The 72089-nt window shown below is 41.4% G+C and overlaps 1 protein-coding gene and 1 pseudogene across 1 annotated transcript; both read right to left on the reverse strand.

The window, feature by feature from the left end:
• Positions 1–33125: 33125 nt before the first annotated feature.
• LOC134934018 (olfactory receptor 5P55-like) lies at positions 33126–34055 on the reverse strand. Its single transcript, XM_063929540.1, has one exon. It carries the CDS (start codon positions 34053–34055, stop codon positions 33126–33128), a length of 930 nt encoding a protein of 309 aa, XP_063785610.1.
• Positions 34056–54343: 20288 nt separating this feature from the next.
• On the reverse strand, positions 54344–55298 carry LOC134934019 (olfactory receptor 5P55-like; annotated as a pseudogene).
• Positions 55299–72089: the final 16791 nt, after the last annotated feature.

A 72089-nucleotide genomic window follows, 5' to 3' on the forward strand; every position in this document is an offset into this window, starting at 1 on the left:
CGGTGCGAACGGGTCTGGAATGCGCATGCGCGACATTGCCCGGCGACAGGGGTCGACGGGTTCCATCCAGAAGAACAAAGAAAGCAGTCGTAGAGCCAACTGCAAGAAGATTGACAGGAGGAAGGAGGACCTGGGCATCACCTAAGCATTTCCAGATTTTTTCGGGGAGTGGATTTGAAAATGCAGGTGTGTCCAGGAGGGCGGATGTCTGACGTCAAAGCCAGCCCCAGCATTGCAGAGATCGTTGCACAGGGTAAGTATGTCCAGGGCTGATCTTGATTTATTTGACATTTTTCTAGCTTAGCAGGGCTGCACAAGCGATCGCAGCCCTGCTAAGCTAAAATACACTCCCCCGTAGGCGTGAACTAGTTGATCGCAGCAGCAGCAAAAAGTTGCTGGGTGCGATCAACTCAGAATGACCACCTCTGTTTATGCATTGGCAATCGCATATGCACACGCAGCCCATATACAAAATCAGGAAACATTGACTACTCGAGTAGGTCTTTGGCTGCGCAGTGTGGATGCAGCAGTAGTCACACAGGCACCATGTTTTTGTGCACTAAAACTTGCAGCGTTAGTGCACAACCCTTGTAGGTTATTAGCCAAAATGCCTACACCAATGATGCATTATTCTTTCTGTGTGCTCAAGGTTTTTTGTTTTTTTTGTCTGTGTGGTTTAACTTTTGATGTAATACTTAAATCTTCTGTATTATGTGCATTGTTTGAGTTCTAGTTGGCACCGTGGATGGCTGCCTCGGTGCTGCTCTGCCAAGCAGCCTTCGTTTTTAGTCTTACATGTATAATATGTCTAATATGTTGAGTCTATCGTACAGTTGCAATGTGCAGTATGAACTCATACGTGTAATGTTTGTAATGTATGCTACGTTTTTCCCCCTTCTTATGTTATGTATTACCCCTTCATGTTGCTGCTTGGCGATGCATTGTACCACAAAGAATTCCTAGTGTACGTGAGTACACCTGGCCAATAAAGCTGATTCTGATTCTGAGCTGACATCAGATACATGCCCTGGAAATAACCATAACACACCTGCATTTTCCCAAACACTCCTCACTAACACCATGTTAACCCCCAAATGGTTGCTTACTGTCAAACCTCATTGCATACGCGTTTGCAGAAGCACCTTCATGCATGCACATTGTGAATGCAATGCATGTGTAGTCTGTCGATAATCATTCATTGTGCGATAGTCCACAGTTGCAACTGATGCTGAATGACCCTCAGTGTTTCCATAAATATAAGCGCTATGATTCCACTTTGTAATTTGTCATTTGTGAAATGAAGATAAAAATGTGTTTTTCTATGCAACTTGTATGTGCAGTAGGTGCCATGCCACACTGCATTTATAAATATAAGTAAAGTGATTCCGCAGTGTGAGTTGTCATTTTTTTGAAAAGGGTTTTCTTTGTGCAACATGTGTGTTCAATAAGTCTCATTAGGTACTTTGCCACTGTGTTAATACTGTAAATATAAGCACTGAGTCAATAACGATTTGGAATTCCCTGCCAGAGAAGGTGGAAATGGCGGACTCTGTAAAGGTATTTAAAAATGGATTGGATAAATTTCTGATTGAAAATGATATTCAAGGTTATAACATTTAAAATATTGACGTTGATAATCCGGTTGGGACATGATTTATAGTTGTAAACTAGTCATAAAAGATTACTTCAACAGGTACATTATAATCAACTCACCTTAATACAGAATACAGGTTGAACACAATGGACATTTTGCCTCTATTCAACCTCATTTACTATGGTACTATGTTACTATATAATATGGATCATGATCAGTCAATTGAAGAGCAGAGGCATGAACCAGGTACTAGTGCTGTGGCTGCTGCCATCCATGATAGTATGAAAACATCTACTAAATGTAGTCCAGCGGACAGAAAGTTTAGGAAAGGACTTCTGATATCAAAATCTTTCACAATGTTAAAAAAGGGGTAGAGGTGTCACATTAAAAAAACTGACAAATCATTTAAAAAAATACCCACTAAGGCAAAGTACAAACTACAGCATTTGTTCACAAATCCCTGAGGCTTGTCTAGGGTTGTCCATGTAAGCTATGTGTGAGTCTGACATTTCTCACACTATACTCATAGAGAAGCCTCATTCACTTCCTTCCACCATCCTGCACCATCTGCAAATGTGGAAATGAGCAGTACAAGTAAAGATGGTGATAAAATAGAAACTGGAGATTTTTAGTGTGGAAATAGAACAGTACAAGAGGGATATTTGTGTATTATCTGACACTCCTGAGGATGATGAGGATGTTGATAACATTGTTTGTATAAGTATGCCACCAGTGGCAGCAGTTCTTGCCTGTAATACAAAAGGAACCCATTGTGATACCTGGGCATAGGATCCAAAAAAATCACCTCTTGGGTATGGGATTATTTTTACCAAAAAACTGACAATGTTTGTGAAGGTATCTGCTCCATTTGTGAGCACAAAGTTAACAGAGGTAGGCATTAACTATCTAGGCACCTCCTCCATGTTACATAATTTGTAGAAAGTTCATGAAATTGATTTTACAGAATTACAATAATTAGAAATAACACCCTCTTCATCAATCTCCTCATTAGTGATCGGATGTGGTCTTTAAAAAAAATGTGTTTGTGGTGGACCAAACAAACCAAGCACTTCAGCCACAAAAGTGGCAGTCCCTGTTGCTGAAGTGCTTGGTTTGTTAAACTGTGCATGTCCTTTTTAATATACAACATAATGTTGGGTGGGATTGCTGTAGAACAATTCCATCTTGAACTGCTGTTCTTTTAATTATGACCATCATTAATAACACTATTAGCTGTCCTTTGGTAGTTTGCTTTGTGGTGCCCAAACAAATAAAACACTTCAGCCACAAAAGTAGCAGTCCCTGTTTCTGAAGTACCTGGTTGGATTAACTGTGCACGTCCATTTAGATTTTTTTTAAAAGCACTTTTTTGCAGCAGCTGAAGAGAAAAAGTCCATAACAGAATACCAGAATGATTGCTTTATTAAAATTTACACATTTTAGGCCTAGAACGATAGCTGTAGCCTGTTTTGCAGCAACTGAGGAGAGAAAGGGCCATTATAATAATAAAATAATTCTCAATGCTATCCCCATTGATTACAATTTTCAGAATCAAATTTTTTTATTAACTTACAAATCAATCTTCCTTCCTTTACCTACCTTCAACTCTATACAGATCCTGCCTCCCTTCTCTATTCATACTCCACCTCTCTCGGGCCTCTGATCTAGTTCTTGATAAGTGAAAACATTATTGAATACACTTTTTTATGGGTTCATATAGTCTATTAAACTGCCATCCTGTCTGCTACTGCAGTGGCACTCTGCTTCCTAGATCTGTCATATTTGAAGTTGAACAGCCAAGTGTTTGTGCCATCCACTGCTGTCGCTTAGCCTAGGGCCTGATTCAGGTTTGTTAGCAAAACAAAAAAGCACACAGATGGGAAAAACCATGTTGCATTGCAGGTGGGGCAGATGTAACATGTGCAGAGAGATTTACATTTGGGTGGGTTATATTGTTTCTGTGCAGAGTAAATACTATCTGCTTTTGTATGTAGCCAACAAATGTTAGACCACTTTTTTTTGCACTGCACTTTAGATTTTAGTTCGAACATACCCCACCTAAATCTAACTCTCTCTGCACATGTTACATCAGCCCCATCTGCAGTGCAACATGGTTTTGCTCATTTCTGTGCTTTTTTGCTTTGCTAACAAACCTGAATCAGTCCCTTTGTCAGCCACCTAGCTTGGTGCAACCTTTTGGCATAAACGGGATGAAAACAATATTGTGAGCTTTGAAGTGGTCACAGTTGAGAGGAAATTACTGGAATTAAAGTTACTGGGGTTAATAATTCTGTAGAAACAAAAAGGCCCAAATTATGTGGTTTTAGTTGTTTTCAATAATGGATGAGAATATAAATACAGATCCAAAACCAGTAAGGGCAGTGTTTTCAAAACCAAACCCAACGACAAATTAGAATCAGAACCAAAACAAAAAAACAGGGATTGGCGCACATCCCTGCAAAGAACAAATAAATATACAAAAAAGGAAAGCTTTATCTAAAGTAAAAACTTTAATATTTTAATAATAAATCACACAACTAAATTACACATTTATAATGTCAAGACTCAATTGCAATGCAAAGCTCCCAATCTGAGCACATAAATGGTGTATTAGTATAAATATGTATAAGAGCCCCTAATATCCAACAAATCTGTGCCTGCCATCATAAATAACCCACAATCCAGGGAAATTAATTATTGTGCCTACTTTACTGTATCTTCAATTTACCTCAATTTTTTTAACTTGATTTATTGGATTTTCACAGTGAAATTAGAAGTACACATTAGTAAAAGTAGAAAAAAAAGTAAAAGGATAGATCAAAGGCGATAACACAATCATAAAATTTGATATACGTCACATGTTCTGTTGTCCCTTCGGGCAATCACTGTCTCAAATGTCTCCTAATATCCAGATGTCAAACATGAAAAAAAGAGATAATACAATCTATGGGTAATATTGCTTAAAACACTGATAAAAATAGCCTTTGAGTGTCCAGAAAAGGAGGCCTAAAGTGCCAAAAACCAAATTTGATAGTAGATAAGGATAGTATCTCGCCACCGCTCTGCAGGTATTTTTGGACGTACCAAAACTCACATCAAGATAAGTAGGGACAGGTATATAAAGGTATCTTTTAATACTGTATCCACCGTATTATAAGGCAGGAAAGGAGCTATTTCAAAAAACGTACCCCACTCACTTTTGGAGGGGGATTGTTCCCACGTATAAAGGTATCTTTCAAGTCAGGATAACATCCACGATAATCCAAAACGTTTTTCATGCACCTTGAAAAAGACCAGGGAGGTCGAAACGTCGTTGGTGAAACCAGAAAGTGGAAACTACATAGAAAAACATCTTATTGCTGTTTTTATGAACTTTTAATAAAAACGTTTTGGATTATCGTGGATGTTATCCTGACTTGAAAGATACCTTTATACGTGGGAACAATCCCCCTCCAAAAGTGAGTGGGGTACGTTTTTTGAAATAGCTCCTTTCCTGCCTTATAATACGGTGGATACAGTATTAAAAGATACCTTTATATACCTGTCCCTACTTATCTTGATGTGAGTTTTGGTACGTCCAAAAATACCTGCAGAGCGGTGGCGAGATACTATCCTTATCTACTATCAAATTTGGTTTTTGGCACTTTAGGCCTCCTTTTCTGGACACTCAAAGGTTATTTTTATCAGTGTTTTAAGCAATATTACCCATGGATTGTATTATCTCTTTTTTTCATGTTTGACATCTGGATATTATGAGACATTCGAGACAGTGATTGCCCGAAGGGACAACAGAACATGTGACGTATATCAAATTTTATGATTGTGTTATCGCCTTTGATCTATCCTTTTACTTTTTTTTCTATTGATTATTATTTTGATCTGTTATTTGGACAGATCTGTTGAGGATCTAGATTGGGCTGACAACTTTGCGCCAGGAATTTACACTGTTGTATTTTTATTGACATTAGTAAAAGTACATGGGAGCATTACAGGTACAGTATATAATAATACTAAAAGCTGCATCAAAGAACAGAGAGCTGACTGACATTAACAAGCTTGTGACACATACTGTATAAAGAATATTACATAAAATACTTTTTAGGTAACTTCCAAAGAAAACAACAAAAACAATAAACAAAAACATGACAAGTACATTTATTGCAAGGGAAAGTCAAAATAGGGGAGACAAGACAAAACAGATACAAAAAAAAAGCGTGCAATCAGGTGTAGGAAACCCTGGAATATATTTCAGATTGCTGCAAATAGAAGAATGGCTTTGACGTCAGCTGCAAAGTGACGAAGGAGAAATCAGTTTGTTGATTGAAAAAACTTCTGTATATGCAATTGGGTAGCAGTGTCTAAGGGATCAATATACTGTAGATATTCCATTTTTTGTAAAACCAGGCTACACCCTTCTCAACATCTGGCACTGTGGCTTGTCTTTCAAAGTAGAGAATGCAGAGACACATGCTCTTAACTCCAAAAATTGTGGGTGTATGCTTACTTATCCAATTGATAAGTATGAGTTTCTTAGCAACATTGAGGATGACACTTAGTAAGAAAGGAATGTTGTTGTTTTTTGTTTGACCCCAGGCTCCACTGTGAACAATGTAATAGGAGACAAGGTGTATAAAGCTTAGATAAATGCATGGAAAACAGTTGTTTGATGAAACTCACGAGTGTACTAATTTTGCCACAATCCCAGAACTTATGGTAGAAGGACACATCCCTAGTAACTAGCTGGGGGGCAGCACACCAGGCTGATGAATCAAGGTGATCCTTTTTTATTCATTACGACTTATTACTTTTATATTTTATTTAGCAAATGACGAGAGTGGGACAATGGTCAGCATATTGTGGTCCTGGAGATGGTAGGTGGGTGAAGTTGGGTCTGCTTTGGCGTTTACAAGGCAATCAGACCAGCCCTGAAATAAAGGGGTCAATGACATGATTGGGTGGGAGGGGCAGTGGCCAATAATGTGCCTAGGGGCGGCCTGGGAACTGAATCCTCCCGTGTATGTTATTAGACCATTTTAAAAATGAGTGCTGCCATATTGCATCTTGGTTGTTTGTGAAAAGGGTAGCATATAGGTATCTTATTCTATAAGTCTTGGTGCGGAGTGAAGACATAAGAGATAATAGGTGATCTACATCTTGGTCTGAAGTAATTGCAGTAGGTTGAGACTGAGCAAAGTGCCTGGCTTAAAGATACATGAATACTTTTTTGTGAGGCAGGTGGAATTTGTCTTTTAAGAAGGCAAAAGTGCGTATAGAACCACCTGGATAAAAAATATCTCGAATAATAGAGATAAAATCTTATAGATCATATTTAATAAAGATATTGGTCTGTAAGGGCTCGGCAGCTCAGGTCTCAACCTGGTTTATGCAGTACTTTGAGTAGGGCTGAGTAAAAGTAGGGAGATGAGGTTAAAGTAGGGAGATGAGGCTTCTCCCATAAGATGTTTATTACTGTATAAAGGACTTGTAAAGTTTCCCTAATTCTAGAGGCCAGAATTTGTAGTAGTTATTTGTCAGGCCATCTGGACAAGAAGATTTACTGTATTTATGCAAACTAATTGACTTTGGGGGTCATTCCGAGTTGATCGCTCTGTGCCATTTTTCGCAGCGCAGCGATCAGGTAAAAAAATTGCAAAACTGCGCAATGCGCACGCACGTCGTACGGGTACAAAGAGCATCGTTAATGTGCAATGGTTCTAGCGACAATTCCATTTGCACAGCCAATCGCAAGGTGATTGACAGGAAGAGGGTGGTTATGTGTGTAAACTCACCGTTTTCTGGGAGTGTTTGGGAAAACGCAGGCATGTCCAGGCGTTTGCAGGGCGGGTGTCTGACGTCAATTCCGGGACCTCCGTCACTGGATTTATAGCACAGGATAAGTAACTACAGGGCTGGTCTTGTTCTGCACAAAATGTTTTTGTACCGCTCGGCTGCACAGGTGTTCGCACACCTGCAAAGCAAAAATACACTCCCCCGTGGGCGGCAACTATGCATTTGCACGGCTGCTAAAAGTAGCTAGCAAGCGATCAACTCGGAATGAGGGCCATTATTACTTATTTAACTGAAATAGAGGCAAAAGGGAAAGAGGATCAGCAGATATTTGAGGCATATGGAGATTCTTCCAAAAGCCCGCCTTTTCAGATACATTTCCCTGTAAAGATGAGTAACTTCAGTGTAAAATGTATGAAGATCACTTGAGATTTGTTTCCCAGATCTATCAGTAGAACCAGCAGGGGATTTCAATAGTTTGATAGTAGTAGGGGAATTTCAACCCCTTAAAATTTGGATAGCATTTTGCTGGACTTGTTGCCATATCTGTGGAAATTGCAATAAAAAAGGTATATCTAGACTCATATTTCGACAAAAGATTATCACAATATTTCTTGGTGTACATAAACAGTTCTAGTGGATGGAGTAAAAGAGGGTTTATATTTTTGATAGACCTCAGTCAAAGCAGATTGTGTATTTAAGTGTGTGGTGCGAAAATCCTTACCTCTGTGAGAACAATAGGACATAATATCCCCTCTAATCACCGAATTTTAGGCCTTCCAGAAGAGGAGTAAAGATTCCTGTTTAGTCTCTAGATTATTGTGTTTATATGACATCCAAGCAGTATCAAGCATATTCCAAAATTTTAGAGTTGGAGTGATGCATTGGAAAACAGCACTTTCTATAAGGTCCTCTGTCTACAGTGGTAGCGATTTAAATCCAATATAAAGCGTTATCAGACATGCAAATACTGTAGGCTCAATAGCTGAGTCCAATACATGTGAAAACAAAGACAACAATACATAATCAATGCAGAAAGAGAAGGCAGCCACATCTGTATGGTAACATACAGCTGTAGCCTCATACAAATTTTGCATCTTTATTCACAAAGTACTGTAGATGGCAATGTACTAAGCACTGGACGCTGAAGTGTGGAAATCACTATTTAGCAATTTCTTCACTTCCTTGCTTGTGCGCACACCACTGTGCATATGAATGAGTACTTAAACAATCACAGGCTAAATCCAGGTGGGGGGCGGGGATGGGGAATCACCGCTGTGTTTTAGTGGCATCGTGATGGCATTGGGCAGCACGGTCCAGACAATGCAGGCATGTCCGGATCATTTCGTTTGTGAGGCGGGCTGCGGTGGCTGCATGACATCACACCCAGCCACTGCGATCAAAAACATGGTGGCCCGGTGACTACCTTCATAGGTAGGCTGCGGAGGCAGGGGGTAACCCTTAAGATGCTGTTTAGCGATGTGCTCACATTTCAGTGGGGGTGAGGACCCTGCATAAAGGGCTGCCTTCCCTTGTGACCTGCGCCCACTTGCAAGCTAGAGATCTCTTCACGTTACATCTGCACCACCTGCAGTGCAACATGGTTTTGCTCAGTTGTTTGCCTTTTTTGGTTTGCTACCACATCTGAATAACCCCCTAAGTGCTTAGACTTAGTATTTCTGTCACAAAAGAATTGTTATAAAGTAGCAGATTAAAACACTTTAGTGGTGCACCAAATGCGGCTATATGATATGATTTGAGAATAGGGGTTACATTTACTAATGGTTGATTTGCGGTTTTAGGTGATTTTGCTTTAGATGTGCATTAGAATTTTACTATAGGCAATATTGAATGTAAAATTGAACACAAAACCAAATCAAATGTAAAATCGAATCTAAAACTCAAAATTGAATATCGCCAAAACATTGATGTTTTTCCATAGACGAAAATATTATCCCCTAATTTACTAACATTCACCTTGAAAATTGATCACAAAATCGAACTACAAATCCCCAAAATAATAGATAGGTGATTTGAACTTCTAAAAATACATTCTATTACCTAAACCTTCATTATGATCCCTAAAACTAGATATGACGGACATTATTCAATTATATGTGTGTGCCAAAGACTAATAATGATGCCACTTGCAGCGTTTATCTTTATGAAGAGTGACTGATGGCCAGGCACCATTTTGTGGGCGTTGATGGGAGAGTGGTGGTAAAAACACAGGTGTGTTGCTGTTATTTTTGGGGTGTGTCACTGATTGCACCTATGAATCCATACTCAAGCAACATGCCTCTGGCATCTCTGTCCAGGATGCCATGCTACAGTGTGTGTCTGTTGATTAATCGAGCTGACAATTATGGAAGGATTTGCATGTGTACTGGGAGTGAGTATGCAGTTGCTGTGCCTTTGCAATGGCTCTGCTGGGTGTCTCTGTACTTTCCAGGGCTGGGTTTTTTAAATAATTAAGCACAGCCTCAATGTATTCAATTGCAGGTACAGTCGCCATAGCATCGTCAATGAATCAGTCCAGCTATTAATAATTCTACTCTTGGCGTAAGTCATGTTTGTATGGCAATACATTAGCAAGTGCAATTTTTTAGGCTACGGAAATGCTAGCAAGTGCTGCTGCCACCCAGAAATTAAAAGAGACAAAGGGACATACAGATGTGTCCTCATACATTGTTGCTCATAGCGCACTATTTAGGGTCCTGAGTCACGAGTTGGAAATAACATTATGGCGTGCATTGTGTCCCATGCCATGTAGTACACATTTTAATGGCTGGGTGGCGAATGCTCCACAGTAAGACTACAGTGCTTACTGCAATGCTGTATCAGTAGGCAGTGATCTGTAAGAGGCTAGCAAATCACGTTCTTCCCTTTATAAAAAAAGTACCCTTCTACAAAATACAAGTCCACGCTGCCGCCCTGTTCACACAATTCACTTTGTCGTTATATTGTGTACTAAATCCCGGATTATATTAGCATATTACATACATACATACATAGTACAAGGTATTAACTCAGCAGGGTGTCCAAACTTTTGCAGACGCCATTTTTTGTTTTCTGTTCTTTTGAAAGTGTAAATGATGGAAATAAAATCAAACTTTTTTTGACATGTTATAAGAATGTCTAATCTGTAATTTGATGCCTTTTGGAGATTTTTCCATCTTTCCTTGGCTTCTTTTTGCACATTAAAATGAATTTTTGCCTGGGGTGCCCAAAATTTCAATCCCCACTTTATATATGTCTATTATTATGGGGCATTACTATATATTTCTATTATAATGTGTACATTTCTATATATGTCTATTATTATGGGGGAATTACTATATATTTCTATTGTAATGTGGACACTACTATATATGTCTATTATTATGGGGGGTATAACTGTATATTTCTATTGTAATGTGGACACTACTATGTATGTCTGTCTGTTATTATGGGGGTTTAACTGCATATTTCAATAGTAATGTGGACACTACTATATATTTCTATTATACCAAGGGTACTACTATAATCCTCTTCAAACTCCTCACCCTCACATACAGGACCATCTCTAATTCCACTGCTCCCTACATTTCCAACCAGCTCTCCCTTCATACCTCCTCCCGCCCTCTTCGGTCGGCTGATGACCGTCGCCTCTCCTCTGCCTTGGTCACTGCTTCCCATGCACGAGTTCAGGATTTTGCCCGTGCTGCACCCCTTCAGTGGAACGCGCTCCCCGCTCCATTAGACTCTCCCCGACCTTGCAAAGCTTCAAACGGGCACCAAAAACCCACCTATTTATCAAAGCGTACCCCTTCAATGCATAACCTAGTCCTTAGGCTGCTTCTTCATCCCCCTGCCCCATGCCTTGAACATCTCTGCTTTGCTTGCATACTGCCATCTGGCTTCCTCCTGCTTGATTGCACCTCATGTCATCTGTTTGTCGCCCCTCCCCTCTAGATTGTTAGCTCTTCAGAGCAGGGCCCTCTTTCCTCTTGTTGTCTAAGCCCTCTTCTCGACACAGTTCACTCAGCGACCATCTTTACCCACTTTTTCTCCAACTGGTAAAGGTTCCTCTCTATCTATGGCGCCAGCCCCAAGTAGTACAATGATTACTCCCTTGCTACTTAAATCTAAGCAGTATTATGTTTTGAGAATTGTGGTGCTCTTTGTTACCTGCACTCCATTTTTGTTATTTATTTACTGTTGTGCTAAGTTTTGTCTCCCTGTACTGTCCTTTGTATTGCACTGCGAAACACTTGTGGCGCCCTATAAATAAAATGTAATAATAATAAAACCACTATATATTGTTATTAAATTGGGGGCATTACTATATATATATATATATATATATATATATTCATTATACTGGGGCATTACTATATATTTCTATTATACACATATTTTATTGAAAAGAAACAATGAGTACAATTAGCGTATGCCGACACTGGAATGCAATAAAAATTGAAATATACAGAAAAAATTATTGAAAAGTATTCCAAGGAGAGCAGAATGAGTGGAATCACAACAGAAAACAAAACAAAACATGAAATCAATCTGTGGGCAAGTAGCCATCGGTAAAGACATAGAACAATAATCAATCACAGGACAGCCCAGCCAGTGGGCAGCAACAGGGGTATTATTAAATGCTTCAGAAGCAGGTAGGATGAGGGAGGGGAGGGAGACAAAAAAAGAAGTCCGAGGGTCAGAAGCTAACAGAATGAATATAAGATGAGTAACAAAAGGTAAGATCCGAACGCTTGGAAGTGTGGTGAAGAAAAGAGAAAGGGGAAAGGAGAAATAAATGAGAAGATGGGATAAAGGGGAAGAAAGATAGAGGTGGGGGGAGAAGGAGGAACAGGGTAAAAGCAAGGATCCAGAGGTGAGAGTGAGTCGGTGTGTGGGGATGTAAAGTGTAGAGAATACTGGATGGGAATGGACATCTTGTGAAAAAGAGTTAAGGAAGGCCAGGGAGAGTTGTATTTTGAAGCCTATGTCATGTGGACCAAGTATCATAAAACTTGTCCACTTGGTTTGTGTCCAAAATGGAGTATCACTCCTGCCTACAGAACAACACATTCTGTAGGCAGGAGTGATACTCAATTTTGGATACAAACCAAATTCGGTTTAAGAGCTTAAGACGGGATGGAGGGGAAGGTTGTCTCAAAGCTTTTGCAATTTGAAATTTAGCTGCACAAGCTACTGTTTGTGAGGGGTCATTCCGAGTTGATCGCTCGCTAGCTACGTTTTGCAGCCAAGCAAACGCATAGTCGCTGCCCACTGGGGAGTGTATTTTAGCTTTGCAAGTGTGCGAACGCCTGTGGAGCCGGCCAGTACAAAAACAGTTTGTGCAGTTTCTGAGTAGGTCTGAACTTACTCAGCCGCTGCGATCAATTCAGCCTGTCCGGTCCCGGAATTGACATCAGACACCCGCCCTGCAAACAATTGGACACACCTGCATTTTTCAACCACTCCCAGAAAACAGTCAGTTGACACCCATATACACCCTCTTCCTGTAATCTTCTTGCGATCGGCTGTGCGAATGGATTCTTCGTTAAATAAATCACCCAGCAACGTTCCGCTTTGTACCTATATGGTGGCCTGCGCATTGCAGTGCATACGCATATGCAGTAGTGACCTGATCACTGCAAAAAATGGCAACATGCGATCAGGGCAGAATGACCCCCGTGGAGGATCATTTTGTTGTCTGATTTGGCTTACTGACAAGCTAAGGCACACAGGAGCAGCATTACTGGAGTGAGGAACAGTTGGAATCACAGATGCTATAAACGCTTCAACCAAATACCAAAAAGGAGCAATGTGAGGACAAGTCCACTAAACGTGATAGACAAAACCTATCACACCGCACTGAAGCCAGCAGAGGTTAGAAGCAAAGGGGTACATTTGGTGCAAATTTTTCGGGACTAGGTACCATCGTGTGCAGTCTTTGTAAGAGTTTCCTTTAATGGAAACACTAATGGAGCATGTAAAGAAATTTAAGTGGATAGCTTCCTATGTCTCCTCTTCCAGAGGGCAACCCGGGCATGAAATCCTGGGGACAAAATGGTGTGATATAGCACAGAAATAATGCCTTTATCCATAGAGTGATAGATAAAAAGACGCTTCATCACTTTGAACTACAGGGGTGCCAGATTCCTTGATGGATGTGACAACAAAGTTTCGGATGAAGATACTGGTAAAAATAAGAGTTTGGGAGGGAGTACCTCTCTTAAAGCTTCGCAAAAGATTGAAGTGCTGAGCTGCCAAGTACATGGCAAAATTAGGTAATCCCTGCTGCCATCCAATTAGAGACCAATAGCCTAATTCAGACCTGATCGCAGATGTGCTAAATTTTCTGTCTCGCATACGCCTGCGCATTGCGGCACCGGTGCATGCGCAGTTCAGACCTGATCGGTGCTGTTCGAAAACGCACAGCAGCAATCAGGTCTGAATTGGCCTCCATGTTAGATGAGCAAACAGGGGGAAAAGAGGGGTGGTGCCACAAATGATTTTGGGGTGAGGGGTAGGTAGATGGAGAGATTACATAGTTACATAGTTACATTGTTGTTGAGGTTGAAAATAGACAAATGTCCATTGAGTTCAACCTGTATTATAATTTTATATTAAGTAAATGTATACTTGGATATTTTTTTCAGCTAGGAACTTATCTAATCCATTTTTAAACTTATTGATTGAATCAACCATTACTACCTTCTCTGGCAGAGAATTCCAAATCCTTTACTGCTCTTACTGTGAAGAACCCTTTGCTCCATTGTGCATCACATTTTTTTTCTTCTAACCACAGGGGGTGTCCTCGTGTCCTATGTAGCATTTTGTTGATAAACAAATCATTTGATAAATCCTTGTATTGTCCCTTTTGTATTTATAAATATTAATAATGTCCCCTCTCAGTCGCCTCTTTTCCAGTGTAAACAAATTTAACCTTTTAAGTCTTTCTTCATAATTCAGTGCCTCTAACCCCTTAGCCAGTTTGGTGGCTCACCTCTGAACCCTTTTGACTTCCAAGATATCTTTTTTATAGTGAGGTGTCCAGAACTGTACACAATATTCCGGTGTGGCCGCACCAATGATTTATACAGTTGCAGGATTACACTCTTATCCCTTGTCTCCATTCCCAGTTTTATGCATGCTAACACCTTATTTGCTCTTGTTTCTGCATTTTGACATTGCGTACTGCTATTAAGTTTATTATCGATGAGCACCCCATATCTTTTTCAACTATTGTTATCCTTACATTTTCCCCATTTAGTTTATATCTTGCCTGATTGTTTTTAATCCTAAAGTACATAACTTTACATTTGTCTATATTGAACCTCATTCTCCATTTATCCGTCCAGACCTCAAGTCTAGATAAGTTATTCTGTAGAGACTCCACATCCTTGTCTGAATTAATTACTATACATAGTTTAGTATCGTCTGCGAAAATTGATACTGTGCTTTCTAGTCCCTCTCCTTGGTCATTAATGAATATGTTAAACAGCAATGGCCCGAGTCCTGAACTCTGCGGTATTCCACTAAGTACTGAAGTCCATTCAGGGAATATCCCATTTATCCCCACTTGCTGTTCCCTTTTGTACAGCCAATTACTCACCCAAGTACAAATAGTGTTTCCTACTATAAACTCTCTTCATTTGTAAATTAATCTCTTATGTGGGACTTTGTCAAAAGTCTTAGCGAAGTCCAAAAAGACCACATCCTCTACTTTATCCTGATCAATATTATGGCTCACTTTCTCGTAGAAGCTTATTAACTAAGTTTGACATGACCTGTCCTTCACAAAACCATGCTGATTCCCAGTAATGACCTTGGACGTATCCAAGTACTCTAGTATGCTATCCTTTAATATATCTTCTAGTATTTTCCCTGCTGTAGATGTCAAACATACCTGTATGTGTTTTAATACCCCTTTTAAATATAGAGACTACCTCTGCTATACGCCAGTCCTTCGGTATCATTCCTGATGTAATTGACTCGCTGAAAATCAAATATAGGGGTCACGATATCTCTGTCACATTCCATTAGAACCCTGGGGTGAAGTCCATCAGGCACAGGAGATTTATTTACCTTAATTTTACTTAGTCTCTTCCAGACTGCTTCCTCATTTAACCAAGTACCTAGCAACGGGTCGTTATTATAGCTTATGTTGTGTTCCAATCTCGTCAAACTGTCCTCTCTCGTGACTACTTATGAAAAGAATGTATTCAATAAATCTGCTTTTGCCCTATCATCATTAATCAAGACATCCAACTCGCCCTTTAAAGGCCAAAAAAATCTCCTTTTTTAACCTGTTACCATTTATATACTTAAATAACTTTTTGGGGTTTGTATTACTCTCCTTTGCTATTTGTTTTTCGTTTGATAGTTTAGCTGCTCTAATTACTTTTTTGCATTTTTTGTTACATTCCTTGCAGAACTGGAATGATTCCACCATCCCGTCAGACTTACATGCTTTGAAAGCATACCTCTTTTATCCATTTGTTCCTTGACCTTATGATTAAGCCACATCGGTTTGAGTTTTCTACTCCTGTTTTTGTTAACCATGGGAATATACAAATTAGTGTACTTATTGAGCGCAGTTATGAAAACATCCCACATTTCCGCCGTATTCTTGACATGAAATTCAATTTCCCAATTGATGTCCATCATTGCTTGTTTCAGCAATATGAAATTAGCTTTTCTAAAGTTAAAAGTCTTAGTTAGACCCTTATATTGTTGTTTTTGGAAGCTGATGTCGAATGTGATCATATTATGATCGCTATTTCCTAAGGTCTTCCCTACTTTAGTATTTGATATTATTTCATCATTATTAGTTAGTACTAGGTTGCTTATAGTCCTATTCCTGGTTGTTTCCTCAGTTATCTGGGACAAATAATGATCTTTTAGCATGTTTAAGAACCTGTTACCCCTAGCTGTATTTACTGTTTCGTTGTTCCAGTTTATATCCGGGTAATTAAAATCACCCACAATGATGTCCCCCATTCCTGCAGGTTTTTCAGTTTGCTGCAATAGTTCTAATTCATCAGACACACTAATATCTGGTGGTTTATAGCATGTCCCTATTAAAAGTTTTTTTGTATCTTTGCCCTCACTTGAAATCTCAACCCATAATGACTCTATGTTATCTCGAGTCCCCTCATAAATTACCTCCTTTAAATATGGTTTTAATAATTGTTTAACATAAAGACAAACACCCCCTCCTTTTTTATTAGTCCTATCTCTCCTGAAGAGGGTGTACCCCTCCATGTTTGTTGCCCAGTCGTGAGAATCATCCCACCATGTCTCTGTAATGCCTATTATATCATATTGGTCATTAAGTGCAATTGTTTCTAGTTCCCCCATTTTACTTGTTAGGCTTCTTGCATTTGCAATCATACACTTAAGATTAGCAATTTCCTCATCCACAAGTTTTGTTGTAGATAATGTTTCATTTGGAACTCGAGTGTTCCTTAAATTAGTGGCTAGTGAGTCTCAGACTAACAAAGTATGGGCAGTAGTGGGAACCGACAATGCACCTCCAGGTCTGATTCAATCTGTGAGCCACGGCAGGTGGAAGACAGAATCAATCCGAGCAAGGTTGCTTTCCATTTCAACCCATCATTTCATGTCTCTTTGAAAGTGCCAGGCCACCAATTGACTAAGTTTGGAGGTGTGATATTATTTGGACAATAGTGGAAGGCCTAGGCCTCCAAGAGTGTTGCATTTATGAAGGTTTTCTCTGTGGAGGTGGGGTTTCTTGTTGTTCCATATAAATATACACTATGAGGTTTAAAGAAACATGAAGACTCGAGAAGGGATCTCTATAAGAAGGGTTTGAAAGAGGTATAGAAGTTTGGGTAAAATGGTCATTTTAATAACATTAATGCCAATCCAGGATTTGAAGATTATTTTCCACCAAAGCAAGTCTTTTTCAATCACTCAGAACAGGGGAGGCTAATTAGCTTTATATAGGGAGTCATAAGATTTGGTCAGAAAAATCCCAAGATATTTAATGGAGTCCTGTCACCACTTGAAAGGAATATTGAGCTTGAGAAGGTTCAGGGTCGAAGCTGGAATGTGCAAGGGAAGGGCCTCTGATTTTTCATGGTTGATCTCATACCCTGAGATACGGCAATAGAGAGATAGTTCTTTGAAATGGTTGGGGAGGGAAATTAAAGGATTAGTAAGGGTAAGGAGGACGTCATCCACGAAAATTGAGATTTTGTAGCAGGATTCTCCTTTAGATATGCCTGTTATTTCAGGATTGAGGCGGATATGTCATGCAAGGGGTTAAAAAACCAGGGCAAAAATGAGCAGTGAGAGGGGGCACCCCAGCCATGTTCCATTTGAGATAGTAAATGGACTTGAGAGAATCCCACCCGCTAGTACGAAGGAAAATAGATTGTAGTAGAGAGCTTGGATGGCCCAGAGAAATTTACCTTGAAAGCCTAACATTTGAAGAGTGTGATTCAGGAATGACCAGGGGACCCTATTAAAGGCCTTCTCTGTGTCTAAGGCTATGAGTAAGGAAGGAAGTTTAAGGATGTTAGAATGGTGAATTAAGTTAACTGTTCATCTGGTATTGTCCAGGGCCTGTCTAGAAGGGACAAAGCCCACCTGATCTGAGTGGATGAGTGAAGGGAGGAGAGGGTATACCCTGATGGCAAGGATTTTTTGAAAATTTTTTAGGATCTGTGTTAGGAGGGAAATTGGATGATAATTGGATACCAGTTGATGGTCCTTACTGGGTTTGGGAATAACTGTTATAAGGGCTTTGGTGGTTTCTGGGAGAAAAAAGATGCCATCTAAGACTTTATTAACAGTTTTCATAATATGAGGTATGAGAGAACTCTCAAAAGTCTTGTAGTTGGAGAAATTGAGACCATCTGGTCCCGAGGCTTTAGAGGGCTTCTGGATCTTGAGAGCGGAACAGACCTCTTTGATGGTTATTTAGTTCAGCATAGTGCAGAAGAGGTAGATTGGTCAATCTGGTGCAGAGAATAGAAAGCAAGATAATCCTATACTTGTTTGGTCGGGGGCAGGTGATGGAGAGGTGCAGGTGATTGAGAGATAAGGTACTGGGAATTAAAAATACGGATGTAATAATCGGAGAAGATGGAGCTGATATCAGAGGATTTATAATGAAAGCGAGGCTATAGTTGAAGCGGCGTTACGGGTCTTGAGGTGGTTGGCATAATGATGTTGGCTTTCTCATAAACCCGCAGATTTAACCAGCAAAGTTACTTATCTTTTGTTTCTCACAGACAAGAGGGATACATCCGATGTCTGAGACATTGAGCGAAATAGTCCTGCAGTTTGACGGTTAGTTGAGATTTGAAGTGACTTAAGAACTTGTGTTGGCTAGTATTAGGGGCATAAGCATTGGTGATAGGGACAGCCAGGTGGCCCAGGTTAATAGTCAGAATAATGTAACAACCGTCATTATCAGTGTAAACCGAGATCTGTAAAAATGGAGTCCAATTGCTGACCATAATGGCTGCACCATTGAGCTTAGAATTACTGGAAAAATAGAACACAGTGGAAAAGCATTTGGAATGCAGGGTAAGGTGACCAGGTTTCCAAAAGTGAGTTTCTTGAAGCAAGACATGGTCTACATGTAGAGTGTGAATTGAACGAAACAAGTGAGAAAGTTTCTGGGGAGATAAGAGAGAGAAGGCTGGGAGCACTGGAGGCCATAACATAACCCAAATGACACCAATCAATCAGCAAACATAAAGAGTAATAATATTACACAGAATGTGTCTGTCCTGTGGAAGAGAAAGGCCTAATGTCCATAGATAACAATCTGAAAACAGGAGAATGTGAATAACATTATGGAGAAGAAAGACATCAGGTGAAGTGGTATCGTAACTGAGAAACAAAACTTGAGTCCATAATGAAAAAGTGTGTCCTCTCCAGAGAGGCTTTAGGACATATGGCCATAAAGAGATTTCCAGGGGCAGTTAGGTTTGTAAGACAGCATTATAAATAGAGCTAGAAAAACATTGTAAAGAGATCCTTGCTGAAGAGGATAAATGTTAGCATAAACAAACAGGGAGGGGGGAGGCTGACAGGGTGCGTTATCTTATGTAGGAACATTACCCGTTCAGGAAATGATGAAGACACAGGATTGAGTCTACACATCTCAGGTGGCATACGGTCCCAAAGAGGAAGGGACCCTCATCAGAGGGTGGCCTGGATGGGACAGTAGGTCTTGGCACTCATGAAGGTCTCTGATGAGGATAGTCTTTCCATGCAGATCAACAATCAGCTTGAAGGGGAATTGATTGGGGGGAGATTGGAAACAGGGCACCCAGGTATTGTAACTGTTGTACTGCAGGTGGACATCACTGAATGGAGGGTTAGGTGATCACGTAGACAATGAAATATGGAAGACTCCGAAGCAGTAGTCCTTCTTCTATAGCAAGGGGTCCGGATATGCACTAAAGTGGGGCAGGCCCAACAAGAGTGCCTCAGGGCAGCAGGGGGCCTATCATCCGGGACTCCCCTCACACCTTTTATGATCCACCCCAGCAGCAGCACAGGGCACATTTCTGGAGGGGTGAGTCTGGTAGCAGCAGCAAGCGGCAAGGTGAAATCTAGCCCAGCAGAGGTGGAGATAGGCAGGCAGGGTGATAGGGGAATCCTAATGTCACTGGCCAGCAAAGAAGACAGGAGGGTACATATAAGAGAAAATTTCAACCTATAGTATAGCTGCAGTTCTTCCAAGATGACATTACACAGCTCCAGTCTCCAGGAGGAGTACAGCGTTTCCACAGCCCTCTGGTGCAGCTCACCGGCGGGTGTGTAGCGGGACTGCAGCCTCCAGCAGGTAGAGACCCCACTACACCACATCTGCATGCTGCAGAGGGTCTTAGCATGGTATTCGTGGCACATCGATAGCAGTGGCTGGGCACTGCAACTCAGGAAAGGCCATGGCTGCAGATAGTTTGACTCAGGGGACACTGGGAGTGGCCAGGATCATGCCAGGAGAGAGCAAATAAAGGGTGATATTATGGCCGGGTATCAGGAGCCTCCAGGAATGCATCCACTCCCGTGAGCTGTTAAGCCATGCCCCCCACTATATTTCTATTATACTGGAGGCATTACTATATATTTCTAGCCTTGCCTCCAGAGTGCAAAGAAAGGGGCTGTGTTATGTGGCCACACTGCTAGTACCATGTAGCCACTCCTCCTAGTTTCATGTGTCCACTCCCTCTGACAATACATGATCACGCCCATTTTACAGCACTCATTACCACTAAGAAAAGTTTTCTAATTGCACCACTGATTAAAAGTATGCCAACAGGCAAATTAAAAATATAACTTTAAAATTGTAATTTCTGCAAAGGACAGTCCAAGCTAATTTTAACATAATGCTTGTATTGATAACAGAAGCTGTAGTTCCACTTACATAAAAGTCTATTGATTTTGGATCATTGTCGCATTTGCATGTCCATTAGGTCCACATGCCTACAGTATATTGGAATGCAGTCATAGATTAGATGAAGGCAGTTGCTATATCAGCTCTAGGATTTGGAGCCAATTGTTTTAAGTCTGGACTGTGTGGGCCTGGTGTTTGTGTCCTTGGTGGTATTGCTTGGAACAAGTGTAAAGTATACTCATTGGTGGCTTAACTCCTAGAGACAACTGAGACATTTGCCGCCGGGCTCCAGCTGTCAGAGGGGCCCAAGAAAGAAAGACAGATGGGGCTGCTGAACTAGGGCATATCTCTCTCCACTCATTTCATAGTAATTTACTGAAGTCACTGCTGACAGCTGTCCTTGCTCACAAACCTCCTTCAAAGACCCCTTCAGCTGAAGGGTCTGGAATGTGTCCCATAGCAGATAAAAGTGTGTACAATGAGCTACAGCTCTGCTGCTGTGTCTTATAAGAAGAAATAATGGAAAGCAGAAGTTGGTTTTAAGAAAATGCAATAATTATTATAATAAAACTTTTAAGGTAAGTATTTATCAAAGCTTGGAGAGAGATACAATTGTAAAGATAAGTACCAACTAATCAGCTCCTGTCATGTTTCAAACAGAGCCTGTAAACTGTATGGCAGAAGCTGATTGCCTGGCACTTTATCTCTTACAATTTTATGTTTCTCTGAGCTTTGATAAAAAAAAACCCTCAGGGCTCTATTTATTATCATTTGTAGCCAACACCTGAAAATAAAGATTCCTTATCCCAATAATTAGCTGCAATAAGGAAATTTTATTCTCACAGATGTACCACTGGCAAGTCACATCAGCACATGTGCAAGCTGGAGTCACTGAGGGGGGCAGCACCTTCTATTTTGCCTCCGGGCATCTGGCATGAACTTCTGCACCTCATACTCATCTATTGTATCTTCAGATCAACCAAGTGGCTGTAATGTTGGAGAACATGGTTAGTCACTTTGGGGATCTTAAACAGAACACTGGGTTAGCTGTATGAAATCATCAAAGTCAAGAATACACACAGCAGAAGGCACATTTTTTTTTTTTTTCCAAACATTTTTATTGGAGTTTTCAGTGGTACATGAATTTCAATAACAAGTATATATAGAAATATTCAATAAGCAGATATTCAATATGCGTGAGAACATGCGATGCAGAGATAATCAAATACAGGGTCCTGGGATGTGCATTATATTACTTAATACATTTTACTTCTGTGTAATATTAGAGTTTAGAATGAAACTTAAAATTCTAGTTTCATGGCACATCGTATCGCTAAACATCTAAAATCAAAACTATGTAAACCAGACAAGACACACACATTAGGGAAGAGGGGGGTGGGGGTTGAGAGTTATAGAGATGTCGAGTAGAGAACATTATGATGGATGCTAAGGTGCAATATTCAAATTGGTGATGGTATTTCAGCGGGAGTCATTGTTAGAAAATGAATCCATTGTAGTGGAAGAGGGGGAGGAGAGAGAGAGTCTCGAGGATTAATATGGGTCATCATTTGCAGAAGGCACTTTTATGAGTTTACAAAAATATCAGGCACCTGTTTGTAAGAAGCCTCGCCCCACTCCACAAAAAAACCCCAAAACCTTATAGGTCCTACACACTTAATGATTACACTGAGTTATATGAATAATCTTGTTCATTAATGAATGAGATATCGTTCATATTGCTCAGTGTGTAGGCACCAATGATGAACGATGCATGGCCCCGCGGTTGTTCATCGTTGGTGCCAGCTCGTTTATACATGCTAGACAATGTGGAAAATATCATCCATATTAGTATTCAGGGCTATGGGGCCGAGTGACGTCAGGGAGTGAAGAAACTTCACTCCCCCCATCACGCCCCCCCCACCACCACTGGGTCGTCCGTTGGCATTATTGGCTGCCGGGCACCTTGGTGGAAAATGGGCAGTGTGCAGGGCCCATTAGTGTTTCTGGACAATATGCAGACTTTGTAATTGAGATAAAAAGATTCAGTACAAATACATTCAAATACATATGCCGCGATGCATACGCATTGCGTTACGGATGGCATGACTAGTGTGCCTGCAACTGGGACTTGTGTGTGCTATGGTCGTCCACCGCTCTGTGACTAGACGGAGACCAGGCATTTAAAGCAGCTTGCCGTGATGCATATGCCCATGTGTATGCATTGCAGCAATAATGAGACTGATTACATCTTTTTTTTTGGTAAACAAGCCAAAGCAATTTGTTTGTGTTTAAAACCTGATGAAACCTATAAACACAGGGATAAACATTTCTAGATCACACAATCAATTGTAGTTAGCATTGTCGTAATATGGTTAAAAAACAATTGCTTACACACATTTTATGCGTGACTTAAACCAAGAGAAAAAATTGCTTTCATTTACTTTACTAATCTTTGTTGTTTCCCAAAAAATAAATACTGTAGTGTGACAAGGCTAAATATAATGGTTGTGGGCCCACATAATATATCTGGCTATAACCTGACAATAACATACATATAACACACACCATTGCTTGGAAACTATAATGAAGAATCCTATTTAAGTTTGTGGGCAATGTTTGTAAAGTGCATTATGTAAAATACAATATGGCATTTAAAAATAAATACACTCAGCCTGTCTGCGCGGTGCACCCGTGTCGTCCACTTCTGGAGGTATGATGCTCCACAGTGCTTCCTTGTACTTCCATCACTTGATTCTCAAAGGAGAGCCATGTCTGTCATTACACCCTTGCCTCATTATCCATCTTCACTTTATTGTGACGTTTAATATCATTAACGCACTTCTTGCAGGTGTCCACATTCATTTTTGTAGTGCCTGCACAATACACCTCATTCAGCACACCATTCCAAATGAGGGCTCTTTTGTGTTGAAGTTTATACAGCCAGACACCCTAAAAACACATCACAACTCTGCATAACGGCTCTGATGAGTGCCACATACTCAACATATGACTCCGAACATGGCATCCACTCTTTGTCTTTGTGTGCACCTACTGTAAAAAAGGGATGTGAATCATATAACCACTATTGAACCACTTTTGGTTGACAGTAACTAAGTAGACACCTAAACTAGGTTGACACAAGCATTAGGTCGACATGATCAAGGTCACAAGACAAAAGGTCGACATAAGTTTTTTTTTTTAAGTTTTGCTTTATTCGTAGTGTGACAAGGAACCCCAATTAGTGTACTGTGTCCCCTCGCATGGCTCGCTTTGCTTGCCATGCTTTGGGCAAGGTGCCTCGCTCCGCTACCACTCCTCTCGGTACAAGTAACCGTTCCCAATTGTAGTCCACAGGGATCGTAATGTATGTAAATGTTCAAAAATATGATTTAAAAAACAAAACAAAACTCATGTCGACCTTTTGTCATGTCGACCTAAAACATGCTGATCTAGTAACCATGTCGACCTAATGTATGTTGACCAATAGTGGTTGACCTAATGCATGTTGACCTAAGTGTGGTGGACCAAGAGACCGTATTCCGTAAAAAACGCCATCATCATCATCATTATAATCATCAGACTCAGTCTCCTGCAATGGCTCCCACACTGCCACTTCCTCCTTCTTCCCTGCTCCTGACACTCTCCTCTTCCATAACACACTTATCACAAAGATAAAAACTAAATAGAAGCTAAACTAATACTAAGCACACACACAAATACTGACAACATAGATAAAACCCCACAAAATGAAGAACAGGAAGAGCAGAGAGTGACATAATCCTCCCAACTGTCCCCCCCTATGGCGGGACAATGCGGCCCACGGGTGGGACAGCAGGACAGTCCCAAAAAAATGGGAACGTCCTGCGAAAATTGAGACAATTGGGAGGTAGGGTATGGCACTTTAAATGTTAAAGTGATATTTGCTCAAAATAGATTCCAACAGACTTTTTCACCCTTGTGCATATTCTTACTGGAGAGATTGTTGGTCATTCCAAGTTGATTGCAGCCAGCAACTTTTTGCTGCTGCTGCGATCAACTAGTACACACCTATGGGGGTGTGTATTTTAGCTTAGCAGGGCTGCGATCGCTAGTGCAGCCCTGCTAAGCTAAAAAAATTTCAAGCAAAAGAAGACTAGGCCTGGACATACTTACCTTGTGCGACGTTCTCTGTGATGCTGTGGCTGGCTTTGACGTCAGACATCCACCCTCCGTTCTCCTTAACACGCCTGCATTTTCTTCTCTACTCCCCGAAAATGGTCTCCAACCGTCCGGATCCGCTCAGGTACACCTTCTTTCTGTCAATCTTCTTGCGGTCAGCTCTGCAACCGCTTTCTTCGTAGGACACAACATAACCCGGCAACCCATGTCGACGGGCAACATCGCGCATGCATGCTGTGGCTGCCGCACATGCGCATTCCGGCCCCGTTAGCAATGCAGCGACAAACCGCAGCATGTGAACGGGTTGGAATGATCCCCCATTGTCTGATAGTGCTTTTGATAGGGCTTTGACGCAAATTATCATGAAAACCTAAACTTCTCACCATTGGATATGCAAATAGAAATACAAGAACAAGATCTTGTGTGACATCATTTTAAATCTGAAAAATATTGAGCATAAATTAGCAATAACTACAAAATTAGATGAAAAAGCTGCATATACACAAAGGTTGACACATCTTCCCCATTTGAGCTGCAGCTGCCTGCCAAATAAGTATCAAAAGATCTTCCCGTTTATATCCGTGATGCCTACCTGCAGGTACAGAGAGTATCAAGTGATAAAGTCCCAGTACAGTACACATAAGGTGGTATAGCATTGGCCCAGTACTGCAGAGGTTCTGGGTACTGTGTATCAAGCTGATCAATGTGTTTCAAGGTAATCTATTTGTCTAATGTGGATGTAATCAGCCTATTCCTCCATACTCACTGACAATTGCCTCATGTAACTGTCTTATTACAGCCTAGTTACACACTACAGTGAAAAGCTACAGTAAGATGCAGCTGACATGTTTGCAACTCTGCATCACCTGTATTTGTGTATATTTACTTCCAGAGTATGTATTTGGAAGTACGCTTCACAAACCTGCATACTTCCAAATCTGCATCAGCCCCTACAGAGCAAATTGTACTAACATCTTGGCAACATCAGATGTAAGATAATGTACAGACATAGCTGAGGTGAAGCTTGGACTTTAAGAGGATTAACCTGACTGTTATGTTGTCATAAATGGATGCCTCTCTGGAGGTCTTCACTATGGAACGAAGGTGTATACAAGGAAGAGCACGGACACATATGTATTGTGCCTTGCCACTTCTGTATACCAATGTTTCCACATACTGTATACCTACTGTATACGAAAACTGTGCCAAATAGCCCCATTTGGTGCACTATAGGCTTGGCATATTTGTCACACAAAACGTTCTGCCAGAGTCTTCACAGTGTATCCTGAATACAGATGCTGGCATTTCATGTAGATTCGGTGTGCACTCACATTAATATGGTAAAAAAAGCAAAAATATGGTGGCTCAATATGAGTGACAAATGCCATTTCTTGAGCCATTAATTGTTATCCTTAATATGCAAATAATGCCAATTCCTTTGTGATAAATGTACTCATCTAGAGTGCCTAGTGCACATAGAATGTATCATTCAGGAAAAAAGATTTTACGTACGTGAATCACTACTCATGGTGAAGCTTCTAATTTGCATCAAGGAGATTGCACCACATGGTAAAAGAAAATGTCAGCTGAATAAGCACACATCTGTAGGACCCCAGACTGGACATAGCCACATCCCTACATTTGCCATGTCACCCCTACTGGACCCAGCAGAGTCCTTGATGGCCCACTGTGGAAACACAATAAAACTAAAGCCATCTATACTGTAGTGCCATACTAATTACACAAGCACTAAGACATAGTAACATAGTAACATAGTGAGGTTGAAAAAAGACCAGTAGGCCATCGAGTTCAACCTGAATTATATTGTATTCCCTATTCTATTCTAGTTAAAGGCTGTATCCTTGTATATCTTGTTCCATTAGAAATGTATCTAACCCATTTTTAAATGCATTGACTGAGTCCGCCATTACTACCCTCTCTGGCAGTGTATTCCATATTTGTATTGCCCTTAAGGTGAACAATCCCTTCCTGCGCTGAATACGAAATTTCCTCTACTCAAGCCTTAGTAGATGTCCGCTCGTTTTGTGTTATGGTCTCTTAATAAACAAATCCCCTGATAGCTCTGCATATTGCTCCTTTATATATTTGTAAACATTAATCTTATCTCCTCTTAGTCATCTCATTTCTAGTGTAAACATATCTAACCTAGGAAGCTTTTCCTCATAGTCCGGTGTCTAATACCCCTTAAATAATTTGGTAGCTCACCTCTGAACCTTTTCAAGTTCTAATATGTCTTTTTTATAGTGTGATGCCCAGAACTGTACACAATACTCAAGATGCGGTCGTACCGACGATTTGTAGTGTCAGTATTACTCTCTCATCACTTGTCTCAATTCCCTTTTTAATGCATGCTAACAGCTTATTTGCCTTTGTTGCTGCACTTTGACATTGTGTGTTACTGTTAAATATGCTATCAATGAGCACCCTCAAATTTTTTTCTAATACCGTTTCCCCTATATTTTCCCCATTTAACTGGTAGGTTGCATGTTTATTCTTAGTCCCAAAGTGCATAACTTTACATTTTTACATATTAAACCTTATACCCTATTTCATTGCCCAATCTGCCAGTTTAAACAAATCGCCCTGAAGAGAGTCCACATCCACATGTGACTTGATTACCCTACATATTTTAGTATTGTCTACAAAAATTGACATTGTGCTTTCTAGTTCTTGAAGAGCATTTAAAAATAAGTTATACAATAGTGGCCCCAGCACAGAAACCTGGGGTATTCCACTGATTACTTTAGCCCAAGTGGAAAACATCCCATTAACTACCACTCGCTGTTCCCTGTTATCAAGCCAATTACTCACCCATGTACAAATAGTGTTTCCTATACCAAACTCCCTTAATTTAAAAATTAGCCTCCTGTGAGGCACTGTGTTGAAAGCTTTTGCAAAATCCAGAGAGACCACAACTGCTGTGTTACCCTGGTCGAGATTGTCACTTACTATCTCATAGAAGATAATCAAATTAGTTTGGCGTGACCTATATCTCACAAAACCATGCTAGTTCTTATTAATATTTTACAACAATTGTCTCACGGCGCTAGTAATAGATTACTTACAATATTTAAAAAACTTTGAATAGAACACATACACCTTTGTTTTTCAGCTGCTGAGTGTTATTATGCTTGTGTGGGCATAAACTAACCAGGTCTCTTATTGCATAGGAGAGCCAATTGGACAAATACTGCAAGACACTCTGCGCTATGCAATTCTAACAGGCTTAAAAAATTAGAGTGAATTCACATGTACAAAAATAATTAAATAAAAAGTGTTTATTCCATAAATTGTTCATATAGACCTTTAGATATATATATATATATATATATATATAATAACACTCACCAATTAATATTCATTAAAAACTGTATACATATAAATAACCAAATATAAACCTAATTGGATCCTATTTCTAATAGCCAGCTATATAGTAAAAATCCATATGAAGGAGAATCAGATATTAAATATAAACCGTGTCCACGGTCTTATCATAAGAATAATATCCTCATTCTTAGTATCATTGATAACCACAGGTTATTCACTTGTCAATTAAATGGAGACTAATTAATTAGAGTAAAAGTTCATCACTTGATGTTTAAAAGCAAGTCTCAACAATCTCCTTGTAAATGACAACAGGCTCCAAATAGCCTAAGCATGCTGACTGTAATGCGCTCACCCTCCGTCTCAGTTCAGAGGACGGATCCAGCTGGACAATCACTGTTTTTGACGTTCGGGTGCGGCTAGGAGGCTCCGGACATCTCCGACCTCCAACGTGCAAAGAGCCGCTGCAGTCCCAAGAAATCTCGCTGGTAAAATTACCACTGGTGTCCGGCACTTACACAGTGATAAACGGGGATATCCACGATGAATGGTGCTGTCATCAATGTTTCTCTCTAAAAATATGTTAAACAATAGTGGCCCCAGCACAGAAACCTGTGGTATTCCACTGATTACTTTAGCCCAAGTTGAAAACATCCCATTAACTATCACTCGCTGTTCCCTGTTATCAAGCCAATTACTCACCCATGTACAAGTAGTGTTTCCTATACCAAACTCCCTTAATTTAAAAATTAGCCTCCTGTGAGGCACTGTGTTGAAAGCTTTTGCAAAATCCAGAAAGACCACAACTGCTGTGTTACCCTGGTTGAGATTGTCAATTACCTCATAGAAGATAATCAAATTAGTTTGGCGTGACCTATATCTCACAAAACCATGCTAGTTCTTATTAAAAGCATGGGAGTTCTCCAAGTAATACTGTATGTTGTCCCTTAGTATACTTTCCAATAGTTTCCCCACTATTGGTGTCAGACTAACTGGTCTATAGTTACCAGGATGAGGTTTTATACCCTTTTTAAATATTGGGACTACCTGCACTATACACCAGTCCTTTGGTACCATGCCTGATGTAAGTTAATCAGTGAACATTCGGATACTGTAGCATTGCTATTTCAGTGTTTATCTCCATCAGAACACTAGGATGAATTCATAGACAAACATAGAAACAAAGAATTTGACGGCAGATAAGAACCACTTGGCCCATCTAGTCTGCCCCTTTTTTTATCCTTTAGGTAATCTCAACCCTTTTTGAACCTTAATTCTTTGTAAGAATATTCATATGCCTATCTCAAGCATGTTTAAATTGCTCTACAGTCTTAGGCCCTCATTCCGAGTTGTTCGCTCGCTAGCTGCTTTTAGCAGCAGTGCAAACGCTAAGCCGATGCCCTCAGGGAGTGTATCTTAGCTTAGCAGCAGTGCGAACGAAAGGATCGCAGTGCTGCTACAAAAAAAATTGTGCAGCTTCAGAGTAGCTCGAGACTTACTCCAAGCTAGCGATCACTTCAGACTGTTTAGTTCCTGTTTTGATGTCACAAATACTCCCTGCATTCGGCCAGCCACGCCTCCATTTTTCCAGGCACGCCCGCGTTTGTATCTGACACGCCTGCGTTTTTACACACACTCCCCGAAAACGGTCTGTTACAGCCCAGATACAACCATTTCCTGTCAATCACACTGCGGTCAGCAGTGCGACTGAAAAGCGTCGCTAGACCTTGTGTGAAACTACGTTGGTTTTTGTGAAAGTATGACGCGCGTGCGCATTGCGCACCATACGCATGCTCAGAAATGCCAATTTTTAGCCTGTTCGCTGCGCTGCGAACAACGGCAGCTAGCGATCAACTCAGAATGAGGGCCTTAGCCTCTACCACCTCTGATGGGTGGCTATTCCACTTATCCACTACCCTTTCTGTGAAGTAATTTTTCCTTAAATTTCTTCTGAACTTGCCTCCCTCCAGTTTCAGTGTATGTCCTTGAGTTCTAATACTTCTCTTCCTTTGAAGAATGTTTCCCTCCTGAACTTTGTTAGAACCTCTGGTATATTTGAAATTTTCTATCATGTCCCCCCTTTCCCTTCTCTCCTCCAAACTATACATGTTAAGATCTTTTAGCCTTTCCGGGTACGTTTTGTGATGTAGGCCATGCACCATTTTAGTTGCCCTACTTTGTACACTCTCTAATGTATTTATATTCTTCTGGAGATATGGTCTCCAGAACTGGACACAGTATTCCAGATGAGGCCATACCACTGACCTATACAGTGGCATTATTACTTATTTTTGCCTGCTACTGACTCATCTCCCTATGCAACCAAGCATCTGACTTGCCTTTCTCATTGCTTGGTTGTATTGCTTTCCTGCCTTTAAGTCACTTGAAATAGTGACTCCTAAATCCCTTTCCTCCTCAGTAGTTTCCATTATAGTACCCTTGATACTATATTTAGCCTTTGGGTTTTTGAGACCCAAGTGCATAATTTTGCATTTGTTAGCATTAAACTATATTTGCCACTTTCTTGACCATTTTTCAAGCCTAGCTAGGTCATCAATCATTTATTTTACCCTTCCTGGTGTGTCTACCCTGTTGTATATCTTTGTATCATCTTCAAAAGTCATACTTTCCCTTCAATACCATTTGCAATGTCACCAACAAAGATACAGATCTGTCCACTTACATCTCTGCTTTTTTACCAATATGGCACAACATGCAAAACACGACTAAACTGTTTTTCATGATTAGCGAGTGGATGAATTTAAAAATTTTTGTTTGCCATAATATAATATGTATAAAGTAACATATTAAAGAAGCAAATTAATAAAAATCACAAGGCATGGTCAAATCTCTGAGTCTATGGCATGCAAAACCATGCCATACATGGCGGGATATATCAAAGATGTATGTGGACACATCTATATTAAATAGTACTGGTCCGAGTACAGATCCCGGGGGTACTCCACTGGTAACATTTTCCTACATAGATTGCACTCCATTTGCTACAACTGTCGGTTTCCTATACTGCAACCAGGTTGTTATCCATTTAACTGTTTTATAATCCACCCCCACGCTTTCAAGTTTATTTAGCAGTCTGCAATGTGGGACAGTGTCAAATGCCTTACTAAAGTCTAGATATGCTAGATCCACAGCTCCCCCTTGATCTATTATTTTCATCACAGAGTCAAAAAAGTCACTCTGTGATGAAAATAATAAGTCCACCTGGACCAGGAGATTTATTAGTCTTAATTTTTTTTAATCGCTCTTGGACTACTTCCTCAGACAGATAAGTATTAAGTAACGGGCCTTTATCATTACTATTATTATTGTTACTCACTAATCCCACCATATGGTTCTCTCTAGTAAATATGGATGAAAAAAATGTGTTCAATATTTCAGCTTTTTCTTTATCGTCAATTATCAAGAATCCCAGTTTGATTTTTAATGGTCCTATATTCTCTTTTTTTAGCATCTTACCATTTATGTACTTACAGAGTATTTTAGGGTTAGTTTTACTCTACTTAGCGATTTGCTTTTCGTTTTCTATTTTAGCTGCTCTGATTTCCTTTTTGCATTTTTTGTTACATTATTTATAGTACTGGAATGACTTCGCCTTCCTGTCTGATTTGAAAGCTTCGAATGCTCTCCTCTTTTTATCCATTTCTTCCTTTACCTTTTTGTTTAACCACATTGGTTTGAATTTGATACTCTTATTTTTACTGCCCATGGGGATGCACTTATGGGTATATGGGTATATTTGTCTAGAATCATTTTAAAAACATCCCATATTTCAGTAGTTTCCTTTCCCTGAAACAAAGTTCTCCAATCTATGTCCTTTAGTGCATGTTTCAGCATGTTAACATTTCCTTTTTTAAAGTTAAAAGTCTTAGTTGTAGCCTTAGAGTACTGCTTTTGAAAGCAAATGTCGAATGTGATCATATTGTGATCACTGTTACCCAAGGTCTCGCCTACTGTGGTATTTGTTATTATCTCCATGTTTTTAGTTAGGACTAGGTCCAGTATAGTCCCTACTCTGGTTGGTTCTTTGACTATTTGTGACAAGTAGTTATCTTTTAGCATATATAAGAACCTCTTACCCCTAGCTCTATCACATGATTCGCTGGCCCAATTTATGACTGGATAATTAAAGACATTTTGTGCTCACCTTGTGTCCCTTGTTATGATGTCATGTGATCTGCAGTTAGACAACAAAGAAAATGTTAAAATTTTAATGTAGCCAACATTAATACAAACATTAAAATTGGATAGAATTGCACTGAAAGCAGAAATGACACAAACCTGATGCACAGTCTCATGAAACACTATCCTTCCACCAGATATTTATTTGCCTTTAATAAAAAATATTCACAATCAGGCTAGGCCAAAAACCAATAGATAAAATATATAAATCTGTGTATAAATAAAGAGCATGTAACCCCTTCTATTAATTAAAAGCAACTAAAAAATAAAAATAAAGATGTTGGCTATGATATAAGCGCAATTATTTAATTTCCCCAACAATCAAAATAGCAAAATCAATTTTATATTATAAAATATGACATGTCATCTGGGTAAAGTGTGTCAACTTCTGGTGACATCAATCATCAAGATCCTACTATATAAATTATGATGTCCCAGAAGTACATATGGCTAAATGAGGACAAAATTGTAGGATTTCAACTCTGTCCTTTGTCTGACTGCTTGCTTCTCACAATCATAGTAGATAGAATTCTAAGCAGCCACAGCAGTGCAGAATTTTATACAATGTATGCCCCTAACCATGATGGGTTATTGTTATCTTAATTTAACCCACAAGCACAGCCAGGTGTGGAAACTCTTGCTTGCAATATGCTTGATGTCTCTTATTTATTGATTCTTTTGTTCACTACCTAATAATTTATTGAATGCTTTTGTGATGTCTTTGTTCCTCAAGCTGTAGATTATAGGGTTTAAAAATGGAGTGATGACTGTATACAGCACAGAAAGCGCTTTACTGATGTTCACTGGTTTGCCTTTGGTCGGTATAAGATACATAGCATTAAATGTCCCATAAAATATAGATACCACCACAAAATGGGAACTGCAGGTTGAAAAGGCTTTCTTACGTCTAACAATTGAAGTCATTTTAGCAATGGTATAAATGATATAGGAGTAGGATAAAGCAATTACTATAAAGGAACATAAAAAAAATGGAATACTTAAAATACTTGCTATCAATCGAACTGTGAAAACACTGGAGCAGGAAAGTTTAAGAACAGGGTCAAAATCACAAAAGAAATGGTCAATAATGTTTGGTCCGCAGAAGTGCAGTTGGTGTATTTGTGATGCTTGAATGAATACACAAATACAAGTAGATATCCAAGACATGATAATCAGCTTCATGCAGAATAAAGAGCTCATTATAGAGTTATAATGTAGAGGGTTACAGATGGCCAGATATCGATCATAAGACATCACTGTCAAAATAAAACACTCTAGAACTTCAGAAAGACCAAATAAATAAAATTGGGTGAAACATCCTATGAAGGATATGGTGCTTCTATCAAACAGGATAACTCGAAGTAGATTGGGGACAATATCAGTGGACAAAATAAGGTCAGATATGGAGAGTTGGGTGAGAAAGTAGTACATGGGAGAGTGGAGATTCTTGTTGTTGCACACTAACATTATAATCAGGAGGTTGCCACATATTGTTGCACAGTAAATTGCAAGAAAAGAGAAGAAGAGTAGAGCTTTAAAACTGGTAATATTATCAAATCCTATAAATATGATGGTTGTGAGATTGTTATAATACATTTGTGAAAATAAAATAGTCCTGGAAATCAGAAGTCAACTCACATCTATAAATAAGGGTTCATACCTGTACCAATTGGTCACAAAAAAACCCAATTGCTTGTGAATATTTTATAGCTGGAATATATATACGTATATTTTATCCACTGGACTCTGAGAGGAACACATCATTCTTATGCATATCATGCCTATGCTGAAAGTTGATCATCATCCACAACAGTTCAGTGATAGATATTTGTTAATTTGCCATTGGTCATACTAAAACCATTGTTGAGATATAATCCATCACATCACGATATGAAGCCATATTGCATTGCGAACTAATACACCAGATATAACCTGGTTGTATAAACAGATGGGTCCACGGTTATCTTGGCTAATTTGTCATTACAGCAGGGGATTAAGTCTGACTACCCAGTCTCAGTTAATCCTATTAATTTCTATTAGCAGTTTCTTATATTATTAAAGGGCAAGATAAATATGGACCCATCTGTACCTACTTCCATTCTGGAGTCCGTTCTGTTCCCCCTTAGCATTGGGCCCAGTGCTAAGGGGGAACAGAATGGACTCCACACAGCAGCCTGATAACACAGGCAAGGCTGCAAGCAAAGAGAGCAGCTGTGAGAGGTAATTGGTGCTTTGCATGGTGCACCTAAAAGAACTGTTCATATACTAACCATCAGTCAGATTGGTGCATGGGAAGAATTGCTTTCTACTAACACGCTTTAACATCCATGCATGTGCTTGCCATGTGTTAAGAACTGCCTAATACCTTTTGATTTGGTTGGTACACTTGCATGCTGTACCCAAAAGAACTGCGTTGGAAATATCTACAGTGGGACTCTAATTTGCATACTACAGCTGATTATTTGCCTCCAGAGAGGATAGGTGGATACCTCTGTAATAATAATCTGAAAATAGAGCTTTATTGTGGCAAATAGAGTGCTGTAATTGGCAGCTCCATAAAGTGTTCAAGTGATATTGCTTTTTTCCTATACTGTGAAACATATAATATATACTTTTTAATAATACTGCCCGGTATTTACATGTGATATTGTAATTTATTGTGTTTTATTCTTATAAAAGGTTATCAAAGTAAGAAGCGCTGTCTCATACTTTCTTTTTTTCTGCTTTCAAATTTGGGTTAATTGGAACTTAACCCCCGAGACTAGTTGCTAAATACTTCGAGGAAAGTGGCGCCAGGTGTATATTCTTTGTAAAAGAAGTGTTAATAGTTTGTTTTTTTTTATCAATAAACAAAATGCAAAGTGAATTAACAGAAGAGAAATCTACATCAAATCAATTTTTCAATATTTAAATCAAATCAACATTTGCCTTCAAAACATCATCAATTTTTCTAGGTACACTTGCACTCAGTGTTTGAAGGACCTTGTCAGGAAGGTTGTTCCAATATCTTGGAAAATTGACCACAGATATTTTGTGCATGTAGGCTTGCTCAAATCCTTCTGTCTCTTCATTTATCCCAGAAAAACTCAATGATGTTGATTATTTCACGCTTTGCATCACAAAAGCTTGTATACACAATAAGGGTAAATACTATAGATATTCTATATTCTCTGTAAGCCTGAGTGTTTGGTCTGTTTACATGCTTGTATAACATACAGTGATACAATGCAGCACTGTAGTTTTACTGTTTTAATGTTCATTAAAAGTGTTATATTGTGTTTTATTTACACTAATTAATTAATGTATCAATGACATTTTACTTTATATTTCACTAATGAAAGTCACTAATAATGTAAAATTATTTTTTGTACAATTATAGAAATGTACTTTCTCATAAATACACAAAGCAAATTAAAATAAAAGAGGAAATTATTAACTTTAAGAAATTACTTAAAATTAACATTTATATTTTAAAATTTATGCTTTTAAAAGTTTCAAAGTTATGCATTTAAAGTAAAAAAAGTCTTGCTTGTAGATAAAATGTAAAAAATATATTTTATCTAGAAATAAAATAGATTACACACTGAACGATAACAAAATATTAAGAAAAGTTATAATTAAAATTAATGTACAGTATTTGAAAAAAATAAAATAAACTAATTTGTTAAATCTAATAATATAAGATTGTTAATTCTTCAGTTATAGAACTATTGGATTAAAAAACTTAAGTGCAAATGATATGCATGGCTATAAAAGTAAGGTTTTTTATAGACTTTGTAGATAAATAGTTTCTTACTTAATGGTTAAGGCTGTTGAACATAATTTTGTTTTACCAAATGAAAAACAATGTACTTACTTGTTTGCTCTGGCAATTTAAAAAAAACAAAACCCAGATATTCTATAAGGCCTTTTGTGAAATGTCTTGCATGGTATAATGAAATGAAAAAGACTGCGGCTGTAAAACTCATTTTATAAACTGATAGGTTAAGCCCTGAAGGCATCCTTACTCTGAAGAGTCCAGTGTTAATCTCCTGAGTGATTATATCAAGTCTGTGGTGTTTATTTAGCTATAACAAAAATATTCAGAAAGAGATACTAAGAAATTGTAATTTGAAAAATAAATTCAGGAAAAATATAAATAAATTGTGGTTTAATATGTTAAATATAGACTAATGAGCCCATGGATCAAACTGTATGTGTCCTGGCTTTGGCCATAAGTTATTCTTAAATTGAAATGCTCATTGTTTTATAATCCTTTTCTTTGCATTTCTGCATTTATAAAATGAATAACATAAATAAAGCAAAAATTGATTAATATCAATGGTTTGCGATATGGATGGCAACAGCCAATGAATAGATGTATTGGATGTAAACAAAAAACTACCATTAATAAAAATTCAAGAAAAATATTTACTAGACCGCAAAGTACTTACCAAGTCTCTCTCTGAGGTAGATACAGGGTAGGAAGTAAGTCAGGTAAACATTGCACAAAGGTACATACTGTATATAAAAAAATGTATACTCTTTATGCACACATACTGTATCCAGAGCTGTACACCCACCTCTGCAATTATAGCATATGCAGCTGTTTTGATTTACGTTACCATAGTCATCATCAGTGAGTATTTATATCTACAATATTCTTACTGAAAAAAACACCTTCAGGCATATATATAGGACTTGTTTATGTCCATGTCTGCATTGGCTGCATTTGCATGAACACACCATACCTGAATATTGTCTACATCAAAACCTTACTGTACTTTCCCCTGACCCAGCTTGTCTCTCCAACCAATGCCCTTTTTTCCTCCTCTCATTTTACTTTCAAACTGCAGTACACAAGCAACTCTGAATTCGGCCCCAGTAGCAAACATCTAAGTCTGTCTTTACAAAAGTAATCAGTGTCCTAGTTACAATAAAGGACAAAGAGGAGTAAGAACACTAACTACTAGGAGCACATGTTATATTGAAACAGTCAGAGACTTACAGATTGAGCCTCCCTCATTGTTGCTGCTTTTCCGCATAAACGGAGGATTAGTCACGCCTAAGTGATAGCTCAAGTTGTTCAGTTTTGCACAGTCAGGTGCGTTAAGGCATGACTACATATGCAGCATGCAATACACATCTTCGCCACTGGGTGGCTAATGCTCGATTAATTCAGTATTGTAGAGCGAATAGCGCTGATTGATCTACAAACTCTGGCAAATGGTCAGTGACGGCTGTAATGTTACTGTATACTGTACACACAGAACAATGGTCAGACAGAGAGAGTCAATTTAAAAAAAGTGACAAATAAATCAATCAATAAAATTAGTGTATACAGACACAAGCGAATGTGTTATAGCAATGGTTCATTGATGGGTTATGTGAGCATGCAAGTCCCATAGACTAATCAATAAATAAAAATAGTGTATTCAGATGCAAATGAATGTGTTAAAGCAATGGCCCATTGACATTAGGTATACAGTACTTTATGTGAGCATCCAAGTCTTGTAACCAATACAGCAAAACCTATGGGAAGGAATCACTGCTTACATTTAACATGAGCTTGTGTCTATATCACCAGACTTCGTGGCCAAGTGGTGAAGTGTTACGCACCCCATGCTCAGAGTACTGGGTTCGAGTCCCAAAGTGCGAATGCCTTTGTTCTTTTGTTTTTTTTTCTTCTTGACACTTTATTAATTCGTTTTTTATAAAATTCATATATTTAAGGCCCTTTCATTCAATAGAATTATGCACACAGGAAAAGACCTGTTTCCATGGTTAACTGTTGGGGCATGTGACAAGCAAATCTGTAGCACAGTACTGTACTGCTTAATGTACATTCACTCTGACCCTCTCTAGTCCTTTCCCCCAACCAAAGCGACTGAAGTATCAGCCATTCATTTACATACTGTGTTTGCCTTTTTGTCTGAAAAGATTAGTTTCTCAGGGAAGGGGGGAGGGGGTGGGGGGAGGTGGTGAGTTCAGAGACACTGTCAAAAATATTCATTCTCTGTCGGGACCCCAAAAAAAGAAACCAATAAATCAATAAATAAAAATAGTGTATACAGATGCAGACAAACATGTGAAAGCAATGATGCATTGACGTTAGGTTTATGTGAGCTATTAAATTAAATTAAAATGGTCTTAAAGCTTAATATCTCCAATTCTGGGGGTCCAATCAGCTCAGAATTGGGTTGCCATGGAAGGGGAGATGATTAGCTACCAAAGGATGCCAACCCTAAGTTTCTATGTCCCACACAAGGATAACAGCAAGCGTCATAACCCATTGTGGGTCTGAATTAATGGACCCATTATAGTCTATGGGAAAATTGGTCCAATTTGCACCCCAATATCACGGGTTCTGGGTGTTTCAGAGACTCGAGACTGGTACCATACGAAAGAGGAGACTCTTGGCTTTTTCAGCACACTGGCCACTAGTTTATATGACACCGCAAATGGAAACGACAAGTATCCGTAAGTTGGGTCCCCTCCAGTTGTCCGCCCAGCTTGCACGGGGTGCAGGGATTCTGGCTAGATAGAAAATACTGTACAGAGATGCTAAGCATGGTGTTTTGGCATACAGGAATTTAAGGAGGAGCTTTTATCTCTCCCCATTATACTTATAAAGATATAGAGACTCAGTCATATACAGGTATACAAATGTCATATTTCAAATTAAACATTACATGCTCTTCATACTTCCTAGTCACATAGTGTTGTGACTAAGATGCATTTTTGGCAAAGAAAAAGCAAAAAATATGCCAATGCTTGAAGATTCTCACGTGACTTGGCATGCCAAGAGGGGCTGTTTGGAGTGGCTGCAGCAGTGATGTATGAGGACATATTGTCTTCTCTGATCATACACTTAGATAAAGGGAATATACTGTATGAGGACTTTTGGAATGTAGTTGGCACGGTCAAGCAAGAGACATATAGTGTACTGTACCTGTTTTCTGATGTTACAATATAAACTGCTGATATTTATTTATTATTATTTATTTATTACCAGTTATTTATATAGCGCACACATATTCCGCAGCGCTTTACAGAGAATATTTGGCCATTCATATCAGTCCCTGCCCCAGTGGAGCTTACAATCTATATTCCCTACCACATGTACACGCACACATTCACGCTAGGGTTAATTTTGTTGAGAGACAATTTACCTACCAGTATATTTTTGGATTGTGGGAGGAAACAGGAGTACCCGGAGGAAACCCACGCAAGTACGGGGAGAATATACAAACTCCACACAGTTAGGGCCATGGTGGGAATCGAACCCATGACCTCAGTGCTGTGAGGCAGTAATGCTAACCATTACACCATCCGTACTGCCCCCGTACTGATATGGATTGTATAACATCAAAAGAGCCAATTGATGAATGATTGGAGGATACTATTACTTGTGCCAACCACTGAAAATTATGAACTGTTACTTTTAATAACACATTATAAATATAACTATTTTGAATATGGAATTGATCCAAAATGTTATGAGTTGACTGTTCAAGGGCTGATTTACTCAGACTGGTTTTTAAAATTGAAACTGATGCATACAGTACCTATGCTTTGTCGATGATATATCTGTGGATAAATAAATATTCATTTGAAACATCTTCATTGGTCACAGATTAATCAGATTTATTTGTAGTTATATGGCAGTTACTGAAGCGGAGTCAAACTATATTCTTCACAACAACAATAGCTTGCACTTACTTAAGCCTGTCTGATTTACCTAGAGATTGGATTATCTTGAAACTTTGTATATGACATAATGGAGGCAGCTGTGGTTATAGTAAATATATATAGTAAAATATATAGTAAAAATATATTTAAAATAAATATATATATATATATATTTATTTTGTAAGAACTTAAGTGAATTAGGAATGTGTGATTCCTGAGAGAAGAAGAGCAGTCTATTTACAAGGACATGCACTGTAAATGGAGGGAAGTAGGTTTAGGGGAAATTTAAGGAAAAATTACTTAATGGAAAGGGTAGTGTATGAGTGGAATAGTCTGCCACCAGAAGTGGTCGAGGCAAAGTAAGTAGAGCAATTTAAACAAGCTTGGGATAGGTGCATGAATATCTTTACAAATAACTAAGGATTAAATATTGTTGAGGTTACCTAAAGGCTAAAAAAGGAGCAGACTAGATGGGACAAGTGGTTCTTATATGCCATTAAATTCTAAATTTCTCTGTTTCAGTTTCACCAGAGAGCAAATTCATGAAATATTTCAAATACATTGAGTGCAAAAATGTTTTAATCCCCTCTCTCTTCTCTCACTGTCAGTTCACAGAGAGTTTTGTCTGGAGCACACTCCTTGTCACCAGTGCTACTACCATGTGGTGCTATACAAGGTTCTATACTATCCCCCATGATTTTTGCAGTATACAGTACATGTCACCACTTGGTGAAATAATTGGATGTCATGGCCTGGTTTAAAACAGCTAAACAGACTCAAGACTTTACTGTTTATTCAAAAATGTCCTTAATGACCCTATTGTATCTCCATGTTCTCTGTATTATTGGAAAATCTTTTCTCTACATAATAGTTTCTGTACTGTATTATCTGTTAATTACCTTGAGCCCTACTGGAGAAAGAGTGCTATATAAAATTATTATTATTATTATTATTATTATTATTACTATTATCATCATTACTACTACTCCTACTACTACTACAACTGCTGCTACTACTACTACTACTACTACTACTAATAATAATAATAATAATAGTAATAATAATAATAATTCTATTTTCTGTCTTTCATGTGACAAACAGAGAGGACCAACATTGCTGCTGTGTACAACTACTGACAAACATCATGCTTTTTCCACAATGTGTGAGTAAAGGAATTGCCAATGATAGCAACAGCAAAGATCAACTGAACCAAACACTCTCAGGGGAACATAAGTGCACAAATGCAGTTGGAAGCCAGTTAGACACCAGCTCAGTACTTGAGAATCATCTGGCATTGGATATTAGTACAAATACCTATCAGATTTTGGAAACGTCTAAGAGTTCCAGGCAGGATTCTGCCTTGGATATGTATTTAAAAACTACTCTTAAACAAGTGGATGCTGCATGTGACAAAGATGCAACTGATATAGTTCTTACAAGCTGAACACCAAGCAGCCAAAAAAAGAGAGGCTACAGAACTCCCAAGTTGAACAGGAGGTATTAGCTGCAGAATGAGAGGCTGAACACATGTACCAGCAAGAGATTACTAAAATCCACAGCCAGTCTACAGCCAGCGACATCACACAAACATCAGCAGACCCTATCCAGAGCATTAACATGTCCTGGAGCAAGATGGGATATTCATCCCAAGGGATGATAAAAATTAGATTCAGTGAGCACGTTATTTAACCCATGAACTAAGAGGCAAAGCACTGGAGGGCTTTGTAGACCTTCGATCTGTAATGCCTGGAAATTTTGCAGCTATCAAGAAGGCTTTGCTGCGGCATGTTAATATCACCCCTGAGGCTCACAATTAAATAAATTCAAAAAGCTGTAGCACAGCATCTCTGATGCTGTTTATGGACTTGTAGCACAATTGTCCACTGGTTTCCTTCAGTAAATTGAGGGGTTGAAAGTTACAGACTATAATGGGCTGAGATATCTAATTATTCAAGAGCATATTCTCTCATTCTGCCCACCTGATGACCCTGAATCATCCCAGGAGGCAGCCAGCAGATAAGTGGTCTAGAGGATTATCCTCATTTTCTCTTGAGTCTGCAGCTGCCGTTTCTTCACCTTTTGGCAGTGTGGCAGAAAAATCAGTTTTGGGAGATGTCTACAGATGTCATAATTTCCAAAAAGTGGAGAACATCAGTGTAGGAATAAACCTGCATCCTCTCCTGTGGAGGCACCTAATGGCAGGCCTTCTTTAGCTGTAATTTGTGTTGAAAGACAACAAGAGTGCCCCAAGTAAAACCTGCAATACAGTAAGTAACTGTTGGTGACCAGATATGAGGCACGGGTGCTACTGTTGTGCACTTAGCGCCAGTGGATCCTGAGCAACTTATGCAAGGAAACTTTGACTGGGGATCAGGGAGAGGTGTCCCCACTTGACCATATCCCCTCCCGCCTCCTCTGCTACCTCTTTTCTTCTGCCTGTTCCCATCTTGTCCACCATATCAGTCTCTACCTCTTATCAGGCACTGTCCCTCTGCCTTCAACCATGCACTCGTCTCCCCTCTTCTTAGAAAACCTATCATCTCTCTCCTCCCTTTTGCTTCCAAACACCTTGTGTAATGTCTACAATCGCCTTACTGCCTTTCTTTCCTCCCACTCACTGCTTGATCCTTTCCAGTCTGGCTTCCACTCCACTGAAACTGCCCTCACAAAAGTCTGCAATGACCGCAAAATCTATAAGCCACTACTCTCCTTACTCTTTTTGACCTCTCTGCTGCTTTTGACACTGTGGACCACCATCTCCTTCTGCAAAACCTTCACTTGCTTTGTCTGTGTGATACTGCCCTCTTCTGTCTGTCCTCATACCTCTCTAAGCATTCCTTCTATGACTCCTCTCATGACTTCAACTCCTTCCTCACTACCACTAACAGTAGGTGTCCCCCGAGGTTCTGTTCTTGGTCCTCTCATTTTTTCTCTTTATACAGTATGTCCTCTTTAGGTGAACTCTTTAGCTCTTTTAACTTCCAATATCATCGCCATGCTGATGATACTCAAATCTACCTTTCCTTTCCTGACCTCTCCCCTGCTCTGCTCACTCTTATCTCCAACTGTCTTTCTGCTATCTCTTCTTGGATGTTCCAGCGCTTTCTTAAACTTAACATGTCTAAGACTGAGTTTATCATCTACCCACCCTCCTGCACAACCTCACCTCCTACAGTGTCATTATTTACTATCTCCTTTAGCCTGCAAGTGTGCTGTCCTTGACTCATCCCTCTTGTTCAAACCACATATTGAGCAACTCTCACAAACCTGCCATTTTCATCTCAAAAATATTGCCAGGAACAGATACTTTCTCACTCAGAATGCTACTAAGACCATTATCCACTCACTGGTCATTTTCAGACTTGACTACTGTAATCTCCTCCTAACTGGCCTCTCTGGAAAATGCCTCTCTACACTCCAATCTATCCTCAATGCTGCAGCTCTGCTCATCTTCCTCACCAAATGCGTTACATCCACCTTCCCTTTCCTGCAAGTACTTCACTGGCTTCCCTTCCCTTTCAGAATCCAATTCAAACTTCTCAAACTCATAAAGCCCTCACCACTCCTCTCCCATTTACATCTCTGACCTTATCTCCTTTTACATTCCCACCCATCCCCTTCAATCTGCTAATGCATACCGTCTCTCTTGCCAACGAAGTACTTCGGCCCACTCCTATCTCCAAGATTTATCATGTGCTGCTCCCTTTCTATAAAATTCCCTACTATCTCCCCATCAGACTCTCCACCTCTCTACAAAACTTCAAACATGCTCTCAAGACCCGCTTATTCACCAAACCCAGCCTAATCTCATCCTTACCCTCTGTTCCACGCTCACTTTCTATCCCATTTGTTTCCCCCCTATCTATCTGCCCCTCCTCTTTGGAATATATGCACTCACGAACAGGTCCCTCAACCCTTGTGTGCTTATTCTTCTCTTCTTAAACCATCCTCAAGAGCACCTAATCCCATGGTTTTCTGCCACCTTTATACTTATGTGTTTACTTACCCTGTACTTGTCCTATATTGTCTTCGACTGTAAGTCACTATTGTCCTGTTTTGAATTTTCATTTATATACTCTGTATTTGGGCACTGCAGATCCTTTCTGGCACCATTTAAATAAAAGATAATAATAATAATGGGCAGCACAGTGCGATCACATCCCATCATGATATGATCACATTGGGATTGACAGCAGCGGCCATCGGGGGGGGGGGGGGGAAGGGGCGGTGACAGAGTGATGACGGATTGATGTGTGGTGATGTCATATGCAAGTTTCCTCCTATTTTATTTGGCTACGGTTGTGAGATGCTCCGCACCTGAGCACCTTTAACCCTTTTTTATTAGACCATTTCCTGCATTGACCACTGGTATCTTATATTTTGTTCCAAATTGTAACCTTGGCCTAACATGAGTCTCAGGTGGTGGAAGGATAGTTAAAAAGCATCTAAAATTTATTTCACTTAATCTTTAAAATGGGGGATCTAGGTTAATTTACAATTTCCATTCCAAAACAATGGGGCTAATTCAGACCTGATTGCTGCTGTGCGTTTTCGCACAGCGGGCAATCAGGCCTGAACTGCACATGCGCAAGTGCCGCAGTGTTCCGGCATATGCCAGAGATGCAATCGCCATCTCTGCCCAGCGATCACCTCTGCCTGATTGACAGTGGTGTGTGCCGCAGTTTTGGGGGTGCGGTATGGGCAACGCAGGCATGCCCAGGCCACAGGAGGGGGGGGGGTGGCAGCTGCATGATATCACATGTGGCTGCTGTTACCCGGAGAGTGACGGGTAGCTCCCTGCCAGTTCACAGGAGCTGTGCTGGTAGGGAGCTACTCTTCTGGTACAAAAGCATAGCCATTGTACAATGCTTTTGTACCTGTGTGGTGGGGGGGGGGGGGCAGACATGCGGGGTGGACTAGCCCTGTGCTGGGTGTCCCCCCATATGTCAGTGTGGTTGATTGTAGCCATGTGCTACAATCAAGTCTGAATTAGCCCCAATGTGTGCACATGATATTCGTCCCTGTCATCAGTGCTCGAAGTGGAACTGTATAGTGTTCACTCTAGCACCTTATACCTAATCAGTGATGGGGGGATATTTTAATTTTGAAGGGGAATATTTTAGACTTTATAAATAACTACAACTATGATAGTTGTAGAAGTACATCACATATTGAATTTTGCCATTAAAAATTTAAATATACCCCCATCACTGATTAGGTGCAAGGTGCTTTAGTGAAACCTAGTGGTATATGGCAGTAGGGCATACTACTGCTTCATTTCTGCCGCAGAGCAAAGCTTCTACACTGCAGACCTTTTTCATTCATTAGCCTTTTGTAACGGGAAGGCATCCTCCCTCCTCCTTCTCTATATTCTCTCTCATCTCATGCTGCACATGCTGCACACACTGATGATGGCGATCTGCAGCACACAACTGGATCAGGATTTGAAGACTTTCTTCATCAGCTACCTGACGGATAGCCCAGTAAAATGCACATCCCATGGGGAAAAGGCCAGGATCCTGGGCCTGGTGTCTATTAGTCAGTGCAGTGACAGACTGGGACAAACCCTTCCCCCCCCTCCATATGTTCTGCATCTGCTATCACATATACTGCTAGTTCTCCAATTTAAAAAATCTTCAATCTTTCTGCACATGTTACATATGCCCCACCTGCAGTGCAACACAGTTTTGCCATTAGTTTGCTTTTTTGGTTTGCTAACAAAACAGAATAACCCCCAATATACGGCAAGATGGTACCTATGCTGACATCCAATGGGGGGGGGGAGGGGGGGAGGTCCACAAACAAACAAACAGTCCTAAAGGGAAGAGCCATGGTCTATAAATCACAAGGTAAACATTGACAAAGCTGGTCATCTGATCACAGTATGTCAGCTGCTGGTGAAATCAATAGTCAGGCAATGCTATCTCAATTATGTGTATGCCATTTAAGAAGTGTAGCTAAACGAGGATAAAAGCGTAGGACTTCATCTCTGTATGTCTGACTTCTTCCTTTTCACATGGTACAGTAGATAGAATTATAAGCAACCATGACAATGTAGACTTTTATACATTTTATAACCATGATGTGATATTGCTATCTTAATTTAACCCAGAAGCACAATCATGTGTGGAAACCCATACTTTCAATATGCTTGGTATCCCTTATGGATTGGTATGCATGACCAGCGGACATGTTACTAGCAGTCACAATACTAACCCCAGCATCCTGATAGTCATGACCCTGACAGGGGAAAGGTAAGTATTCTAACTCCCCCTACCACCTAAACCATAACCTTCCCTTACTGCAGTCTAACCCTAACCTCGCCCTTAGTGCATAAACCTAACACCCCATTCCGCAGCCTAACCCAAACCATCCCCCCTTAGTGCCTAAACCTAGCATCCCTCTCTGCAACCTAACAGCCTAAACCTATACCCCCCACTACAGCCTAAACCTAACGCCCCTGGGCGGCGCCTAGTCCTACCCCCCCTTAGCCAAACCCTAACCCTCCTGGCTATACTTACCTTCATGATTCGGGCTGTTGGGATTCTGGCATCAGGATGTTGACCTGTTTGTGATTTCAGTGTCGGCCTTCTGGTGGGTGTCGGGATTCCGGTGTCAGTATTCCGACTTCCAGAATCCTTACAGCCAGTATCTTGATTATATGCCATCCCTTATTTACTGATTGTTTGTTCACTATCTACTAGAGATGAGCATGCTCAGTTCTCTGAGAACCGAGCCCACCCTAACTTCTGGAATCTGTGGGAATCCGAGCACCAACTTGGGTTATACTGCCTTGCTTAGATTTAAAATCATGGCAAAACATCATCATCCCAGTGTAGGATTCTCTTGGTTGTGGATTCCATAAAAGTACCTGCAGCTGTGATTCAGTGCCATTTCACAAAAGACTGTACTGAACTGACACCACGCTATGTCCATCTGCTGTGCTGATCCATGCTGTGTCCCTCTCTGGTATTGGCTGCTCTGTGGACTCCATGCTGTTTCCATCTCTATTAGTGGCTGCTTTGCCAACTCCATGCTATGTCCATCTCTAGTAGTGGCTGCTTTGCTGACTCCTTGCTGTGTCGATCTCCAGAGGCTGCTGTGCTAACTCTGCACTGTGTCCATCTCCAGTGGCTAAGCTGACTTGACCCAGTGCTTGAGTGGACCTGACCTATCTGTCCATTAAGTCCATCCACTACAGTACTGAACTGACCAATCTATCCACTCTAGTCCCCTTAGGCTCCTTAATGTTAATATTGGCTGAGCTACATTATAGTACAAGCAGTTAGCAAGTTATTGTTTAGTATTTTTTATAGGGCAGGAATTTAGTTACATCTATTTTCTAAGTGGGTCATGCAGGATGTACCCCACAGCGTTCACATAAATATAAGAGTTGTGACTATGCAGTGTCAGTTGTCATTTATAAAAAAAAAAGGTTTTAAAAGTTAAAAAATTATATTTTTTGGTTCAACCTGTGTGTGCTGTACTCCACTGCGCCTTTGTTGACATAATAAATGTAAGCTGTTTGAGTTGTCATTTAAAAAAAAAATAACTAATTTGTTTTATACAAGCTGTGTGCACTGTACCCTGCTGTGCCTTTAATGACCTAATAAACATACAGATGTGTACTCCTTAAATGTTAATAAGCCCTTCTAGTCATGCCGCCATGTGACTCAGTAGGGCCGAGCATCTTTACGTTCAATTTTTTCCATTAAAATGCATCTTATTTGAAAAACAATGTGCATTTTTGTGTGCATTCATACACCTGGTGAACAAGCCAATCCTCGTCGAAACGCGTCCAATTTGGAAGCTCAGGTCCTGTGCATGGGACCAAGACTTAATGCACACAAGTCTCTGATAAGTATACATTTATCTAACTTATATATCTTTACTTACTTGTTTGATTATTTGACATATTGTATCACATTTTCATTAGAAGGGTTTATCTTACTCCTCTAGCAAGAATACCACACTCTTAATTACATAGCAGCTACGAGTGTTGCTACTGTCTATGGACTGTTTTCTGCTCTGTGACAGTGACATCAAGTCAGTACTATTAAGTTAGTATTTTCAAGGACCTCAAATACCTAAGATGCTGCTTTATAATTCCCATGCTAGACAGATTATATGATCGAACATTTAGATATCTAACTTTTCATAGTTTCCGGGGGGACTCTCACTGTGTGGAGGCCTCGATACACCACCTGCACTGGATTACCAACAGGAGATGTGGACTGGTCATAGGCTCAAATGTAGATCCCCTATACTGCACCTAATTTAATAGGGAGGGGCCTTAGACTGCACACCTATAGCTGCCAGTAATGTGAGGTGCTACCTACTGAGACTTGTAGTTCTACAGAAGAAAAGGGGGGTTGTTGTAGGTGCACTGTCTCTAGCATTACTGATATCATACAGCTTAGCATATAATAAATAGTGGAGTTTAGTTATGTATTGATCAATGCATGAAGCTGCAGCCCCGCGGCAAGGGACTCCACTCTGCTGCAGTACCTAACACTATAGGGGTTCAAACCTAGGGCACAGGACCCCCCAAAAAACCACAGCCAAGCAACCCCAGGGCATCGTAGGAAATAATTATGTGTAGTGAGAATGATGAAGGGATAGGTGAGAAAAAAAGGTGTTATGGGGTGAATTAATATAAGTGAAAAAAATGTGTAACATGTATAATAAACAAACGGTGAAAGTGCCAAATGAAATTTAATTTGGCACTTTCACCTTTTGTTTATTATACGCGGGGCTGCAGCTTCATGCATCGATCAATACATAACTAAACTCCACTATTTATTATATGCTAAGCTGTATGATATCAGTAATGCTAGAGACAGTGCACCTACAACAACCCCCCTTTTCTTCTGCACCTAATTTAACTCATATCTGACCCGACTCTCTATAATCTAACCCATTCGTTCACTTTTCTTAGCAACACAAGAGAGGGCAGGAGAAGCAAAGTAAGGGTTAACTGAGTCTATTTCACCTATTGATTTAACTTGGGAACTCCACTAATGTAATGAGGTCCACCTAACTGGACAACACACAATGGTACACATATACACTCCCCTAGGCAAACCAGATTTACTGAATCATAGATAGTTTAGCTATCTTGGATACCTCATTTGTGTAAGCTATTTATCATAAATTATTAATCCTCTAATAAATATTGAATTTAATGAATGAGAGCTTTTGTGTGCTACTGGATAGCTCATACTGCATGTGTCATTTATTTTACTACTATTGAGTACTAAGTTTAGCTATCCCAAACAACTTTGTTAATATTTTCACCTTTTTAAGATTTATGTAAATTTATTTGCTTCACTATGTTTATTGCACAAAACCAATAAATACAGCCATGCAAATAGAGTGATTAACATCAGCATTGATAATCACCAACTTGATTGTCTGATAAACATCTTATATTATCACACTTGTATTATAAGCATTGTAATTGTGTCCAACTGTATTACTGTGAAATTGCAATGTAATCCTATGTACCTACATACAGTACCTAGGGCCTAATTCAGATTTTGATTTGATCGCAGCAGCAAATTTGTTAACTAATGGGCAAAACCATGTTACACAGCAAGGGGGGGGGGCTGATTTAACGTGCGGAGAGAGTTAGATTTAGGCGTGGTGTGTTCAAACTCAAATCTAAATTGCAGTGTAAAAGTTAAGCAGACAGTATTTAACATGCACAGAAACAAAATAACCCACCCAAATCTAACTCTCTCTGCACATGTTACATCTGCCCCCCCCCCTGCAGTGCACATGGTTTATCCAATTAGCTAACAAATTTGCTGCTGTGAGCAGGTCTGAATTAGGCCCCTAGTGATATATTGCACTTTTCTGCCTATATATATATATATATATATATATATATATATATATAGTATGACTTTTTAATGCCTATTCAGAGTACCACTATTCTGATGTATGGAAGCAATATCTGTTTTTAATGTATATCAATAAACTTTAAAATTTATTACAATTATGTTTTAAAAGAGTATCCCAACTATGGGGTATATTTACTAAGATTCGTGTTTTAGCCGTTTTAAGGGTGTTTTATCTCGAATGGTATCGGGTGCATTTTACTGCAACTTTTTGAATCCTGATACGGTCATTCACTAAGCAGCCGACTTTTCCAAATTCGTATTTTCCGATGTCAATGTGATTCGTAATGTCAGGCAGTGTTTTACGGGAGTGATGAGTAAAACACTGCCTGACAAAACACAAGGAATCCCGGCCGGATCTGTGAGATCCGTGCAGGGCTTCATTGTGTACCTTAAAAAGGTGTTTAAAGTGTTTAAAAATCTGACAAAAATTGTGTGGGGTCCCCCCTCCTAAGCATAACCAGCCTCGGGCTCTTTGAGCCGGTCCTGGTTGTAAAAATACGGGGAAAAATTTGACAGGGGATCCCCCATGTTTAGACAACCAGCACCGGGCTCTGCGCCAGGTCCTGGTGCCAAAAATACGGTGGACAAAAAGCATAGGGGTACCCCGTATTTTTACCACCAGCACCGGGCTCCACTAGTCAGAGAGATAATGCCACAGCGGAAGACACTTTTATCTTGGTCCCTGCAGCCCTGGCATTAAATCACTAACTAGTCATCCCTGGCCAGGGTACCTTGGAGGAGTGGGAACCCCTTAAATCAAGGGGTCCCCCCCTCCAGCCACCCAAGGGCCAGGGGTGAAGCCCGAGGCTGTGCCCCCCATCCAAGGGCGGTGGATGGGGGGCTGATAGCCAAGTGTAAAAATAAGAATATTGTTTTTTGTAGCAGTACTACAAGTCCCAGCAAGCCTCCCTGCAAGCTGGTACTTGGAGAACCACAAGTACCAGCATGCGGTGGAAAACCGGGCCCGCTGGTACCTGTAGTACTACTAAAAAAAAAAAAAAAAAAAAAACAGGACACACACACCGTGACAGTAAAACTTTATTACATACATGCACACCTACATACATACATACTTACCTATGTTCACACGAGGCTCGGTCCACTTCTCCATGTAGACTCCACGGGGTACCTGTGAAAATAATTATACTCACATAATCCAGGGTAGCTTCTGTCCTCTTTGCAGGGCCGTAACTACGTGTGCGCCAAGTGAGCTTGGCACACAGTGCAGTTGCCCTGAGGGCGCACGGCCAGGGGCATGTAATGAGTCAAATTGACTCATTACATGCCTCTGAAGTCTGCGCAGTGCACCGCCGCCGCGCTGTGGAGTAGAGCTACAGCGCCGGGCAGGTGAGAAGGAGGAGGAGGGAGGGGGACTGGAGCCGCAGCAGCGCTATTTCATTGGTAGTAAGCGCCGCTGCAGCATCCCCCTCTCCTTCCGTATTGGCTGCCCGGCGCTGCTGTGGATGCTGGGATGCGGTTCCTCCATCCCAGCATCCACAGCTGCACCGGGCAGCCAATACGGAAGGAGAGGGGGATGCTGCAGCGGCGCTTACTACCAATGAAATAGCGCTGCTGCGGCTCCAGTCCCCCTCCCTCCTTCGCTTTCTCACCTGCCTGCACCGAGGGAGCTGCACGAGGAGCCTGTCAGCGGGGAGATGGTAAGTATGTATCTCTCTTTCTCTCTCTCTCTGTCTCTCTCTCTTTCTCTCAGGGGGACACCATCTGCTATAATGTTTAAAAAGGGGGACTGGCTGCCGCAATGTGTAAAAAGGGGGCCTGGCTGCCGCAATGTGTAAAAAGGGGGCCTGGCTGCCGCAATGTGTAAAAAGGGGGCCTGGCTGCCGCAATGTGTAAAAAGGGGGCCTGGCTGCCGCAATGTGTAAAAAGGGGGACTGGCTGCCGTAATGTGTAAAAAGGGGGACTGGCTGCCGCAATGTGTATAAAGGGGGACACCGTCTGCCGTAATGTGTAAAAACGGGGACGCTGTTTGTTGTAATGTGTAAAAAGGGGACGCTGTTTGCCGCAATGTGTAAAAAGGGGACGCTGTCTGCTGTAATGTGTAAAAAGGGGGCCTGGCAGCCGCAATGTGTAAAAAGGGGGACTGGCTGCCGCAATGTATAAAAGGGGCTCCAGTGGCAAACGCAGGATTTGCATGGGGGGGTTTCCAGAACTGGGCGGAGCCAATCACGGGGGGTGGGGACTGAGGTGACCCAGTATATGCTGGGTCCGTAAAACTAGTGTGTGTGTGTGTGTGTTTATATGTATGTATGTATGTATATACATGTGTATATATGTAGGCACATGGATATATATGTACTATAATTAAAATAAAGTAAACTTTTATTGCACTTGCAAGTGCCACCAGGAAGACAGCAGGCTGCAGAGGACGCTAGACAGTCATTAATAATACTCATGCAGCTAAAAGTAAAAAAAAAAAAAAAAAAAAAAATTTTTTTTTTTAGTGGAGGGGGGTTTCTGGGTACTCGGAAACCCCCCCTGGGTGCGCCACTGGGCTCTACCTGGTGTAGTGGCGCTACTGTGCAGCGTAATTTGAATAATGTAGACTACTGTGCACTGTAGTATGAATTGCTATTATTTTGTGGCCACGCCCCTTCCCCATGAAGCCACGCCCCTATATATTTTTTGCGCGCCTACGCCGCGCACTGCCCCTATCTTACATGGGGGGGCGCCAATGACGTTTCTTGCACACAGCGCTAGAATGCCTAGTTACGGCACTGCCTCTTTGTAATCCACGTACTTGGCAAAAAAACAAACCGAAAAAGCCAAACCACGCACTGAAAGGCTGGGACCCCCCCTGACTCCTGTCAAAGAGGGTCCCTTCAGCCAATCAGGGAGCGCCACATCGTGGCACTCTTCTGTTTGGCTGTGCGCTCCTGTAGTGTCAGTGAGGCTGCGCACTGAAGATACAATGTAGCGCATAGGCGCTCCAGTGTATCCAATGGTGGGAACTTTGCGGTCAGCAGTTGACCACGAATAACCTCAACCGCTGACCGCAAAGTTCCCACCATTGGATACAATGGAACGCCTATGCACTACATTGTATCTTCAGTGCCCAGCCTGACTGACAGCACAGGAGCGCACAGCCAATCAGGAGAGTGCCACGACATGGCGCTCCCTGATTGGCTGAAGGGACCCTCTATGACAGGAGTCACTGTCCCACCAGTCGTGGAAAGAGGTCCCATGTGTAAACATGGGACCCCTTTCAGTGCGTCGTTTGGCTTTTTCGGTTTGTTTTTTTGCCATGTACGTGGATTACAAGAGGACAGAAGCTACCCTGGATTATGTGAGTATAATTATATTAAAAGGTACCCCGTGGATTCATCATGGAGAAGTGGGCCGCAGGGACCAAGATTAAAGTGTCCCCTGGCTGTGGCATTATCTCTCTGACTAGTGGAGCCCGGTGCTGGTGTTAAAAATACGGGGGACCCCTATGCTTTTTGTCCCCCATATTTATAGCACCAGGACCAGGCGCAGAGCCCGGTGCTGGTTGTTCAAATATGGGGGAACCCCTGTCAAATTTTTCCTCGTATTTTTACAACCTGGACCGGCTCAAAGAGCCCGAGGCTGGTTGTGCTTAGGAGGGGGGAACCCACGCAATATTTTTTCTGTTTTTACATTAAACAGACCCTTTCCCATAGATAACCGTGCACAGATCTCACTGATCCGTGCATGATTATCCAAACTCACCTGGAAAAAGCAGGTCTATTTTTTTGCTGCTTTTTTTAACGAATCGCCAAAAAATACACCCGCACTTGAGCACTCAGAGACTAACACCCAAATACGAATGAATAGTGAATACCCGTGTTGTATGAAATAACAGCCGCATTTGACCGATGGTCTATTCAGTCGTATTTTTGGACTTTGCCGTTAAAACCATTACGAATAGCCAAAACACTGCCGACATTTGTGCTTAGTGAATTCCCGTGTTGGGACTTAGAAAAAAAAACACAAATCGGACAAACTCGGATTATTAGTAAATATTGGCCCATGAGTCTTCTTTCTTCTCCTCTAACGAATCCTCTCTGCCACTGCAGTGCCATTCTGTTTCCAAAGTGTGCCATGTTTGAAGTTGAACTGCTACATGTTTGTGCTGCCCACTGCTGCTACTTATCTTAGTCAGGCAGCTAGCTCGGTGCAAACTTTTGGACTAAACTGGATGAAAACAATATTTTGAGCTTTGAGGGAGTTACATTTAACAGGAAATGAGTAGAAATGAATGTTATTGAGGTTAATTATATCATAGGACAAAAAAGTCCAAATGATGTGATTTAGCTGTGTTTATCAATGTTAATACAGATACAAAACTAAAACACAGGGGTAGTGCACATCTGTAATTATACAATTATTGAATGCTTTCATGATGTCTTTGTTCCTCAAGCTGTAGATTATAGGGTTTAAAAATGGAGTGATGACTGTATACAGCACAGAAAGTGCTTTACTGATGTTCACTGGGTTTCCTTTGCTTGGCATAAGATACACAGCATTAAGTGTCCCATAATATATAGATACCACCACAAAATGGGAACTGCAGGTTGAAAAGGCTTTCTCCCGTCCAACAACGGATTTAATTTTAACAATGGTAAAAAATTATATAAGAGTAGGATAGAGCAATTACTATAAAGGAACATAAAAAATATGGAATACCGAAAATACTAGCTATCAATTGAACTGTGAAAACACTGGAGCAGGAAAGTTTAAGAACAGGATCAAAATCACAAAAGAAATGGTCTATAATGTTTGGTCCACAGAAGTTCAGCTGGCATATTTGTGATGCTTGAATTAATAGAGTAATACAAGTAAATATCCAAGACATGATAATAAGCTTCACACAGAATAAGGAGCTCATTATAGAGTTATAATGTAAAGGGTTACAGATTGCCAGATATCGATCATAAGACATCACTGTCAGAGAAAAGCTCTCTAGTACTTCAGAAAGACCAAATATATATAATTGGGTGAAACATCCTATGAAGGACATGGTGGTTCCATCAAACAGGCTGACTCAAAGAAGATTGGGGACAATATCAGTGGACAAAATGAGGTCCAATATGGAGAGTTGGGTGAGAAAGTAGTACATGGGAGAGTGGAGATTCTTGTCATAACACACCACCGTAATAATCAAGAGGTTGCCGCATATTGTTGCACAGTAAATTGCAAGGAATGAGAAAAAGACAAGAACTTTAAAATTGTTAATATTATTAAATCCCAAAAATATTATAGTCGTCAGATTGTTATAATACATTTGTGAAAATTAAAGAGTCAGAATTATAAAACTTATAAGCCTCCGTCCTGGAAGTCTGAAGTCATCTCACATCATAATGGTTACCTAATGTCTGAGAAAATCACATCTCCATGTGAGTTTACTGAAAATAAAAATAATTTTATATATATATATATATATATATATCAGCAGTCAGCAGCACTCCACTCGTATTAGAATAAAACCAATGTTAATAGCCGGTAGACTCCAGGGGTAACAAACAGCAGAGATGTTACCATCAACAATGAATCCAAGTTGGCAGCCCTCAAAGCATTTAAAAAAAAGAAGCAGACAGTGTTGTCTAATGTTTCAACATTTCAATGTTAATAGTGTAACATTTTAATCATTACAAACAAATCAGATAGAAAACCTTACTTAAATAGCTCTGTCCAACTGTGCATTGCGCCCGTCGTGTCCTGCTCAGTCCAAGATGACATCATCCGAAGTCACCGGCTGCAGCATCATGGAGATAAGTCAGAACCCCTTTGTCACAGTTAAAACATCAAAAAATAAGTACACACTGTACAAAAACCGCTGTGAAGTCAATAAAATTATTGTTGCTACATTCTGTGGAATTTGTAAACAAGGAAACAATTTGAGAAGAGTACAAATATCTCTTTTACATGTACACTAAGCAATATAGCTGACAACCACAAATGCATAGTTTACTCAGAGAATAAATTACTATTAGTCAGAACATACATGGAGTGATATTAGCAAAATTAGAAGAAGTATATAGACTGAAGAAACACAATGAGAAATGGTTATGCAAAAAAAAATAATCCTAAATGCTCATTTAACCCCCGAGGGGATAATGTATCTATAAGGAAAATCCAGCTAGACTCTGCTTTTAGGAGCATAAGTCCACAATCACCTCCCTGCTTCAGTGGGGTGATGTGGTCAATGATACGGTGTCTTAACACTGCCAGTGAATGATTGCCATTCAAGAAACGCCTAACAACCAGTTAGTCACTATGTCCAGAGGATAGTGCTGCTCTAATTGAGGATCTGTGTTGTGCCATCTACTCTTTAAAGGTACATTCCGTCTTCCCCACATAATGGAGGCCACAAAGGCAACTGAGCAAATATATCACAAACTTTGTGGAACAGGATACCCTATGGCAAATTTTATAATGTTTCCCAGAGTATGACTGACATAAACTATCCCCAACAAGCAGATGGCTGCAAGTAGTGCAGCCCAGGCATTTAAAGCAACCCAGTCGCAGTGGCTTAATAAAACTACTATTAGTGGTAATACTGGGTGATGGAAGTTGCACATTCATTTTAAAACCGTAATCACATATATATTTTACCAGTTTTATATGCTGGCATAATGTGAGTGTTTGAAAAACTACTGAGATTTTTGTCTGCTTTAACAATGGAGACAAACAATTATTATTATTATTATTATTGTTATTATTATTATTATCTTTTATTTATATGGCGCCACAAGGGTTCAGCAGTGCTCAATTACAGAGTACATGTACACATAATCAAAACAGGAAAACTGTGACTCACAGTTGAAGACAATATAGGACAAGTACAGGGTAACTAAGCATAACTACACCAGTAAATGACATAGAGATAGGTTTCAAGGTGGCCAAAAAACTGCAGGATTAGGGCAGTTAAGTATTATTAAAGTAAGTAAAGGATAAGCACATGAGGGAAGAGGGCCCTGCTCTTGAGAACTTACATTCTAAAGGGGAGGGCAGACAGACAGGGGTGACACAGATGGGGTAGACTGAGCATGGGACAGAGGGTTAGGATGAGATTTGGCTGGGTTTGGTAAAGAAGTGGGTCTTAGGAGACCGTATGAAGTTCGGTAGAGTGGTAGAAAGTCTGAGGGGGAGAGGTAAAGAATTCCAGAGAAAGGCAGCAGCTCTTGAAAAATCTTGGAGATAGGAGAGGGAGGAAGTAATCAGAAGACAGGAGAGTCGGCGTGCATTAGCAGAGCGAAGAGGATGGGTGGGAGAGTAAAGGGAGTTAAGGTCAGAGATGTAAATGGGAGAGGAGTGGGTGAGTGCTTTGTAATTGGAGGCAAAAAGTTTGAATTGGATTCTGAAAGGGAAGCCAGTAAAGGGCTTGTAAGAGATGGGAGGTGGATGTAGTGTTTTTGGTGGGGAAGATGAGCCGAGCAGCAGCATTGAGGATACATTGGAGTGGAGAGAGGTGTTTGTCAGGGAGGCCAGTTAGGTGGAGATTACAGTAGTCCAGTCTGGGAATAATCAGTGAGTGAATCTTTGTGGCATCCTGGGTGAGAAAGGTCTGATCCTGGAAATGTTTTTGAGATGAAAATGATAGGTTTGTGCGAGGTGCTGAATGTGTGGTTTGAAGGATAGGGAGGAGTCAAGGATTATGCCAAGACAGCATACTTGGGGGCTAGAGGAGATAGTCGTGCCATCAGTGGATAATAAGATTGTGGGAGGTGAGTTTGTGCGGGAGGGTGGGAAGATGATCAGCTCAGTTGTAACAACATCATTGTTACACCACTGTAACACCCCTTTACCTGGGTTTTCTGAGTAATGGTGTGTATTTAAACTCTTCCTGCTTTGCAATGCTTCTCACCTTGTACTTCTCTTATTATTAGTGCCTCTATCCAAATCTTGGCAGGTGTTTCTTAACTTGTAAAGGAGGTCAATGGCATCTTCTGATGTTCCAAATTCTCTTTCCAGAGCTGCTAGATAGTTCCATGCAGTAGCCTTAGGGTCACTCCGACGAGTAGCCTGCACAATCTCCATTGCTGGACCACGTAAACTCTCCACTATCCATTGTATCTTTGCAGTCTCAGGACAGTGCCACTCTTCCATGTACTGGATTGCAGTGTCTTTGCAAACCTCATAGGCATCTTCTCCAGCTGGAACAGGTTGGACACCTGAGAAAGGTCTCAATCTCCTATATCCACCATCATGCTGGTTTCTTCCCAGTTGCTCCACGAGTTTATTCATAGCGGTCAAAAATAATTGACTCTGCATGTCAGAGGTCCCATCTAGGCCCTGAGGTGAATCATCTTGTCTTGGAATGTCAGGAGACTGTACAATGGGGCTCCTTACCCTCTCTTCAGTAGGACTTGATTCTTGGGAAGCTCTCACCCCCTCACTCGACTTAAGAGGCAACACTACGCTCCAGGGTTTTCTTCCCTCATAGGAAAAGACAGCAGGGATCAGTCATCTCTCCAACACAGCATTGCTTTCTAGCAGCACAGCATCATGCCACCTGCCCAGTACATTTGGCCTCTGCATCCCTGTCTTATCTACAATTATCTTGGTAATCTCCTCATCTGATACTTCATGCAGTTAACCGCACAACAATGATCAATGTTCACTGCACAACAATAGTAGTTGCACAATCATTCCTGGAGATAATTATATATCGGGTGCTAAAGAAGGGAGGGGTTACAAACAAACAGAAGACAGAGAAGGGGGGCTCCCCCCCTGGTATCCCCTAAGCAAACTGACAATTACCTGTAACAATATCTGAACCTATATGGTAATAGAATTTCAGAGAAATTGGTCACATGCGTTTGCAAAGACATGTTTAGCTGCTGAGCCGCGTCAAGGCATCTCCAATATCAGCAATCCTAACACTACATAATAGCAGTGCACACATAGGGCCATGTGATTTGTCTACAGTAAGGCCTCATGATAAAGGCTCATACAAAAATGCATCCAGACAGAAGGCTAGCTTACCTGGGAGCCACCCCTAGGATCTCCCATTAGCACTACAAGCTGTTTGCTTGTACAATGGGCCAAAAAGTTTTGCTAATTCGATCAATGGTATTGCTATGTAAGTTGAACTTGTTAACCTAAATAAGCCTCTCTGTTCTGTTTTTCTTCCCTGAGGGGCATAGAGATGCTGAACATGGGATATTTAATAACTTACTGTTCAAACATTTAAGGTCAGAAAGTTGGTACCCTCTTTCAAGGAATTTCTTAATCATGGCATCCAATGCAGGTTCTAAATGAGCTTCATCACTGATGATTCAACTCAATCTTAGCATTTGTGAGTATGGGAGCACTTTGCATAAAGACACGGGGTAGTGACTCAATGCCATGAGAATATTGTTCCTATCATCTCCGGTCTTAGTAAACAGATTGATAAAATTTTTCTTCCCAACAATTTCTATATTAATGTCTAGATAATCAGCACAAACGGGGTCAATATGGTAAGTCAACTTCACTGGGGACTGTGACTCATTATGTGTATTAATCAAGGTTTCCAATGCATCACGGGACCCAGTCCACAGAAGCAAAAAGTCATCTATGTACCGTAGGTACAATATAACATTGGAGCTAATATCAGCTGAATGAAAAAACAACTCAAACTTGACTTGAAATATATAAAAATTTGCAAAAGATGGTGACACATTGCTGACTATAGAGCTACCTTGCAGCTGCAAATAGAAATGATTATTAAACATACAGTAATTACGCTGTAGAGTCAATTGCAAAAGCTGAATGAACAAATTAATATTAGGCCCTTTTGTATGCATCATTATCTGTAATTAAATATTTGACTGAATGAAAGCCCTCCAACTGTGGAATGAAGGTATATACGTTCTTAGCGTCTATTGTCACCAATAGACAATTTGAGGGAATAGATTCTATAGCCGCAAGCCAGTTCAAAAGAGCCCTGGTGTCCTTCATGCAACTTCCTTGGACTGCACACATGGCTTTAAGAATTAGTCAAAGTACATTGAGATACATTGATATAAGGATCCCCTTGCAGAAATGATAGGTCCTGCTGGAGGCACTTGACTGTCCTTGTGGATTTTGAGGAGTGAGTACAGGATAGATGTAATTGGAAACAAAGTAGTTAAAGCATCAAAGGTCAATTACGACACCATCATGTAAGTCACCGCTTTTTCTAAAATTGCTTCAAGTTCACTTTTATTATTATTATTATTATTATTATCCTTTATTTATATGGTGCCACAAGGGTTCCGCAGCACCCAATTACAGAGTACATAAACAAATAATCAAACAGGAAAACAGCAACTTACAGTTGATGACAGTATAGGACAAGTACAGGGTAAATAAACATAGTTACATCAGCAGATGACACTGGAATAAGTGTCAGGTGGCAGAAGACTGATGGAATTGGTGCAGTTGAAGATTATTAAAGTAAGAAAGGATAAGCACATGAGGGAAGAGGGCCCTGCTCGTGAGAACTTACATTCTAAAGGAGAGGGGTAGACAGACAGGGGTGACACAGTTGGGGTACATAGAGAGTGTAGAACAGAGGTTTAGGATGAGATTTGGCTGGGTTTGGTGAAGAAGTGGGTCTTGAGAGCCCATTTGAAGTTTTGTGTAGAGGTGGAGAGTCTGAGGGGGAGAGGTAGGGAATTCCAAAGAAGTGGTGCAGCACGTGAAAAATCTTGGAGGTAGGAGAGGGAGGAAGTAATCCGTAGGCAGGAGAGTCGGCGTGCATTAGCAGAGCGAAGAGGATGGGTGGAAGTGTAAAGGGAGATAAGGTCAGAGATGTAGATGGGAGAGCAGTGGGTGAGGGCTTTGTAAGCGAGTGTGAGAAGCTTGAAATGGATTCTGAAAGGGAAGGGGAGCCAGTGAAGGTCTAGTAAGAGAGGAGAGGTGGACGTAGTGCGTTTGGTGAGGAAGATGAGCCGGGCAGCAGCATTGAGGATAGATTGGAGTGGAGAGAGGTATTTGTCAGGAATGCCAGTCAGGAGCAGATTACAGTAGTCCAGTCTGGAGATGACCAGTGAGTGGATAAGAGTCTTAGTAGCATCCTGGGTCAGAAAGGGTCTGATCCTGGAAATATTTTTTAGATGAAAATGGCAGGTTTGTGAGAGGTGCTGAATGTGTGGTTTGAAGGAGAGGGAGGAGTCAAGGATTACTCCAAGACAGCGCACTTGGGGTCTAGAGGAGATAGTAGTGCCATCAATAGATAATGAGATTGTAGGAGGTGAGGTTATGCGGGAGGGAGGGAAGATGATCAGCTCGGTCTTAGACATGTTAAGTTTAAGAAAGCGCTGGGACATCCAGGAAGAGGTAGCAGAGAGACAGTTGGAGATACGAGTGAGGAGAGTAGGGGAGAGGTCTGGAGAGGAAAGATAGATTTGGGTGTCATCAGCGTAGAGATGATATTGGAAACCAAAAGAACTGATGAGCTTACCTAGTGAGGACGTATAGAGAGAGAAGAGAAGAGGACCAAGGACAGAACCTTGGGGTACCCCTACAGTTAGTGGAAGTGAGGGGGAGGTGGAGTCATGAGAGGAGACAGAGAAAGAACGGTCAGAAAGGTAGGAGGACAGCCAAGAGAGGGCAGTGTCACGTAGACCAATGGAGTGAAGAATTTGCAGTAGGAGAGGATGGTCCACAGTGTCAAAAGCAGCAGAGATATCAAGTAGAATAAGTATAGAGTAGTGTCCCTTAGATTTAGCAGCATGGAGGTCATTGCATACTTTTGTAAGGGTAGTTTCAGTGGAGTGGAGAGGACGGAAGCCAGACTGGAATGGGTCAAGCAGTGAGTGTGAGGAAAGAAAGGAAGTAAGACGGTTGTAGACAATACGCTCAAGGAGTTTGGAGGCAAAAGGGAGGAGAGAGATGGGTCGGTAGTTGGAGAGAGTGTTTGAATCAAGTGTAGGTTTTTTAAGAATAGGAGAGATGAGTGCATGCTTGAAGGCAGAGGGGACAGTGCCTGATGAGAGGGATAGATTTAGAAGGTAGGAAAGATGGGAACAAGCAGAAGGAGAGAGGTAGTGGAGGAGGCGGGAGGGGATAGGGTCAAGTGGGGAGGTGGTGAGGGAACAGGAATAAATGAGGGCCATGACTTCCTCTCCAGATGCATGGGAGAAAGATGTCAGAGTAGGTGCATGGGATGGGGAGGGTTGGTAAGGGATAGGAGAAAGCTGGTTACTGATGGACTGGTGTGATGTGATGTCCTGACGTATGGAGTCAATTTTGGATGTGAAGTAATTGGCAAAGTCAAGAGCAGAGAGTAAGGAAGGGAGACGAGGTGGAGGTGGGCAGAGGAGTGAGTTGAGAGTGGCAAAGAGGCGCCGGGGGTTTGAAGACTGGAAGGAGATGATGTTCTTGAAGTATGACTGTTTAGCAAGAGAAAGGGTAGCACTGAAGGATGAGAGCATAAGTTTGAAATGGAGGAAGTCTGCCTTAGAGCGTGATTTCCTCCAGTGTCGCTCAGCAGTACGTGAGCATTTTTGCAGATATCTGGTGCATTTGGTGTGCCAGGGTTGAGGTGTTAATTTGCGAGGGTGAATAGTGGTTGGTGGAGCAACAGAGACAAGAGCAGAAGTAAGGGATGCATTGTATGTGGAAGTGGCTTGTTCAGGGCATGAGAGAGAGAGAGAATAGGGGAGAGAAGTGAGTCAAACAGGGAGGAAAGCAATGTAGTGTCAATAGCTTCAATGTTACGCTTAGTGATGGTAGCCTTAGGAGGTAGAAATGGGGAAGTCGAGAGAGATAGGTTAAAGGAGAGCAGGTGGTGGTCAGAGAGGGGAAATGGGGAGGTTGGAAAAATCAGAAATATCACAGCGGTGAGTGAAGACCAGATCCAGTGAACTCCCATTCACATGGGAGGGTGAGGAGGTCCACTGGGAGAGACCAAGTGAAGAGGTGAGGTTAAGGAGTTTAGAGGCAGGGGATTGTGTGGGGATGTCAATAGGGATGTTGAAATCACCTAGGATAATGGAGGGAATGTCAGAAGAGAGGAAGTGAGGAAGCCAGGAAGCAAAGTTGTCGATGAATTTGGAAGCAGTGCCAGGGGGGCGGTAAATGACAGCTACTCTAAAATGGACTGGTTGGAAGAGGCGTATGGCATGGACCGCAAATGTTGAGAATGTAAGGGATGGTTCTGGTGGTATGAGTTGGTAGGAGTAACTAGAAGGTAAAAGGACCCCAACACCACCCCCATGGCGACCCCCAGGTCGGGGTGTGTGTGTGAATGTGAGGCCCCCAGCAGAGAGAGCAGCAGGAGAAGTAGTGTCAGAGGGCGTAATCCAAGTTTCAGTAATGGCTAGTAGGTGTAGGGAGTTGGAAATGAAAAGGTCATGAGTGGGAACCAGTTTGTTACAAACAGATCTGGCATTCCAGAGGGCACAGGAGAGGGGGTATGAGTTTGTGGGAGAGATGTGAATGAGATTATCAGGGTTGCTGTAGCGATGAGGTGAGATTAACTTTGAGGGCAGGGATGGTGAGAGAGTAGTGATGGTACGGGTGCCTGAGCTAGGAGGGGAAACTGCAGGAGGTAGGCAGGGAGGGAGGTCAGTGTGATGTGGATGGGGGTGTGGGGAGGTGACAGGGAAGGGAGAGAGGGAGCAGGGCTGAGTTGTGGGGTAGCAGGACCATGGGGCAGAGGTAAATGAATGTGGGGTAACAGGAAAGGAGGGGGAAGGAAACAGAGGGATGGAGGGGAGACAGAGGAGGAGGTGTAGGAGACATGGGGGGAAGGATAAAGATACATTATTAGGTAGACACTGAGTGATGTGGGGAGTATAAGAAAGCCTTGACATAGTGTTAAGTAGGTAAATAGGTTGAGGGAAAGTGGAAGTAGGAGTGGAGACTGTAAGGGAATCAGAGCAGAAGAATTGCAGAAATGCAGGTGAGAAAAGCAGTGTAGTCTCAATGGGTGTAGATTTAGTATGGAATGAGTCAAAAGCGTAGATAAAGTGGTGCAGAAATGTATTTGGGCTGTAAGAAATGAAAGGATTGTGAGAGGGTTAAGAAGCAGTGGTAATTCTGTTAGATTTTTCAAGTGTTTGTAGATGAGAAGATGAACTCACAATTGTCCCAAAGAAGATCTTTGTAATCCTGATTATGGATGGAAACCAGATTTTACTAATGTTCTTTCCTGCAAGTGGGTTGCATAGTGTTCACAGAGTGTAAATTGGAGGGTGATAAATTTGCATATGCAGTTGATATTTATAAGTAGTTCATCTGTTGTTGTTTGAGGTTTTCTTTCAGTTTTTCGTCCAGTTTAAGTCCAGGCTAAGTCCAGGCTTTGATATTAAAATTATGTATCTGCTCCCTTTGAGCCTCCTCCCTTAGAGTCCTACACCCTGGATTAATCAGCCAGGTATACTCTAATATGAACTAACATTAACATGTGTAAGGTATAGGTTCACTGATTACAACCCCACCCATTGCCCAACACCCACTGGTGGGCAATAAAGCTAAAACAAACAAATAATGATATGGGAGGAGGACATCCCAAATTCCCCAAATATCTAACAATTAAACAGGCTAAATTCTGCACAAAACAATAACTCCAGAATACCTAAGCAAACAGACACTGCAGAGTATAGTATCCTAGATCACTGTGCTGCTGCTGCTGCTGAGAGTTGGAATAATTGTTTTGAATACCTGTAGGTGAGAGAATAAGATGTTAGGAGGAGATCGCAGTCCTTTGCCTACTGTATTTCATCCAGGCTAAGTCCAGGCTTTGATATTAAAATTATATATCTGCTCCCTTTGAGCCTCCTCCCTTAGAGTCCTACACCCTGGATTAATCAGCCAGGCTTAATCAGCCAAGTATACTTATAGTGTGTAGTGGGATCGGAAGGTCATTTGACATAAGTAGAATTGTTGGCAAGTATCTTACTTTAAGTGTGTAGAGATTAGAATTTGATTACTCTAAAAATAACACCTGAAAAATTATACTGAGCAAGGGTAACACACATGGGGCAGTATTTACTAGTGATGAGCGGGTTCGGTTTCCGAGAAACCGAACCCCCCCGACCTTTACCCTTTTTACACGGGTCCGAGCCATACTCGGATTCTCCCGTATGGCTTGGCTAACCCGAGCGCGCCCGAACGTCATCATCCCGCTGTCGGATTCTCGCGAGATTCGGATTCTATATAAGCAGCCGCGCGTCGCCGCCATTTTCACACGTGCATTGAGATTGATAGGGAGAGGACGTGGCTGGCGTCCTCTCCGTTTATATAGTTATAGTTAGTTGATCTGATTGGTACTGCTTAGCTTATTGTGGGGAGGATTGGGGAGCAGCTGTTAGGAGGAGTACAGTGCAGAGTTTTGCTAGTTTTTTTTTATCCGTTCTCTGCCTAAAAAAAACGCTCCATACCATATCTGTGCTCAGCCTCAGTGTGCTGCATGATATATCTGACTGTGCTGAGTGCTCACACTGCTTAATTGTGGGGGAGACTGGGGAGCAGCTATAGCAGGAGTACAGTGCACAGTTTTGCTGACAGTGACCACCAGTATACGTTTGTCTGCCTGAAAAACACTCCTGTGGTGTCTTTTTTTCTTCATACTATAAGTATAAACGCAGTCTGCTGACAGTGTCCACCAGGTCCATTATACTGTATATAGCAGTACGGTAGGCCACTGCTGTACCTACCTCTGTGTCTTCAGTCACTCGTCGTCATACATAAAGTATACCATCCATCCATCTACATTGTATACCTGTGGTGTCTTTTTTTCTTTATACTATAAACGCAGTCTGCTGACAGTGTCCACCAGGTCCATTATACTGTATATAGCAGTACGGTAGGCCACTGCTGTACCTACCTCTGTGTATTCAGTCACTCATCGTCATACATAAAGTATACTATCCATCCATCTACATTGTATACCTGTGGTGGCTTTTAGTTGTGCGCATTAAAATATGGAGAACAAAAATGTGGAGGTTAAAAAAATAGGGATAGATCAAGATCCACTTCCACCTCGTGTTGAAGCTGCTGCCACTAGTCATGACCGAGACGATGAAATGCCATCAACGTCGTCTGCCAAGGCCGATGCCCAATGTCATAGTACAGAGCTTGTAAAATCCAAAACACAAAAGATCAGTAAAAAAATGACCCAAAAATCAAAATTAAAAGCGTCTGAGGAGAAGCGTAAACTTGCCAATATGCCATTTACGACACGGAGTGGCAAGGAACGGCTGAGGCCCTTGCCTATGTTCATGGCTAGTGGTTCAGCTTCACATGAGGATGGAAGCACTCATCCTCTCGCTAGAAAAAAGAAAAGACTTAAGCTGGCAAAAGCACAGCAAAGAACTGTGCGTTCTTCGAAATCACAAATCCCCAAGGAGAGTCCAATTGTGTCGGTTGCGATGCCTGACCTTCCCAACACTGGACGGGAAGAGCTTGCACCTTCCACCATTTGCACACCCCCTGCAAGTGCTGGAAGGAGCACCTGCAGTCCAGTTCCTGATAGTCAAATTGAAGATGTCACTGTTGAAGTACACCAGGATGAGGATATGGGTGTTGCTGGCGCTGGGGAGGAAATTGACAAGGAGGATTCTGATGGTGAGGTGGTTTGTTTAAGTCAGGCACCCGGGGAGACACCTGTTGTCCGTGGGATGAATATGGCCATTGACATGCCTTAGTCAAAATACAAAAAAAATCAGCTCTTCAGTGTGGAATTATTTCAACAGAAATGCGGACAACAGGTGTCAAGCCGTGTGTTGCCTTTGTCAAGCTGTAATAAGTAGGGGTAAGGACGTTAACCACCTCGGAACATCCTCCCTTATACGTCACCTGCAGCGCATTCATAATAAGTTAGTGACAAGTTCAAAAACATTGGGTGACAGCGGAAGCAGTCCACTGACCACTAAATCTCTTCCTCTTGTAACCAAGCTCCTGCAAACCACACCACCTACTCCCTCAGTGTCAATTTCCTCCTTACCCAGGAAAGCCAATAGTCCTACAGGCCATGTCACTGGCAAGTCTGATGAGTCCTCTCCTGCCTGGGATTCCTCCGATGCATCCTTGAGTGTAACGCCTACTGCTGCTGGCGCTGCTGTTGTTGCTGCTGGGAGTTGATCGTCATCCCAGAGGGGAAGTCGGAAGACCACTTGTACTACTTCCAGTAAGCAATTGACTGTCCAACAGTCCTTTGCGAGGAAGATGAAATATCATAGCAGTCATCCTGCTGCAAAGCGGATAACTGAGGCCTTGGCAGCCTGGGCGGTGAGAAACGTGGTTCCGGTATCCATTGTTAATTCAGAGCCAACTAGAGACTGTGTCCCCGGTACCAAATAACATCTAGGTTCCATTTCTCTATGCAGGCGATACCGAAAATGTACACAGACCTCAGAAAAAGAGTCACCAGTGTCCTAAAAAATGCAGTTGTACCCAATGTCCACTTAACCACGGACATGTGGACAAGTGGAGCAGGGCAGACTCAGGACTACATGACTGTGACAGCCCACTGGGTAGATGTATTGCCTCCCGCTGCAAGAACAGCAGCAGCGGCACCAGTAGCAGCATCTTGCAAACGCCAACTCGTTCCTAGGCAGGCTACGCTTTGTATCACCGCTTTCCAGAATACGCACACAGCTGAAAACCTCTAACCGCAACTGAGGAAGATCATTGCAGAATGGCTTACCCCAATTGGACTCTCCTGGGGATTTGTGGCATCGGACAACGCCAGCTATATTGTGCGTGCATTACATCTGGGCAAATTCCAGCACGTCCCATGTTTTGCACATACCTTGAATTTGGTGGTGCAGAATTATTTAAAAAACGACAGGGGCGTGCAAGAGATGCTGTCGGTGGCCTGAAGAATTGTGGGCCACTTTCGGCGTACAGGCACCGCGTACAGAAGACTGGAGCACCACCAAAAACACCTGAACCTGCGCTGCCATCATCTGAAGCAAGAGGTGGTAACGAGGTGGAATTCAACCCTGTATATTCTTCAGAGGATGGAGGAGCAGCAAAAGGCCATTCAAGCCTATACATCTGGCCACGATATAGGCAAAGGAGGTGGAATGCACCTGACTCAAGCGCAGTGGAGAATGATTTCAACGTTGTGCAAGGTTCTGCAACCTTTTGAACTTGCCACACGTGAAGTCAGTTCAGACACTGCCAGTCAGGTCATTCCCCTCATCAGGCTTTTGCAGAAGAAGCTGGAGACATTGAAGGAGGAGCTAAAACAGAGCGATTCCGCTAGGCATGTGGGACTTGTGGATGGAGCCCTTCATTCGCTTAAACAGGATTCACGGGTGGTCAATCTGTTGAAATCAGAGCACTACATTTTGGTCACCGTGCTCGATCCTAGATTTAAAACCTACGTTGTATCTCTCTTTCCGGCAGACACAAGTCTGCAGAGGTTCAAAGACCTGCTGGTGAGAAAATTGTCAAGTCAAGCGGAACGTGACCCGTCAACATCTCCTCCTTCACATTCTCCCGCAACTGGGGGTGCGAGGAAAAGGCTACGAATTCCGAGCCCACCCGCTGTCGGTGATGCAGGGCAGTCTGGAGCGAGTGCTGACATCTGGTCCGGACTGAAGGACCTGCCAACGATTACTGACATGTCGTCTACTGTCACTGCATATGATTCTCTCACCATTGAAAGAATGGTGGAGGATTATATGAGTGACCGCATCCAAGTAGGCACGTCAGACAGTCCGTACGTATACTGGCAGGAAAAAGAGGCAATTTGGAGGCCCTTGCTCAAACTGGCTTTATTCTACCTAAATTGCCCTCCCTCCAGTGTGTACTCCGAAAGAGTGTTTAGTGCCGCCGCTCACCTTGTCAGCAATCGGCGTACGAGGTTACTTCCAGAAAATGTGGAGAAGATGTTGTTCATTAAAATGAATTATAATCAATTCCTCCGTGGAGACATTCACCAGCAGCAATTGCCTCCAGAAAGTACACGGGGACCTGAGATGGTGGATTCCAGTGGGGACGAATAAATAATCTGTGAGGAGGGGGATGTACACAGTGAAAGGGGTGATGAATCGGACGATGATGATGAGGTGGACATCTTGCCTCTGTAGAGCCAGTTTGTGCAAGGAGAGATTGATTGCTTCTTTTTTGGTGGGGGCCCAAACCAACCAGTCATTTCAGTCACAGTCGTGTGGCAGACCCTGTCGCTGAAATGATGGGTTCGTTAAAGTGTGCATGTCCTGTTTATACCACATAAGGGTGGGTGGGAGGGCCCAAGGACAATTCCATCTTGCACCTCTTTTTTCTTTCATTTTTCTTTGCGTCATGTGCTGTTTGGGGAGTATTTTTTTGAAGGGCCATCCTGCGTGACACTGCAGTGCCACTCCTAGATGGGCCAGGTGTTTGTGTCGGCCACTTGGGTCGCTTATCTTAGTCACACAGCTACCTCATTGCGCCTCTTTTTTTCTTTGCGTCATGTGCTGTTTGGGGAGTATTTTTTTCAAGTGCCATCCTGTCTGACACTGCAGTGCCACTCCTAGATGGGCCAGGTGTTTGTGTCGGCTACTTGGGTCGCTTATCTTAGTCACACAGCTACCTCATTGCGCCTCTTTTTTTCTTTGCGTCATGTGCTGTTTGGGGAGTATTTTTTTCAAGTGCCATCCTGTCTGACACTGCAGTGCCACTCCTAGATGGGCCAGGTGTTTGTGTCGGCCACTTGGGTCGCTTATCTTAGTCACACAGCTACCTCATTGCGCCTCTTTTTTTCTTTGCGTCATGTGCTGTTTGGGGAGTATTTTTTTCAAGTGCCATCCTGTCTGACACTGCAGTGCCACTCCTAGATGTGTCAGGTGTTTGTGTCGGCCACTTGGGTCGCTTATCTTAGTCACACAGCTACCTCATTGCGCCTCTTTTATTCTTTGCGTCATGTGCTGTTTGGGGAGGATTTTTTTCAAGTGCCATCCTGTCTGACACTGCAGTGCCACTCCTAGATGGGCCAGGTGTTTGTGTCGGCCACTTGGGTCGCTTATCTTAGTCACACAGCTACCTCATTGCGCCTCTTTTTTTCTTTGCGTCATGTGCTGTTTGGGGAGTATTTTTTTGAAGGGCCATCCTGCGTGACACTGCAGTGCCACTCCTAGATGGGCCAGGTGTTTGTGTCGGCCACTTGGGTCGCTTATCTTAGTCACACAGCTACCTCATTGCGCCTCTTTTTTTCTTTGCGTCATGTGCTGTTTGGGGAGTATTTTTTTGAAGGGCCATCCTGCGTGACACTGCAGTGCCACTCCTAGATGGGCCAGGTGTTTGTGTCGGCCACTTGGGTCGCTTATCTTAGTCACACAGCTACCTCATTGCGCCTCTTTTTTTCTTTGCGTCATGTGCTGTTTGGGGAGTATTTTTTTGAAGGGCCATCCTGCGTGACACTGCAGTGCCACTCCTAGATGGGCCAGGTGTTTGTATCGGCCACTTGGGTCGCTTATCTTAGTCACACAGCTACCTCATTGCGCCTCTTTTTTTCTTTGCATCATGTACTGTTTGGGGAGTATTTTTTTGAAGGGCCATCCTGCGTGACACTGCAGTGCCACTCCTAGATGGGCCAGGTGTTTGTGTCGGCCACTTGGGTCACTTAGCTTAGTCACACAGCTACCTCGGTGCAAATTTTAGGACTAAAAATAATATTGTGAGGTGTAAGGTGTTCAGAATAGACTGAAAATGAGTGGAAATTATGGTTATTGAGGTTAATAATACTATGCGATCAAAATGACCCCCAAATTCTATGATTTAAGCTGTGTTTTAGGGTTTTTTGAAAAAAACACCCGAATCCAAAACACACCCGAATCAGACAAAAAAATTTTGGTGAGGTTTTGCCAAAACGCGTTCGAACCCAAAACACGGCAGCGGAACCGAACCCAAAACCAAAACACAAAACCCGAAAAATTTCCGGTGCACATCACTAGTATTTACTAATATTCGTGTTTTAGCCGTTTTTAAGGGAGTTTGATCTCGAATGGTATCGGGTGCATTTTACTGCAACTTTTTGAATCCTGATACAGTCATTCACTAAGCTGCCGAGTTTTCCACATTCGTTTTTTCCGATGTCGATGTGATTCGTAATATCAGGCAGTGTTTTACGGGAGTGATGAGTAAAACGCTGCCTGACAAAACACAGGGAATCCCGGCCGGATCTGTGAGTTCCGTGCAGGGCTTCATTGTGTACCTTAAAAAGTTGTTTAAAGTCGTAAAAAAGCAGAAAAAAAATGCATGTGGTCCCCCCTACTAAGCACAACCAGCCTCGGGCTCTTTGAGCCGGTCCTGGTTGACAAAATATGGGATAAAAAATGACAGGGGTTCCCCCATATTAAATCAACCAGCACCGGGCTCTGCGCCTGGTCCTGGTTCCAAAAATACGGGAGACAAAAAGCGTAGGGGTCCCCCATATTTTTGAAACCAGCACCGGGCTTCACTAGCCAGGTACATAATGCCACAGCCGGGGGACACTTTTATACTGGTCCCTGCGGCCCTGGCATTACATACCCAACTAGTCACCCCTGGCCGGGGTACCCTGAAAGAGTGGGAACCCCTTAAATCAAGGGGTCCCCCCCTTCAGCCACCCAAGGGCCAGGGGTGAAGCCCGAGGCTGTCCCCCCATCCAAGGGCAGCGGATGGGGGGCTGATAGCCTTGTGAAAAAATGTGAATATTGTTTTTAGTAGCAGTACTACAAGTCCCAGCAAGCCTCCCCCGCAAGCTGGTACTTGGAGAACCACAAGTACCAGCATGTGGTGGAAAACCGGGCCCGCTGGTACCTGTAGTAGTACTACTAAAAAAAATACCCCCAAAAAAACAGGACACACACACCGTGAAAGTATAAGTTTATTACATACATTCACACCTCCATACACACATACTTACCTATGTTCCCACGAGGCTCGGTCCTCTTCTCCATGTAGAATCCTCGGTGTACCTGTGAATAAAATTATACTCACATAATCCAGTGTAGAATCAGACCTTGGTATAATCCACGTACTTGGCAAAATAATAAAACGGAAACCCAACCACGCACTGAAAGGGGTCCCATGTTTACACATGGGACCCCTTTCCCCGACTGCCAGGACCCCCCCTGACTCGTGTCAAAGAGGGTCCCTTCAGCAAATCAGGGAGCGCCACGTCGTG

This window comes from Pseudophryne corroboree, chromosome 6, assembly GCF_028390025.1.
Source record: "Pseudophryne corroboree isolate aPseCor3 chromosome 6, aPseCor3.hap2, whole genome shotgun sequence".
Lineage (NCBI taxonomy): Eukaryota > Metazoa > Chordata > Amphibia > Anura > Myobatrachidae > Pseudophryne > Pseudophryne corroboree.

Bases quoted from the DNA above. Each gene is read 5' to 3' on its own strand.
- LOC134934018 (XM_063929540.1), bottom strand. From the start codon at position 34,055: ATGTATTATAACAATCTCACAACCATCATATTTATAGGATTTGATAAT.